Below are 67041 nucleotides of genomic sequence, written 5' to 3'. Positions count from 1 at the left end.
TTTACCAGGGCTTGTTCTGCTTCTAAGCTCTCCAGAATCATAGTCCTGGTGACTAGCTGGTACAGCTTCCGGACGGGACCTCTCCTGGGATGCCAGTGCAGGGGCAGCTGACATTAAGCACAAACTTTCAGGGTGCCTTCATGACTGCTTTAGGGCCTGGTGCACCGGTAAGCTGGTGTGGGGGTGCCTCCCCACATCAGGATTGAAAGGCTGTGCTTCTGGGGGATTCTCAGCCTGGTTGCCCATGGTCCTCTGCTCGCTGCGGCTCTGGTTGGAGCTGGGCTTTACTGCATGGTGGTAGCCCATGTAGTAGGGCAGGCTGGGGACTGCCCCTACACGGCATTTGCTCATTATGCCTGTGGCTGGGGGAGCCTTGCGGGGGGCTGATGTTGTCCTGGTTTTCCAGACCTGCTGGGCATGAGGACCTAGCCCCCACACAGTGTGATCTCCAGTAGTCTGTAATTACAGCGCTGGGAGCCCGGGGAGGAGTCTTAAACAACGTCTTTGTGATGGTGTTGGCAGGCCTCTCGGAGATTTCTATTAAGCAGTTGTCGTTTTCCCCCCTTCGCTGTAGCCTGGGAAACGAGGCAGTGTTGGATTTGGCTTGGTCTGTTTGGGTTGCTGGGAGCGGTGTCTCCCCACAGCGGAGTCAGGCCCTCCCTCCCCTGGCTCCACGTCCCCACGGGGTGGTTTTGTGGGTGGCCTGGGGGGACCGCAGCCAGAGCCTGTTCTTGCAGATGAACCGTGTGCCAAGCACACCCACTGGAGCACCGGCAAAGCCTCTGTGGTGGAGCCACGTACAGCTGTACGGGTGGGGGAGAACAAAGCCAAGGGCACAGAGAGGACTTGACTAAACACTGAAATCCGGGAAGGGGGACAGTGGCAGTGGACTTAGCAGCCTTCTCTGGGGAACCATCCATGTGCCCACCCACGGTCACGCAGGGAAATGGGGCGATAACTGGAGCCCTGGGAGGGAGTCAGGGCTGTAGCTGCAGGGGTGGCCTGAACATTGGTAAAAGATACGGCAGGATCTTCAAGGTGCTGGGGTGCTCAAGGTCTCTCGCTTCTGTGCATAGGCCAAAAAGTCACTTGGCTTGGAGGAGCAATTACTGCCCGCCCAGCATTTGGAAGGTGTTCTTGTGTGGGCAGAGTATTTGCCAGCTGAGCTGAATGTGTGTCTGTGCATTTGTCTTTCCAGGTGACCCAAGACAGCTGAAACAAGCAACCCAAAGTCCAACCCGCGGGTGCTGACAGCTGAGAGCTGCCTTTCCCATCTGCTTCAGCCCTACACCAAGGTTAGCACTCTTTCAGTCACCACCGGTTTCTCCTCCGTCACCAGGGCTGTATGAAGAAGCCGGGGAACTCCTTGCTCTCCTCCCCTTGGCCTGTAGGGACAGCTCTGTAGAGCCGGTGTCACCCAGGTGAGGTGCTCCCACATCCCAGGCTTGCTGGGTGCTCCTGCCTCCCACCTTGCTGGCAGCGTGGCGAAGGGAGCCTGGATGTGTGCAACTGGTGCTATTAAGGTGGTTGAAGCCTGCACACGGTTGTCAAGAGCTCAAGGGCAGTGTGTTTTAAGCCCTTGGGAATTTGCAGCCTGTGCCGCTTGCTGCACTTGTCCTTCTGCCTACCAGCGGTATTGAACGGCAGCGTTTCCAAGCTGCTGGTCTCTGCTGCTCTCTGTCCTTCACCTGAACAAACAGAGCTGAGACTTCACCCAGAGCTCATGGCAGACACGACCCTGCTTTCTGTTGGAACCAGTTGAGCTCTGCCTGCATTTTCCCAGAATTTTGTAGCTCAAGGATGCCCTTGGCCATGGTGAGTGAGGCTTAGAGTGATAGTGAAGTGTTTTGGGAGGGCTGGTAGTCTTTGTATCGCCACTGTCAAGAAATATGAAGGTCAGGCCCTTGAGCTAAGCAGCGGGCTGAGATGGCTGTGGGCTTCCCACCCCATCCCTATGCCTGGAAGCTTGCACACCTGGCCCAGGATCCAGCAGTGCCTGCCCCTTGAAGGGAGCCCTCATCAGCACTGTGCCTCCAGGGGGCTAGGACAAGCCCTTCTCTCACTCCAGAGGTCAGGTATGATTTGGCCAGGAGACGTTACAGGGGAACCCACTGTTTAGGACGCCTGGCTGCCCAGGCTGTGTGGCTCTTCCTCCAAAGCACATGCCAGGGGAGTTTGGGGCCAGTCCAGAGGCAGCTGGAGACTGGGCCATCTCCTCCTTCAGCCTGATGCTGAAGTGGTGGTACCCACAGTGAGCGAGGCAAGGGTAGATTCAGCTGCGAAGTTAAAAGGAAAGAAGGAAGAAGTCCTTCGCTCATGTCAGTGCTGTGTGCTAAGGACTCCCAGAAACACAATGCAGTGGCAGCAGAGCAGCCCCTTTATCCAACTGAGATGTGATAATCACTAATACCTGCTTTCTATGGTTTGAAAAACCCATAACAATTTATTGTTGTTTAGACAATTATTCTATCACCCAATGACCCCTCCACACTTGGGAAGGGGAACCAGGGAAAACAAGGAAACGTGGGGTGTGAAATACGAATAGATTTAATAGGATAAGACTAAATAATTAACAGTAATACTAAAGAACCAGTATTGATCCCAATACTAATATAAAATGTACAAGAATTATACTCGGCCAATTCCATCAGTGGGAAGCTGTGCACTCCCAGCAGGGAACAGCAAATGTGGGACACTGCGAGTACTACGGCTTCCGGAGGAATAGAAGGGCTCAGGGGTCTGGCATTGGGGCAACAGGTTCTCTAGGTTGCCGCCATCAGCAAGCACTACGCAGCAAACTTTCTAATTTATATTGTATGTGGCGTTCATGGTATGACATGATCCCGTTGACCAGCTTGGGTCAAGTGCCCAGGCCTCACTCCTCCTCATCCCTGCACCTGGCAAGGTTTCAAAACACTGAGACATTGAATCCCATATAGCATAACTGGCTATCAGGTAAATATTTTTATGAATTCACACACTAGTTTCTTTTAAAAGTGCAGTTTTCCCAAGCATTAGAGGAGAAGTTAGTCCTGTGTCACTCAAACCAGAACACTGGTCCATGCTGAGATCTTATATCTCTCTTAGTGATGGAAAAGAGATCTGTTGTGTGGCAATGACCAGAGAACAGGTTTGCCCTTTCTTCTGCTGGAGACGCTTGGAGTTCCCATCCACCAAGCTCACAGCATCCTCTTGGGGTTCCACTGCCTTTTGACAAGAGGCATTTTAACACAAGGCTCACAGTGTCGAGTCCACTTTTTCCCCTGATGCTCTCTTGCTGACCAAATGGCTTGATACCTCCAGGGACAGCAAATCTCCCATTTCTGTGTAATGCAGCAGCTTCTTCCATTTCTTGGTCATAGCATGACCCTCTTCTCCCTGGTTTGGATATTGCCTAACCCAGGTGACATCAGTAAACTTGTATTCAGGCTGAATTAACCATGTTAGCTCAGTTTAGCGCAGCTGGCAGTAATCTGGAAGCCAGTACAGCTTGGAGACCCTCGGATGGACTTGCAGTGCCCCTGTTGGGAGTGTTTTGCTGGCAAACTCAAAAGACTGGGCAAAACGGAGGTTATATCTTCAGCAGAAAATGGTCTGCTAATGTCCTCCATCTTGCTCTTAGCATGTGTGGGCTGCCTTTGCCCCTTGGTATTACCAGCTGATCTAGGAGTAGGTCTTCTTTCCATTGGAAAACCCAAGAAAATGCTGCCCCCTCCTTCGGAGATGGACCCCTGGGTTCCTCATGAGTATTGGCACTGGAGTTATGCAAGGAATCCCTTCTTTGCTCTACCATCTCTGTTGCAATTAGGTCGGGCATTCAAAGATCCTGTTCATGGGAGTGTTGGGACAGCTGGATCCTTGTTTGGTTCTCGCTGCTCCCAAGAATGGAGCAGAGGATCATCTGCTGGGGCTAATTTTAGGTCTCCGAACATTGCCGGTGTCCCTCTGAGCCCCTATTTGTGTGTGATCCGGTGGCTCCCTGCTAAGAGCCATGTGAGAGTCCCATATCCTTGTGTGCAAAGGTTTTGCTGGGGCATAGCGTCCCAGGGATTAGGAAGAACTTTGAATTCCTCACTTACCTAAAGCGTCTAAGCCATATCAGATGTGTGTGTGACCCCTTTTTTTTTTCAGCCCTAGCTCCAAGCACCCTTTGGACCCTTGCTTTGTGGGTGCCCAGGCATTGCATGGTGGCAAACAGGCTGCCGCTTTCCAGCCTTTCCCGGCCAAAAACGCAGCCTCCCTCCTGTTTCCAGGAGTCGGTTCCTGTTGTCTCGGGTGGGTACATGCGGTGCAGAAAATGATCTTTGTGGGTGTGGAAATACTCCAAAGCCCACAGCTGAGCGGGACGAGAGCCCAGCTCTGGCCCTCTCTGTATGGCTGAATGGCTGCTTGGCATCTGCTGCTGCCATCCCCTAGCCCAGCGCAGCACGGGGTGAGGCCACCCGGCCTCTCCCTTGTTTGTACATCCAAGACTTTTGGCCTCTCTGCACTTGTTGGTTTCCACTTGCTCAGGTGATTTTTTAATTTTTTTTTTTCAGTCAGCACTGAGCTTAGCGCTGAGCTTTGCTAAGTTTCGTGTTGAGGCAAGTGGCTCTGCAGTTTTGGCCCATCTTTATTTTTAGCTAGTGTAAGACATGGCTGATAGTATCAGAAGGAAGTTGCACGGTCTCCTGAGCTCTGTGACTCATCCTGGATCAGGACCGAGTCTTCACCAGCTTCTGCTATAACTCTCAAATGATGTAACCGGTTGTGGTGGGCCTTACTGGATCTGGGGAAGGGCAGAGTGAGGAGGGAAGCATAGCTTTTAGAAGTTGTTTTTTTTATCCATTCCATTAAGCCATTAAATTCATTCATTGAAAGATACTGGCAGGTATCACACCTGAGCGTGATACCTTTATCTTCTTGTATCTTGTGCCCATGTGGGAGAGGTGAATGGGAGAGGAGCTCTGCTTACATGCCGGGTTGAGTAACTGTTTAGCAGGACGTAGCAACAGTAGACAACAGTTTTTAGGACAGGAAGCGAAGCAGGATCCTGTCTCCGGTTCAAGCCACAGAACCGGAGCAGTGCAGTAAGACAGAACTGCCCAAAGTGGAAATGGGCTGGGACTGGAGAGCAGACGCTTAGGAGATGCCTGCCAGGCTGCAGCAAGAAGAGTCTGGGACCTCCATTGCCACCAAACCTGGTGCTGCCACAAGGTAGACAGAGCTCATTGGGCTTTCTGATGTGCAGGCAGCCAGTTGTGCTGGGCCGGGCAGGGGCTGCGTGTCATCGCCATGGAGCAGGCAGAGATGCTGAAGCATCCCTGCCTGCCCCAGCACGACCTGGGGTGCAGCTAGAGGCCTCTGCACCCCAGAGGTTGCCCAGCTGGGGTGCCCAGCTCTCCTGTGTCACATCCCAGGACCAAGTACGGTGGGGTGTGATGCACCTGGGTCTGGAGTGGGCATCTTGCCTGTGAGGTGGGTGGGGATGATGGCTTGTGGGGGGGTGGGCTTCCACGTCTGCCCCCCTTTCCTTCCTCAGGGTGATGAACAGCCCTTTAAGAGCATGTTTGAGGTTTTTGGATGTTGTGCAGCGTGTTTTATGTGTGGGGCAGTGGGGAGGGGACAGCAAGGCTTGGGGGAGTGGAGACAAAGGAGGGAGGCAGGGGGACATGCTTGGGGGGATTGCTATGGCAACTCGCCGCTGACAGCATCTCCCGTGCTGTGTTTTCTGCAGCACAAGGTGGAGAAGCAGCTGGGGCAGACACGCAGCCTGATCCAGCCCTGTCCCAGCCACACCATGGGCTCGGCACTGCTGGGCTTCTGTGTGACAATTTGGCGTCTGGAGCCGTTCTCCTTGGGCAGCAGCCTCAGGGTGGGTGGCCAGGGGTGTTTTGTCCATCTTATCCCCTTTGTCCCCCCTCGCTGGGGAACGGGAAGGCAGCTCCTCTTTGCAGACCTGTTCTGTTTGAAGCCTTGAAATGCAGAGCAGGCCCAGCCAGAAAGAAACCAGTCTCCAGAGCCCTCTCACTGTACCATGGAGGAAAGCAAGTCATTCTGCTGCTCTTGCTTATCCTTGGTTAATCAATGTAAGTGGCTCCAGCCATGCTTGCATCTTCCCAGGGTGCCAGGCTCTGCATCATGCTGTCTACCTCGCACAGCCAGTTTGCCTTGCTCCGGGGTATCTGTACTCTGATGGAGAGCAGACCCTCTAGTGAGCCCTCTGGTATGGTCCGAGACTCTCCTCTGGGGCAGTTAAAGGAGAGGTTAAACATTTCTGAAGCTGCCTTTGGTCAAACCCCTTGCCAGATGCTGGTAGAGAGCTGGCTCCTGTTGCTGGAGGAAGCAGGGAACATCGTGCTGCTGTGTGGAGAGAACAGGTCAGGAAGCTGGCTCCAGCCTGGCCATAATTGTGAGCGTGACTGAGACCTGACCTGTCATCCATGGTGTGTGCCTAAAGTCCTGGATGTGAGCCAGGGGGAAGGGACCGGCTGGCAGCAAGCACAGCTCGCCCGTCCCAGCACGGGTGGCTGCGTGAGCTGTAAACCTCTCTCATTACACCTCTCAAAGGTCAGCCCTCCCAAGTGAGATACAACACCCTGCCTGCAGCTCTGCCCCCAGCCCAGAATAAGGGGGAAAAGAGCCTGCCCCACGACCTTCGGAGGATGCTCTGAGGTCAGTTGTGTGGGGCTGCCGTGGGGTGGCACACATGGCTGTGCTGCTTGTGGCCAGAGTTTGCCTGGGACTAGGATATTCAGGCAAAACTGGAGGAGAAAGGATGCTTGTCTTTGGTCTGCCCAAACAGCCCTGCGCTCACAAATGTCACGATCCTTGCCTGAGCTGAGACCACTCCATCCAGCTCTGAACCAGCGTACAAGCCTCAGAAGTCCCCCTGAAAACCATTTCACCGTTTCCCGTTTGATATACTGTCCATCACCAATTTAGGGTCAGTATAAGATCTATACAGACTGCCCAATGCTGTCCAGTGCTACAGTCCAGTCATCTTAAAACCCCCAAATGGGCTATACTTGTTTGCAAAATGTCCCCTGGGCTCCTGAGCCTTGTGTTCCCAAGGGGGAGCAAGCAAGGGGGTGGAAGCTGGACCGGGAACATCTGGGAAAGCCGTCTGGGGCAGAGAGCAGTGAGCTTCCCCCCCTCCTGTTTCTGACGGGTTCCTTCCCTTTTCAGAGGGGAACAGCTTGCTCTGCACTGGCAGCTGGATCTTCCTCCCCGCTGCGGAAGGTGGGACACTGGTACCTGACACTGAAGGCAGTTTCAGGTCAGCAGCTCGAATGCTGCTCTTCATGCATATGACCTTCAGCACTTGGTGCGAGAATTGGCGTTACAATATATTTTGGGTGCCGATGATGACAGGAGCACAGTCAGAATCTATCGAGCCACACCGTAGTTCCCTCTGACCCCACTTCCACAGCCTGTTGTTTGTGATCTTTCCTCCAGACTGAAGCCCCAAGATGTGCAGCACCTTGCTTGCCGAGATCCTTGCCCAAGACTCGGGCTCCTGGGCGCTGTGACCCGATGACTTACAGCTGTGTCATCTTTGAAATGCTGCTACCTCTTTTTCTGTCTTGCCTGCTCACACTACACATTTTTAAGCACAGCACAGAGGATCAGGAAAGCCCAAAGGCAGTGGGGTCACATACTCTGCTCCCGATTTGGGGAGGAGTTAAGACAGGCAGTGCTGGAATAAGCATTTAGGGGGAGGCAGCCAAGAGAGATTTCCTCCTGGCTGAACTGTGGCATTGACGTTTGGAAAGTACAGTGTGGGTTACGTGCTGCTGCGCCTTGCTGCTGCCCTCGCCTCAGGCAAGCCCGGGACATGCATACCTGCTGGTAGTCAGATGGGGACACCATCCTAAGCAGTGACACTCTGGAAAAAATGGCCAGTGTCCCTTTAGACACCAAGAGCAACCTTAATGCTGCTGCTGCTGCTGTGGGAAGAGTGCTGAGGATTTCGGCAGAGAGATGATGGATGGTTGGGACTGAGAGGAAACTTTGACTCGGTGGGTGTTTCTACCTGCATTCCCTAAATTGTGAGAAGACAGTCGAGCCCAGCAGGGCTGTGCAGATTGCCCTGTGTCTGGAGGATGGATAAAGAATAGCTTGCAAGGGCCAACTCTTCACTCCAGCCAGACCTGGGGAAAACTCCTGGACTCTGGCTGGGGTTTTCTTACTGCCAGTCAGCAGCGCTGTAGCTGAGCAGGGAGAGCATGGCGTAGACAGGTTACCACAGTCACTCCAGTCCTTTCTATACCAGTGTTTGCATTGCTGATGAGATTAGCATAGCCGGGCCAGGGGTGGACAAAGAGGGTAATTCTCAAGGTCCTCTCTGCTGTGGCTGCCAGCAAAATGAAGCATCAAGTAGCAGGTCTGAGCTTTGCTTTCAATTCATCTTCTAGGAGCAGCAGCAGCTAAATATATGAGCAGTTTTTGAGGAACTAGAATATTCTCAGGCTTTTTGTCTGGGGCTGGGCTGCTGACCTCTCCCCTGGGCTGACAGTGTGGGATCTTCAGCTATTTGCAATGATCTGTCCTCGCCGTGTGATAAATCCGCATAGAGAGAACACAAAAATCGGTGACACCCTGAAAGTGTTCCTCTTGCTGCTGTGCCTGTTCCCCGTAACAAAAGGGCTGTTTCACGGCTTGGACTTGTTGAGGAAACAGACTTACAGCTCCTCTCTTTCTCCTGTGTGGCTATCTCCCTGGCAGCCCGGTAGGAATGATTTATTATAGATTACAGCTCTGTTTAATTCTGTTTCCCTACAATATCATACTGTTAGAGTAACTGAGCAGAACGCAGCGGTGTTTCCGGAGGAAGGCTGCTATCAGAGGCCACCCCTGTAGCAGAGGCTGGAAGCAAGGAGGAACAGTTTACCAGGAAATGCCTGTGTTCATGTGCTGGTTGCTTTTGGGAAGGAAAAGGCATCTCACCCTTGAAAGCTTCCTCACTGCTCGGCTCCAGACGTCTCTGATAGAGCTACAGCCGTATGAGCAGGAGTGAAAATGCTGCCCTCCAGAGCCTGGGAAAGGTCTGACCAAAGTGGTGGTCTGGAAAGAAAAGTCAAACAAATTCTGTCCTTAACTGAACCTCCAAGTGGGTTTTTCGGAGTGTTTTTTGGTTTGGGGTTTGTTGGGGTTTTTTTTCTTTTTTTTTTTTTTTGGTGGTGGTTTGGGCTTTTTTTGCTACCAAAAAGGAAAGGTATTGCTTGCGCAAATCCTTGTAAGGAAAGAGCAGGGAATTTCCTTTGGAGTGAGCCTGCCTGAAACTCGATATGTCTCAGATGTGTGTTAATAGAGAAATGAAAAGACTGTGCCATAAAGTGATAGGGGATAATGTGTTTAATCTACTATTATGTTGTCCTGGGAGATATTGCTGGGGCATGGGTATTGGCAATAACATTATACTTTGCATGACGACAACAGCAAATGCCACCTGAACACGCTTCCCTGGGGAGGGGTGAAAGGGTCTGTTTCCAGAAAGTCCCCGGGAAGGTGGAGGGAGGCAACCCAGAGACACGGGCCTGGGGAAAGATTCCAGGGGGTTTGCAGATGAGCAGTCCATCATAGCTGTGCCTTTTCTGCAGAGCTCGAGCTCTGCTTTCCCATTCAGTGGCCTGGCTGAACCGGACAACGCTGGGCTCTTAATCTCCTTGTGATCTCGAGAAATGCAGAAAAGAAACTGTAATTTTAATAACGTTAGTGAACTGTCTGACCCGGAGCCCGAATGGACAAATCTTTAGCTTCACCCATCTGTCTCCCTCATAGGCAGAGGTGATTTGCTACTGCACCTGACATAGGCATTTTAAAGGATGCTGGTGTGGGTGAACGCTGCTGTGGACTTGGTCCTGGGAAGCTTAGCTGGTGAGCTGGCCCTCAAAAGGGTTTTGGAGGTGTGTGGTGAACACAGAGAGGCCGAAGTCAGTACCTGGAAACATATCAGCTCCTAGAGCTGGATCAGAGAATCCAAGTCTTTAGAAAGATTCATGTGTTTGAGTAAAGTAAAGAATGCAACAACCCGCTCTCAAGGAAGCGTCCAGTCCCCTACCAGCCTTTTGGGAGCCAGGCTGATCTTCTGGTTTATAATGTTCTATCTGTGTCTTTAATATTTTTTTTTTTTTTCCTATGTGGCATTACCTTTCTTTTCTGGGCCATGCTAAGTTATGTGCATTTGGTGCAGAGCTCATCCCCTCTGGTGCCGGGGAGTATGTGGGTCAGTCTGTGGGGCCAGAAGTAGCCCAGCAGAGCTGGGTGCAGTCCATAGGGCCAGCAGCAGAGTGGGGCCAGTTTCTGATTTTGAGAGAGATGGGAACAGAGGAGGAGGCTCGTAATTCAGGTAGCTGCTTAGTGCAGGACATGTGGGTGCCTTTATCTCTCCCCATCGCTGGGGTTTTCAGAGGTGTGGGTACCACCCTTGCCCTGTTCCCCAGGCTGTGGCCGGTGCTGGCGCTGCCCTCCCTCTCTCCTTCCCCAGGGCAGGGACAGTTTGCCGTGACTTGGTTTCCCTGTGGCCTGGGGAGCAGGGAGGGGTGGAACGGGACCGGAAAGGGGCAGAGGGGAAGTGACAGCAGCTGGTAGGAAACGACATTTTGGGGTGCTGCAAGGTGGCCCTACCCCATCCTGTCTGCAGGGGTGGTGTTTTGGGGTGCAGCGGTGCAAGCCTGCTCTGTCTGCTGTGGAGCTGGTGTTTCAGGGCGTTGCATCCCAGCTGCAGAGCTGGCATTTTCGGATGCCACAAAGCAGTCTTTGCTCCCTACTGCCTTCTCCCATGCCAGGGATCATGCTGGGGTAGGGAGGGCCAGCTGTATCTTCCATCACCTCTTCATTCCCATGTGCAGGGCGTGTGATTACGGGCAGTCCCATGGCACGGCTTCCTCCAACATGTTATTTATGGGCTGCTGCTCGGGATGTGGGTCTGAGCTTATCTCAGACAAGGCAAGGGTCAGGGGTGGCGTCACTGCACTCTCACCTACGTGCAGGCTGCGGAGGTAACGTCATGGCATCCCTCACTGTCTCTGCTTTGCACCTGGGCATGGAGCAATGGCTGTCCCTGGGGGCACGAGCAGAGGAGTCCTTGCAGGAGTGACAAGGGGAGTGCCTGATCCCCCCTGCTTCCTTCCTCATCCCTATTCCTTCCTTGTGGCCCCAAATCTGCCTGCATGGAGCGTGTTTTGGAAAAAACCTGCTGAACTGAGGGCAGGGAGAGCAAAACCAGCAGAATATAACGAGTTGTGAGCCTACCCCATGCCCACATCGCTGCAGTGGTGTGGGGCAGAGGGTCCCCACATGCACATATTGGTAGTGGTTGGCACTGATGAGGAGGACGGTCAGAGACATTTCCCTGCACCCACCTCATTGTGTGTATCTAATGCATCCTGCCAAGCCACCAGCAGATTGTCAGGACAGCTCTTTTGTAGCCGGAGGTCCAGCTTCCCATGGATGCTGCAACCTGCCTTGCTTCTGTGAAGCACTCTTTATTTGAGGCAGTGCCCTAAGGGTTAAGCCAGGGTTGTGGGACAGGGTCTGTAGCAGGAACAAAGAAGGCTTTTAAGGCCTGTGTTGGGCTAGGAATAGAGGGAAGGGATTGAGCCTTTCCCAGTGTGTTGAATTACAAAGGTCGTAAGAGACCCTTTTGCTGGGAGGCAGCCGTGGTTGAGGTCCCCGCTGGAAGTGGGGCGGAGAGAAAAGGAATTGTGGAAGTCAGTGAGAGCAACTTCATGGGGAGCTTTAAGACGAGAGTGAAAACTGGAACTGTATCCCAGGATGAATAAGTGTTGGACACAAGGCTGGGAGCCAGGAGGCCAGGAGTGTAGGCTTTGTGCAGGCCTTCTGCCCCGGGATTTTTGGGTGGTTTGGTTTTGGTCCCTCCCCCTCTCCCCCCCGATATTACATTTGCAGCTGCCTCCCCACACGGCACCTGAATTTGCAGCGTGACTGGTGTAGCCAGCACTTGGGCCCCTCCAACCTGCTCTGAGCCTGTGAAGGCTGCAGAGGGTTAAAGGCAATGCCTGCAAGGGAGGATCTCTCCAAAATGCAGAAGAGGAGACAGTCCCAAGTGCCTGCAGGCATATTTTTGCCTTGACAGAAGAGGGAAGTTGGCTTTTCAATGCCTGCCCTAGCTAAAACTGGATTTTCCATGTGAAGTTAAGCAGGGAAGCCCAAGTCTATCTGCCTTCCTGGCCCCTCTGCTTAATGTCGTCTGCTCAGGGTGCCCCGTGGGGCACAGCACCAGAGGGTCCAGCAAAAGAAGCTAGGGAAGGCATGGATGGCAGAAACCTCTGTTTCCCTTTCCACAGCAAAGGCAGAAAAAGGACAGGGCCAGTTTCCATCCTGAGCTTCAGACGGCATGAGCCAGCCAGCCAGCCCACCCAGGAGGTGTTCGGAGGGCTGCAGGATGTGCTGAGTCAACAAGAGCATCCCCTTGCTGATGGCGGGGGGCTGACCAGGGCTGCCGAGACAATAGGGGTTTCCAGCTTGCAGGAAGGGTGAGCGCCAGCTGCAAACCACACGGTGGGCTTTTCCAATTTTAGCAAACTCAGGTTTGTGTTACCGACCAGAAAAGGCAGTCTAGTCCTTAAAACTTTCAGGCACTTGACCTTTCAGCTCCATCCCCTGGCACAGGCGTACTCCCCCATCTAAGCTTTCGTTTAAAGAAATTCCACATCTGGTCTTTATGTTGGATCAGATGACCTTAGACATGATTTTTGGAACAAAGGGATGGTGCTTCATTGGACTCTGTCTAGGAAATGAAAGCTGGTCCCAGGGAGTACTCCATGAGGGTCACTGAAGCCATCACCTAAGTTAGCAACCTGGAGGCTGCTCTACTTTTTCAAGCACCACGAAGAGGGCACAGCGCTGTTGTGAGAAAGAGAACTCAGAAATGGAAGGCTTGGGTCAGGGCTCTGGGAAACTATAACACCTTCTGCTCACCTTGGTAGACGGCCTGTTCTCAGAGTCGTGCTCTGTGTGTTTGTCCTTGTAACCAGGAGCTGTTTCAGCAGAAGCGTCGACTTCGTGTGCTTCTTGCTGCTTAGCATCGACACTGAGAAAGCCTGAACTTCTCCATCTGTTGTTGTCCCAAACCCTCTCTCTTCTCATCCTGTCTTCTGGCATCACCTGTGCTGCAGAAGTGTGCCATGAACATAAAGGTGGGTGAATAAACTGCTTCCTCTCTGCCGACAGTTTCCAGCTTGCTGACCTGGAATGTGCTATGTGGAGACAGCAAGGTCCTGTCACCGTACTTTGGAGGGACTCTCTGCCACTCTTCTTAGCCACCTGGGCTGCCACAGAGGAACACAAGGCAGTTGCAAGGGATCCCCTTGGTGTTGGAGAGATGTCAGAAGCAAGGGCAGCTTGGCTGTCTCTGCTCTTCTCCCCAGCTTGGCTGGAGGGGGGTGTTGCAGATGGGGTGTTACCCCTCTGTTAGTCACAAATGGGGGGCTGCCAGGAAATCGTCACAGTCTGGCTCAAATCAGAGCAGTCCCTGGCTGCTCTAACTGGATGTCGGGCACATCCCTTGGCTTCCCCTTTTCCTGGGACTACAGCAGGGAGCCAGCCTTGCCTAAGGGATCATGTAGGTTATCGCAGCATTCGCAGGGGCTCTCAGGCTTGTAGGGCACCCCATCTTCTCGGTGGTGACAGGCTGATTTAAGCATGTGCGTTTAAATTGCTGGGTCTGTCCTGCTGGTGACTGCTGAGTTTTGTTCAGGTGTTTTCCCAGTGCTGTGACCTCTGTGACACTGTAACCACGTTCTTGGCCTTTGGTCTTGCTGATGACACATGGTGAGCACTAAGCATCTCCCACCCTGCCTCCCTAGAAGGGATCCCGGGGAGGACAGGAGCATCCTGATGAGAGGAGGTGCAGTGTCAGGGGAAGCTGCTGGAGCCCACAGGACCCCATGTGACAAAAACTTGGTTTTCTTTCCTCTGAGAAGAGAGAAAGGCTGTGTGCATACATGGTGAGGGTCAGGAATGTAAAAATCCAGGGAGAAGTTCTGCAGCAGTTCTGCAGCAGTTCTGACATACAATCATGAGCTTTGGCATAAAACTGTTCTTTGTCCCTATTAATACAAGACATCCCAGCCCAAAACATGGTCCCTCCCTCCCTGCCCAAAGGATGGTTTTAATTCCTGGGTGTCAGGGCCTCCTAACCTGGCCAGGGCTGTGTGACCCTGCTGGAGACATGATGCTTGACCGACTTGTCCTATTGCAGCACCAGCAAAGGCTTGTCCTGAGTAACCTGTGTGTGGCTGCAGGCGAAATACTGCAGCTGGCCAAGCGCTGCTGGGTGGAAGGGAACAGAGCCCATTGTCAGCGTGACTCTGACCTGTGGGATGTGGAGCAGAAAGGGCGAGAGAAGAGCCCCGTGTCTGATCCCAGTAATTTTCTCCTGTAGTCAATGGGAAATGGATCTTCCAGCTATGACAGGCAGAGGCGTGGGTCTGTGACCGGGTGTGCCGTGCCGACCGGCATCTTCTGCGCGCGCACCAGCGCTCTGGTGTGCTCCTTGACGCAGATGGATGTGCTCTGGTACGCAGAGCCGCTCGCCGCCTGGGAGGTGTGTGCCGCAGCTGTCGATGGGCTCCGGCACAGCTGGCCTGCGTGGCCTTCCTCTTGTCACCTCTGTCTGCTCTGGTCACCTCTGGTCAGCTAGAGAGCCCGGGGAAGGGGCAATGCTGGGGGGAAAGGTGAAAGGAAAGGATGTGGGGCAAAGCCTATTTGAGCTTCAGCCCCCTGGCATTACTAGTTGGAGAAGCAGCCTGCAGAGGACATCTATACTGCATGGGCCCGAGGCACTAGCTGATGCTGAGTGACCATAGCTTTGCTCACAGGAAATCCGTTCTTGACTCCCTGGAAGCTCTCCACCCTGGAGAGTCAAACTGGGAAGAGGCACAGCTGGGGGGCGGGAGGGGGAGGCATGTTTGGCTGTACCCAAAAGCAGATTAGTTGGCAGACAGCTTGCCTGTGGATCTGAGCTGCGGCAGCACCTGGTAGCCCTCCTTCAGCCAGCGGCGGGGGTCAGGCTGCTGGAGGGCTGATAAAGCAAACGGGTTCGCCTGGAAGGCAGCCTTGGAGCCTGGAGGAAGCCCTCCCACAGCATCGCCGCTTATCTGGGCAGCGCTGGCACATGGCAGCGCTCCCGTCCTGCCTTTCTGCCCCGTCTCCCTGCCGTGGACCTGAGCCAGCTTACTCATCTCTGCCCCTCCTGCTGCTTGGTGCTGCGGGAGGACAGGGCTCCCTGCCCAGTTTGCTGCCTTCTAGAGCTTGTGCCATTGCCCCGACAACTGCAGCCGGGTTGCACACACACACACACACCCCACGCTCACACACGCGTGTGTGCACAGGGCTGTGGCAGACGTGGGTGAGTCAGGCAGGAGGAGGGGGTGAATCACAGGGGAATGAGTCAGCGCGGAGCAGAGGGCAGGTGCTTGCCCATGGCTGGGCTTTAAGGGAGCCCAAGGGCCTGGCAGCCCGTGCTGGGTCCCCCAGGCGATGGGGTGAGGAGGAGACCTGGGAAATCCACAGGGTTTAGCAGGTGGAGGTAGTGCCTGTGGCTTGGGAACGGGCCGGGATCCAGCTCAGCCACGTCCCGAACCCATTCTCTGTCCACATCTCCTCCAGCCATGGGTACATGTCTGTCCCGGAGGGGCTTGGGCCATCTTCGGTTCTCAGGCTTTCCCAGGAGGGACGGAAGATGAGCACTGCAAGGGAGAAATGTGGTGAGCAGTTATCCCAGATCCTTGTTCCCATGCAGGCAATGGGGTGTCCTGGGCCCAGGGCACACTGAGCAGGTCTCTGTCCTGATCAGATCCTGCACACCAACCTTTCCATCTGCTCTGAAAGAGCAGGGAGAGGATGGAAAATTAAATGATCCCTGTTGGGCAGAGATGGATAAATAGATAGCTCTGGATTGAGGGAACGCAGCATCAGGGGAGAGCTGGGAGAGGGATGACGTGCTGCAGATCTGGGGATGTGGTTGGTCATTGGCTCCAGAATCCCGTGTGTGATCTGGACTCTGCTGCAGACCCAGGGGGGTGTTGGGAGGTGTCATGGATTGCCTCTTCCCTCATCCAGGGACCTGCTCTGGGCTGTTGAATTTCCATCTAGCCCAGCTGATCTCTGCTGAGTTTGACTCCTGATGGTCAAATTGCTCCTGAGGGCAGGTTCCCCATGGGTGTGATGGAGGTAGGCCTGGTGTCACAGTGCCAAGCCAAAGCTTTCTGTATTTAGGGGCAAACTTCTTGGAGCAGGTAGTTGGGACTCCTGGCTCGGGGTAGCCTACGTGTGTTGCAGCAGGCACTGACATACGTACTTGGTATCGCTTCCAACCAGAGCAAGGATCAACTACTTGAATGAAAAAACCTCTGCTGGTGTCAGCGTTGAGGTGAGTCTTATTTTTCAACACCCCCAAGGTGTCTGCTGCTCGAGGCTGGCCGCTGGTACCTCTTGTCCTCCCTGCTGGCACCCTTGGCTGGGCAGGATGGAGACTAACAGGCTCCAGCACTCTCCAGAGATGCCCTGGAGCTCTGGCCCTGCTACGGGGCTCTTGGTGTGCTGCAGTGTGTCGTGGGCAGAGGCTGAGAGTGGTGGGTTTGTGCAGCCTGGGAAAGGGAACGCAGCGAAGGGGGCTCTCGCCATTGCCGGCAGCTGTGGGTTTGGAGAGAAGCTAAAGCCAGGCTCTCCTGGGAAGTGCCCAGGGACAGGATGAGAAGCAACGACACACACGGGAAATTCCAATCAGATACTATGAAAAATATTTCCCCACAATGGCAGTTGGACTCTGGAGCAGGGCCCAGAGAAGTGGGGGCAGTCTCCACATTTGGACACCTTCAGCCCTTGGCAGGGGCAAGCCCTGAGCAACTTGCTTGACGTTGGCCCTGCCATGAGCAAGATTGGACCGAAACCCCCAGAGGTCCCTTCCCATCGTTGTTGTTCTCCTGTTCTGCAGTTCTCAGGGTGTTTGGCAATGTAACAGCTCATGTGCTGTTGGACTTGACCAGTTTATAGATGAATGGAGGGATCAGGAGGTTCTTCTGTCCATCCGCTTTTGTCCTGGCTTGGTTTGTCTCGTCTGTATGGTATTAGCAGTGCCGGGGGATGGAGGCACTGCTTTAGTAGCATTGCCCAGCTCATTGCTTTGCCTTGACCTACCTTAGCTATCTCTCCAGAGGTCCACGATGTTCCCTTCCCTGCACAAGCACAAAAAGCCTGTTGGCAGTAAAGCAGGGGACAATAAACCATGCGCCCTGCTCTGCTGGCAGTGCAGAGCTGTGATCTGTAAAGGGGTGCTGGCGTTGTGGGGAGGCTGGGAGGTCGCTGGCCCCCAGCCCTCCAGCTGGAAGGGCTCCAGGTTTATCTTCCTCGTGGTGCCTGTCCCAGAGACTGTGGCGATTGCAGGAGAAGTCATCAGTAGCCTTTTTAAAGGCTGCAGCTGCCTGACCATCCCGAGCAGATAGGGAGCAGATGGAGGCTGAGATGAGCCCAAAGGACTGTCTGGAAAGAATTACTTGCTCCCAGTATTTTCTGTTTCTTTGCCAGCCTTTTATTCTCATGGCTGCTCTTTTCCTGATCCTGTCCTTCGGCAAGGCTGGCTGCTGGCAGCCTTATCAGCCATGTCTTCATTAACAACTTCGCTCTGAGATTTATTGTGTCTCTGAGCTTTGACCCTGGTGCCTGATACTGCAGAAGCCTGTGTCTGATATGTAAGTGCTCAAAGAGTTTATTTCATATTTGCCCTTGTTCTGTCTGCAAGAATAACGAACCAGAGCAAAGGGGGCTGTGTGTAGCCACAGTGCCCAGGCAGAGCTGGCCCACAGCGGTAGCTACGTCTGCCTTCCTGCCTGGCAGAGGCTGGGAGGATGTCCAGGCTCCCCAGATGCTTTTATGTGGATTTTCAAGGTCTAGGACATTCCCATGAGCCTATGCTTGTCCCCAAATCCCTTCTCAAGTTGCTCCTCTCAGCCTTTCCCTTGGGCTTTTGTTGATGCTGGGCTGCAGTCTGGCTCAGAGCTCTGTGTGCTCTCCCTTCCCTGGTAGTCCTCTCGTTACTCAATCCTGCTCTGGGCGCTTGGATATCCCCGTTACAACACCCGCACGCATCGAGAGCAGCAGCAGGGTGTGGTGGTCTGAGCCAAGAGGCTCCCGGGGTCCGTTCCCAGCTGCGCGGGTAAATCACTGCCCGGCTGAGGACAAGCTGGTTCCTGGTGGTGTGTGGAAAGCTCTCAGGTCTCTTGTGGGCCCCGTCATATATGACGGGGACGTATATCCTAGGGACATATAAGCAGTCCCTAAGAGGGTCAGGTCTAGGAGGGCATCTGTGTCCCAAGGGGCATGGCTACCTCCAGGGTTGAAGGTGTTTTGGACCCAGTTGCCACAGATGAGCTGTTTTTTGAGGTCTCTGAACTTTGTGTGATCCCAGAGGAGCAGCACAGCAAATCATGGGCTGCAACAGTGGCAGCAAGCAAGACTTTGCATGGGGGCCTTCACGTCTTTCAGGGACTGATGTGGGGGCGTATGTCCTTGCAGGTGGGCTGTCTGGGGACGCAGCTGTGTCTCGAGCCTGTCCTTGTTCACTATCGCTTCTGTGAAGACGGAAGATGCTGATATGCCGGTGCCCCAGTGCTGTGTAGTTCCCTGCAGGCTGCACCTGCCAGATAGCCCTGAGGCGATGTCCCCTCCAGCCTCCGCCTGACGTGAAGCACCAGTTGAGCCTTGGCTTCCTCCATCCCCATGCAACATGTCAGGTGGATTCCTCCTTCCATCCCAAAAGCACTTCCAGCTGTGTGTGTTCCTCAGAGCCCAGCCCCTGTGGAGGGGGTGGCGGATGCACTGGGCAGAGGGCTCTGCTGTCGATGGGAGCCCACGGGTGGTTCAGGGTGCATGGATCAGGATGCTTGCCATTTTCATGGGATGAAATAGGAGCTAGACTGTCTCCCGCTGCCCTGTGCGTGAATGTGCCTGCAGTTAGACATGCCAGCCCCTCCTACCCCCTTGTTTCCTTTCAAAGTGCTTGTGTGTTTGCCTGCATTACAGGCAACAGTGTCAGTGTTTAGGTGCCAGCTTTGACACCCTATTCCTAATGCCAGCAGGGTGTTTCTCTTTCACCTTCAGCCCCATTGGAAGGAGAGACTTTCCTTTTCTGTGGCAAGGCACAGGACATTGAGTTCATGGTGGAAATCCTCCTTCCCTGCAGTAGCCCTGGTTGTGTCCAGCTCTTTACAATCAAAGGTGGACAAAGCCTCACCCTTATGGCCCGAATCCCTGCCCAGCCCATGTCACTGCTCTGGCCTGTGCTGGACTTGAGACTTTCTAAATCGCTGCTGGAAAAGGGTGAGTTGGGTGGGTGTGCGTGGCCATGTGTGCAAGTGGTATCTCCTCCCCGTCCTGCGCCACGTAGATGTCTAGCATGGGGAGTGGACAAGATGCGGGATGTCCCCACAGCTGCTGCAGGCTTATCTGCAGGCTGCAGCTTGGTAATGCCGAGCCGGAGGCCTGAGTGGCCGTGCCCAAGCACCTCCCTTGGAGGGTTCTTACTGTAAAAGGAAGTGTACCGCAAGAGGGGTTGTGGTGGGAGCGGGCAGTTCCCACTGGGTAAATGCTACGTGCGCAATCCTTGCTGCCTCTTCCCACGCATAGCTTCGATGCCTGCGTCTGGGGCTAGTCGGCGTCGTGCAGCACCCCTGGGACCTTCCCCACTGCTCTGCGGTGCTCTGGTGACTGTTTGGGGAGGCAGGGAGAGGTGGCATTGCTGCGGCTATCCAGATGGGTGTCGGGGATTCACCAGTGGAGTGTCTGCAAGGAGGCTTAAGCTGGCAGGGCTGGAGGATGGGGTGGCAGTTGAGGATGAGGGGAGGCTACGATAAGTTATGGTATGAGCTGCGGCAATCGGGAGGCAACAGAGCACAGGTAAAAAGGGCTGGGCAAGCTGGGGACATGCACGGGCGTGCGTGTAAACAGGGCAGGGTCTGATGGTAGTGGAGGATGGGGTTGGGGTGGGAGTGAAGAGGAGCAGGCTTGTGGGGTTGCAGAGCCCGGCTGCCATGTGAAGGATGTGGGGAAGGTGAAGTATTGTGCATTTGGGATCAGGCAGTGTGGATGGCTACAGGGCATCAGGGTACAGAAGGAGCTGACTTGGTAAAGAGGGAAGATGGGGCTGTGGTTGTATGCAGTGGTGACCAGAGGGAGAAGAGAAGAGACAGCAGAGGTGGGAGCAAAAGGGGTCCCATCACCCGCTGATTGCTGTGCTGTCTTCTCCTGGCTCACAAAGCATCACCCTGCCACCGGAGCTCCCTGTCAGAGGCTCGTGTTTCTGAGCCCAGCTTATAGTGATGGAGAGAGGCTGGGCCATTCACGCTGCACGGTTAGATCATGCTTCCCACAGCGCATAGCCTGGGACAGGATGGAAGTTACCAGTAAGTGATTGCCTTTCCTTTGGGGTTGAGTTAAACAGGTCAGGATGGGGTTCACAGGGCTTCTGGCACAGACACCAATCCTAGGGCATTATTCCTCCTCTTGGGACATCAGATAAAAAGGACTGTTAATGCTAACGTTTGTGCACCACTTTGTATGGTGAGGACCTGCTCCTGCTTGGACCTGGGCATGCCTCCCTTGGACAAATGTCCTTATTGGACTTGAAAGATGGCAGCACATTGGTGTCATTGTCATGGCCAGAGACCCCAGGTGCTGTGCAAGTGCAGAGGAGAAGTGGTCCCTGCCCCTCTGCCAGGACCCATTTGCCTTCTCGCGGCCATCCTGTGACCGGCTGCACGTGCACGTGACTTTGTAATCACCAACAGTGGAAAATTTTCCATCGGGTGCAGTTGGCACCAAGTTCTGGAGTGGAGTAGCGGGTCTGTGTGGTCATCCAGTGGCCGAGGTCCCCGTTCCCCCCGGGGCCACCGCCCCCAGAGAGGGACAGGAGGACTGAAAGGGAGCTGGGCAGCGTGTCCCTGTGCCTGGGTGGCCAGGGTCTTGCTTTTGCTGTGGTTGCTTCCTTTCTTGCCCAGGGGTGACTGCCGCGGCCACCGTGCCGCTTGCAAGGTCATCGCCGTTGGGCTCCGCGGATGGCTCTGGGTGTCGAAGCTCGCAGGCGCGGTGCCGGCTGCGCCGTGTCCCCGGGAGCGGTGGTGCGCGGCGGCTACCCCGAGGTGAAAAGACGCAGCTTTTTATCAAGCAGAGCCAGCCCGAAGGAATTTTCCCCTTGTGGCCAGCTGTTGTCCTGGGCCTGGCTTGCGTCCTCCAGCACTTCCCACCCCGCGCTGCCTCGGGGAGGGGACCAGGGGCTGGCCCACCCTCCGGACTCCCTGCGCCAGGCGAGTGGGTGCCACCTCGGGCTGGTGGGGGTGAGTAGCTGCGGTGGAGCTGCTGGTGGGGGTGCTGCCTCTGCAGGGATCCTCTTGGGCAGCGGAGAGTTTTCCCCACCCCCAGCTCTGCCGCTGCCTCTTTGTTTTCTGGCAGAAGCCTCTGTGCCTTTTCATTGCCGTTGAGGCGCCGAGCAGGAGCCTACATGTGCCGTGTGTGCGTCTCGCTGGGAGCGTGATGCGGGCTGGCAAGCCTGCTGGACTGGCCATCTCCCTGGCAGGGCTGCGGGGGCCAGCCGGCAGCTTCAGGGGGTCTCCACTCTGTGGGCTGTTCCTCCGGTCGAGCAGGGCTTCGAGGCCGCTGGTTTCCTCCGCGAAACCCTCTTTCGCCTTGGCAGCGTTTCTGCACCTTGCCACAAGTAGAGTAAGTTGGATGGGAAGGGGCTGGTCCTCGGCTGGGCTCCGCTGGGGGCTCGGGCTCTCCGCTGCGGTCCTCCCTCACTCCTGCTGGGAAGGCACCTGAGATTAGAGCCGCGCCAGGGGCTGCGGAGCCGGATACGGCGGTGGCTGAGGATTTGCCTGTGTGCTGCGCCTGCCTCTCCGTCTATTTGATCTCCCGACTTCCAGCGGGGACTGAATTCCTGTGCTGGATTCTGGGCTCGGCTCTTGTGAAAGGATCCAATTATTTCAGAGCTTTGAGCATCTCCATTTGCTGCCCATATTTGCGGCGCCCGGGTCTGCGCTGGCTGGAATTCCAAGTGATTAACGTAGCTGTGACATCCCTCCTAGGGGTGTTATCTTTGCTCGCTGTCCCCCACCGCCCCCCTCTTCCTCCTCCTCCGGCAGCGAGCGAGAGAGAGACAGGCAGGCAGAGACAAAGGTCTGTCCTCAACCTGGGCTGTCCTCCCTGTGAGCGGCTGCTGCGTGGGATTTCCCTGCCCCTGCCTGCTGCAGGTTTCCTGGGCTCCCGGTGGAAGGCTGGAGCTGGGCGGCCGTGGGCTGTATCGCTGAGGTTTGAGCCTGCTGGTGCTGGGTGGGCAGGGGGTGCTGCCAGCTTTGGAGAGCTGCCCGATTGTACTGCCGGGTTTTAGGCTGCTTTTCATCCTTTGACGGCGCTTTCCTGGGGAGAGAGGCAGCCGTGCATGGAGGGGAAGCTGATGGAAGGGGTAGGTGGTGGTGGTGGGGGGGGGGTTTGGACATGGGGGAAAGCCCCTGACAGGTGGCTGTTGCATAGCAGGATCTGCCTGCAGACCCTGTGAGCCCCCCTTCCCAGCTGCAGGCTATTGTCAGCGTTGCTGCCTGCATGCAAGGCACCCAGGCAAGGTGTATGGAGGCGATCCACGCCAAGACATGGGGCATCAGAAGGGGCAGGGGTAAGCCCCCGGGCTGGGACCTCCACTGGGGCTCCCCCAAGATCCCAGGAGAGGTTTCATTGTGTTATCCTGGGTCAGCTGAGCAGAAGGCCTCCATCCCTGCAGCACCTGTGCGTGGGGCTGGGGCTTCAGGAGGCACCGCACGTTGCTGGGTAGACCTCAGCCCCACGGGAGCCTGCTGCAGCCTGGAGCCCCAGCAAGGCACCCTGTGGGGAAGGATGATCTGTGCCCAGGGGTTCTGCACCCCTTTTCCACAGGGTGGGAGGAAGAGCAGCAGCAGTACCTCACGAACACGAGTGCTGCAGGGCAGAGGGAGGTGTTGGATCTGTCTCTGGTGGTTTCTAGGAGCTGGCACTCCTCACATGGGCATCTGCTTCTTGCCCCATCCTTCCCCTCAGGGCTTGGGTTTCCTCCCCGCCCCGTTATCAGCACAGAGGCCAGCACTGAGCAAGGCTCTGCAGCTGCAGAAATCTGGCACAGCAGGAGACTTCCCGAGGACCCCTGAGAGCAGCACTTGCCCTTGCAGTGGGGTAAGGATGCTTCCTCCCTCTGCATCCTCCCTCTCCCTTGTTTTCACCAAGTCTGAGCTCCTTCCTTCCCAACCTGAATCCCAGGCGAGTGCCAGAGCCACATTCACGCTGGTTGTCTTTCCCTTCAGGCACAGTTTTGCTCCTCTAGCATCTCTCTAACCATCTTCTCTCCAGGATTGCCACCTCTCCTATGGACGGTGCTGAAGGTGGTCCCAGCCTCATGTGTCTGTCTCTCTGCTGAGGGTGATATGCCTGAGCTGTCAGGCTGTGGAGAAACCCTTCCCCGGTGGCAGCGTTGCTGCTGGTGCTGCCATCCCTCAGGGTTGTGATGGAAACTTTCTGCCTGCTGGCACTTCTCAAGCTTGGCTCTTAGCCTGTGCCAGGGAGCTTCTAGGTTTGCACTTCCACTGGTTAGATTTCCTTCCTTCTCCTTGGGTTCAGATACGACCAGTGGAGCTGTGACTTATGCTCCAGGCTGTCTGTTTCCAACAGTTTTTGTTGCCTCTTCTCTTGTCTTGTTCTCTGCTTGTGCCAAGGGGGATTATTTGCCCTCTTGCAGTGACCGCCCCGTTCTTTCGTGGCTGTGTGCTTCCTGCTTCACCCCCAGTGAGGCTGCAAAGGTCTCCTTAGCACTTCCCAGGAGAGGGAGCAGGAGGGAAGAAGGCAGCAAAAGCTGACTAGTTTGAGTTTGGTTTGGGGCTTTGTTTTTTTTTGCAGTCTAAATGGTGCAAGGACCTCTGCCAGCCCCAGACAGCAATGCCCAGACCAAAGCCCGTTTCCACCAGCCATGTGTCCCCTTGACTCTCTGGCACTGCTGCTCTGGGAAGTCGCCTGGGTCCCCACTGGGTAAGCACGGCCCATTAGGCACAACTCTTGCTCTTCTCCTTGCACCAGTGCTGTGCTGCCAGCCCCGCCAGGCTCCCCTTTCCAAGGACTCTGCGGGTCCTGCCCCACAACAGATGCCCTTCTGGCTGGCAGAGCTACCCCTGCACCCATCCCACTTCCTTTCTGGCTGGTACAGTACAGTTAAAACAGCAACAGCTCCTTTTGCAGGCTGCAGCCCAGCATGTGGTACAGCCAGGGCATCGCCCAGCCAGGGACCCTTCCTCACCCACCACCACCCTGCTCTCTTGCCACCAGATTGAGACCACGGTCTGTTAATTCTGGGTTGCCCCTGGAATGAAGCCAGCAGGTAAGACAAGCCCCCAGCCCCCTCCAGGCCTGGCTTTGTTACCCTGCATCAGCATCTGGCAACACTTTTGAGGTGGTCTGGGGAATGCTGGCGTCTCCCAGCACGATGCTTCAAGGGGGAGTATGTGGGCTGGCAAAACCTGGTGCAGCCCCTTGTGCTAGGAGTGTGCACTACTGGCTGGTGCTGGCATCACCTGGTGACTGGTGTGGAGGTCTCGGCTAGGATGGATTTGTGGTGTCAGCATGTCAGCCCTCCTGATGGACCCATTCTCCTGAAAGGTAGCTGCTGCTGGTGATCAAAGGGCTCAGCCTGCCTGCACCAGCATTTGGGAAGGGCTGTGACTGCAGAGGGACATGGGAAGGAGAAAGAAAGGATGCAGGTGAAACTGTGTATTTGTCCCAGCGTGGACACGCACAGGAAGGATGTGGCTTTTTACCACCACACCATACTGACTCTTGCTGCTGTTTTCTGATTTTCCTTCCCTCTGGTTGACTGTGCCACGCAAGACGTGGTACAAATCTCCTCCAGGGCTGGAGGAAGGAAGCAGCAACCTTCCAGGCAGGCAGAGCACACCATGTTACCACCTCAGCATCCACCCACAGCTGCGGGCATTCACTTGCTTTTCTACCTGCCTTGGTGCAGGCTCCATGTGGGCTGTCAGGAGGAGCTGGTCTTTACAAAGAGCTTTTGTTGAGGTTTTGGACCAGAGGTTTGTTACGCTACGGTGTTGATTTGCCCTGCTGCAAACACTGCTTGCGAGCATTGTATTGTACCTCTGTTCTGGCTGGTCGTTGGCAGTGCTCTTCCCCAGCTCTGCTGGTGGTGGCTTTTGGGCTGGCCAGCTCTCAGGGACTGGCCATGGCTGCCTGTTAATTACAAATCCTATTGGAAATATAATGAAAAAACAGCCTGTTTCCTGGGGCAGGCGAGGTCAGGCAGCGAGCACAGTGAGTGACCTGCTGAAGCTTGCTTCCCACCTGCAAGATGGTGTGATAGACAACTTCCTGGACCAGGGTGCCAGAAAGGGGGTGCATTTGGTGTTCAGTGCCTCTGAGCATCCCTTCAGGGATTTTGTTTATCTGCCTGTTTCCAGCCTTCAGGGCAGCACTCACTGCTGGCTTGGGATGTCCAGTGGTGGTTTCCCTCTGGATGGCTGCTGCAGTGAGTGCCTGGTTGAGGGCTGCATGGCAAGGGAGGCGGGGAGGACATGGTACCCAGGGATGGGCAGCAGCGTTTCCTCCTTCACCTGGAGGTTCCTGGGCCAGCAAAGCTCCTGGGCTGCCCCTGCCACAAAAAGGCTGAGGGTGGAGGTGCCCAAGGGCTCCTGCCCACTCCGAAGGTGTTGCACCAGCAGCTGCTGCCTGAGCTGACGCTCCTCCTTGCCCTCTTCCAGGCATCAAAGCTGCAGTGCCGGTGGATTATGACCGCAGGGGAGCTGTGTTGCATCTGCAAATCTCTGTCATGCATCAAGGGCACATCTGAGCAGGTGAGTGCTGTGCACATGAAAGGAATGCTATCTTTGCGCTGGGGGAAGCTGGTGGGGGGCCATCACGGCTCAGGGCTGTCAGGCTCTTGGTTTCTGCCTTCCCTGCCAGGCATCTCTTGTTGGAAGAAAACAATTGCAAACTCTTCTCCTTGTCTGTAGGGACAGACAGTATGCTGTGCTGTGGGTGAAAGGGGTGGGAGGTGAGCGTGAGACCAGCATCTAGCTGAAGGCCCAGAGCTTGCTGGTGAACCGCAGTGTCTTGGAAAGCAAGACATGAAATGGTCAGCAGAAGGAAGCAGGGATCTATTCACGTTCACAGGTTTTCATACAGGAACACACAAAAAAGGGATGCAAAATACAAGCCAGGTATGAGAGTTCACAGCTTAGCTTAAAACATTTGTGGTTTAAATGGAAATCAAGGTGATAGCACTGCCTGAAAAGGCTGAGATGTACATGGCTTTTGGGTTTGGGAGGTTGGGAGAGGCTGAGCCTTGATGCTGCCTTCACTGCTTGTGTGACCCCACAAGCAGGCAGTATTCTCCTGCCCTTCTACTGGAAAGCATCTGAATCACTCCAGCCTTTTATCTCTCATTTTCCTTCCCTTCAGAGCTGCTGTGGAAACTGAAGAGCTGGAGAGAGCACTGCAGAGGTTTGGAGGCACACAGTGATGGTGGGAGCCATTCCACGGCAGCCACGCCGCTTCTGGGGGGTGCCTCGCTGGCAGGTGTCTTCAGCTAATTGTGCCAACGACCGCCCGCTGCGGGACAAGGAGGTTAATCCAGAGCAAAGCAGGGTTCTGCTGCAGAGGGGTGAGTGTGGAGGGCAGCCAGGACAGGCTGCAGTGTGTTGGGTTACACAGAGGGGTAGAGGTTGGGAGGGACCTCCCAACCCAGAGAATCTGTGGATGCCCCATCCCTGGAGGTGTTCAAGGCCAGGCTGGATGGGGCTTTGAGCAACCTGGTCTAGTGGGAGGTGTCCCTGCTCATGGCAGGGGGGTTGGAACTCAATGATCTTTAAGGTGCCTTCCAACTATAACCATTCTGTGATTCTGTGACCTCTGGAGGTCATCTGGTCTGACACCTCTGCTTGGGCAGATCCACCTAGAGCCATTGCCCAGGACTGTGTCCAGGCAGGTTTTGAATGTCTCCAAGGATGGTGACTCCACAACCTCTCTAGGTAACCTAGAGTTCAGTCACCTTCATAGTACAAAGAAAGTGTTTCCTGATGTTCAGACAGAACTTCCTGTGTTCCAGTTTGTGCCCATTGACACTTGTCCTGTCACTGGACACCACTGGAAAAAGCCTGGCTCTATCTTTGCACCATCCCTTCAGGTATTCGTAATAATTCATTGATAAGATCCCTCTGAGCCTTCTCTTCTTCAAACTGAAGAGTACCGGCTCTCCCAGCCTTTCCTCATAGGAGAGGTGCTCCAGTCCCTTAATTATTTTAGTGGCCCTTTGCTGCACTCTCTCAGGTGTGGCCTCACCAGTGCTGAGCAGAGGGGAAGGATCACCTCCTGCTGGCAACACCATGCCTAATACAGCCCAGGATACTGTTGTCCTTTTTTTGTGACAAGGGCGCATTGCTGGCTCATTGTTGACTTGGTGTCCACCAGGACCCCATGGCCTTTTCTGCAAAGCTGCTTTCCAGCTGGTTGGCGCCCAGAACATTTTGGTGCATGGTTATACATTTCATCGCTCCTTTTAAACAAAATCCCTGGATTCAGCCACCCTGGCCCGACACTTTTCCATCCCCATCAAGGCAGAGGTCCAAATGTGATGTGCAGCCTTGCTCTCCAAATAACCTTGACCCACTTGGAGAACTGATTCCCCTGTTGCTCACCTGCCCCTAAGCCTTTGCTCCGCAAGAGCAGGTAGAACTGCGGGGACAAGCAAAGGGCAGAGCTGCCAGGCACGGGCAGCTTGTCAGGCTCTGGAGCTCCTCGGTCTGCTGGTGACTTCCTGCGTCTCCTCAGTTCTTGCAGCCGTTTCAGTATTTATTGTGCCGGAAAAACTCGTGGCCAGGATTCTCACAGCTCTCAAACTGGGCTGAAAATCAAAAGTGAGGTGCCCTGCAGCACAGAGGAGGTCAGGCCCTTGGGGCAGACTGGGGTGGGTGGATGGTGCAGGAGCCCATGGTGGGCTCTGCAGCCCCTGGTACCACCCAGCCGCTAATTGAGGTGGTGGAGGTCTCTGGTCCAGGTTTCCCCAGGCTGCCTAGCCAGGTTTATGTCCCTGCCATGGCGCTGGCAGCATAGGGCACAAGCCCTGCCTCGATCAGCACATGTGGCCGGGGCAGGTCGTCTTGGTGACTGCTGGGAGATCTCGTTGCTGTTGCCCAAAAGTGTGATTACAGCCCTGAGCCCCTAGGACTGGTCTGACCTGCCTGACTCATGCACTCCACAGCAGTGCAAGCACATCAAGTCCCTGGCAGAGGGCAGGCCCCCTCTTCCCCACTTGTCCAGACTTGTCCCCAGTAGCCTCCAGCCTGGCTGGAGACTCCTCTCCATGCCCAGGCCGGGAAGGAAGTGCTGATCCTGCAGGTGGGTGATGCCGCAGGGTTCCCCGGGGAGCCACACCAGCCTGTTTCCTCTTCCTGTCCCTGAAGAGGGAGGTCTGAGGGGGAGCTGCTTTCTTCCCAGCAGGTTCATTGCAGCGAAAATCCCAGACGAGGACAGGGATACCAGACTGATCTCCGTCCTCCTGCTCTCTCTTTCCAGATGCTGCGCTGCAGTGTACTCCATAGCGGAGCACTCACCTGGACGTCCTGAGTGAGGGGGATCCAGCTCCCACCCTGCCCTCATCCCCTGTCCTGTGGCACTTTACGGCCCCCCTCCTGCTGCTGCATGGGCTGTTCTGACTCTGGCTCCGCTCGGAGTCCAGGCAAGTAAGGCTCCATGCGGCACATCCACACAGAGACGTCCCTGCCCCCAGAGCGTGGCACGGACCACAGCCTGTCCCAGCCCAGTGGAGAGGCACCCTTGGAACCTTCCTCACAGCACTGCACCCACCGCAGCATCCTCATGGGCTACAACGAGACGGAGATCAAGCGCCAGAAGGTTTACCAGGTGTCCATCTTCTCCCATCTCTCCAGCTCCTCCGAGAGCACGGAGCAGCGGGCAGGCAGCCGTCCAGCCATCAAGAGGGGTTACCCCGAGCAGCGAACTCCAGAGGGGGTGAGAGATCCCAAACGAACTCACTGGGGTGCCGGGGGGGTGGACAGCAAGCGCGATGGAGGCCCTGGGCAAGCTTCCCTGGACGATGATGATACCTTTGAGGACGGTCTGCTGGTGGAGGAGCTATCCCTGTGTGGGTCTGCCCAGCACTTCTCCCACAGCGGGCTGCGGGTGGTGGAGCACCGGTGTGAGGGCAGCCCAAGCCACAGTCCCAAGGCCAGCAGAGAGAACAAGTTGCAGGATGTCTCCTCCTCCTCCTCCTGGCCCCAGCACATTGCTTGCAGTACTTTGCACAAAAGAGACGGTTGCCCTGTCTCATCTGGGGATCAGCCCACAGATTGTGGGGAGAATGAAGAGTGGGCAAGTGGCCACAACTTACTTCAACTTGATTTGCACAATATTGCACAAACAGCCTGCTTGGACTCTGGTGGGAAGAGAGAGAAGGCGGGGAGCAGCCCAGCTCACAGTAGCAGGGCTAGCGGAGAAGAGGAATGGCCAGTGGTGGCCAACAAGTGCAAGGAGCCCCCCGCTCCTCAGACAGCACTCAGCCCCGAGCCCAGCAACCTGAGTTCCCTGGAGAAGACTCCCTGTGGGAGCAGCCAGCTCAGCAGCAGCAGCTGCCCAGCCAAAAGGAAGCTGCTGCCCGCTGGAGAGGCTGTGGCCGACTCCTGCTCTGAGGACGAGAGCTTGTCTCCGCCAGCACGGAGGAAGAGGACCCTGCCATGCCACCCGGTGCCCACGGCCTGCCGCAGCACTGATGCCAAGGGGGCTCCATTCTGGAATCACCTGCTTCCCACTGCCAAGGTGAACGTCGCTCGTGGGGGGAGGCAGGGCATGGCCTGGGGACATGCAGAGCTCAGGGCTGTCCTTGTGGGCAATGCGGTCCATTGTGGCACGGCATCCTTGTCCTGTCCCAGTGCCACCACACTGCTGTAAGCAGGACACTGGCTGACAGCCAGTCCTGGCACACATGGTGTATAGGCTGTCACTCTTGACACGTTTTAGTCACTGGATCCACTGCTTGCAGTCAGCTCTTTAGCCTAAGAGGGCCTTGCTTGGACACAACATGAGCTCCCTGTGACAACGGGAGCTGGACATGTGGCATGGGGTGACACTCAGTGTCTGACAAAGTCATGTTAAACCAGACTTACTGGCAGGTTTGGGAAGAGTGGCTGTCTTCTGCCTGTCTGATGAGGAGGAAGGCAGAGGAGTAGGGTGTCTTGAGTCCCTGTCTGTGATACCTATCCATCAGGGCAATGGTTTGGTGGCAGGGGGTGGGACTGGACGTGCTTTGGTCAGGGGCTGGGAGCCCCAGTGCTGTGTGCAGAGATGCCATTGGCTTTTCTGCAATTCTGGGGTGCCCATCACATGTCTCCAGGGTGCCACAAACTCAAAAATGAAGCAGATGCCGGAGGTTTGCACCCACCCTGGCAGCTCAGGAGCTCCCTGTGATTCTTCCCTGCTTACCAGCCCCTCCTGGCCAGCTCTCTGCCTTCACCGTGTCCTGCCAGCTGAGGCTGCAGCAGGCTCACACCAGAGCTGGCACGTTCCTCTTCTTCCCTGGGGCATCCCACGGTGTGGGGAACTGCAGGGACTGATGGCAGAGCTGTCCTGGCTTCTTGCTGCTTGGAGCCAGGACACCCTGTCCATGGGGCACAGCTCCATCCCTGCTCGTGTGCCCTTTTTGGTGACTGTCCCCCAGCCTGGCTGCCCCCAGCACTGCCCTTGCAGTGTAAAGCCCTCCAGCAGCTTCCCTGGGCCTTCCAGCCTGGTTCATGCCAGCCAGCTCCATCATCCCTTTGTGTTGTGCTGCCCTTTGTGTGGCTTCCAGAAGAGAAAGCCCCTGGAAAGGGGACATCTTTAAAAGGAGGCTGCAGTATCGCCCTGGATTTAACCCTGCTGCTGTAGGAGCCTGGATGTGGGCAGGGGTGGGCAGCAGGCCACTGCCCAGCGGCACTATGGAGGACTCTGCATGAATCACGGGACTTTTCCTGGGTTGATAGGGAGGCTTCATCGTACGTGTTACCCTCCCCTGGGGAGGTGGAAGGGGGTGTTGGTGCCTGGCTCTGTGTGAGGGTGTCTTGTCACTGGGGATGGTCCTGTGACCTGCTTTGCAAGGTGGGAGCTGTGTGCTGCACCCTCAGCTTGGATACCAACACCCTCATCCCCAGAAGAGCCACCTTGGGGTTGGGAGAGCCCCACATCTCCACCAGGCACCACAGCCCTCACGCTGCCCTGCTGGCCACCCCTGCAGAGGCTGCCAATGGCTCCCCATGGATGGGAGCATCTCCGATCTGCTGGGACCTTGTGGGGCAGGGCAAGGGGCGATGGCACTTCCTGGGGGTACGCAGTCCTCAGTTGCTGTCCTAACACCGTTCTCTATTTCGTGTCCCCTCCAGAGCTCTGTGGGTTGCACTGCAGTCGGAAGGAGGCTGAAGAGCGGGCTGCGCCTCAAATTGTGAGTGTCCCGGCAGTCCCATAGAATGTATGTGGGGGCTCAGAGTGCCCAGCCACCCTAGCACCCCACAGCCCACTGGAAGGGTCAGGCTGGGTCCCTTCCCTGCCCCAGGTGTCTGCCTTCCACAAGACCCCAGGCTGTGGGGCAGAGGGAAGTTTATTCTGCCCCTGGTGGGTGGGAAAGTGGGTTCAACCTCCACCAAAGGGACAGGGGGACCTGGAGAGGGCAGCCCAGGGCTGCATGCTCTCCAGTCCAACACCAGTCTTCTCTCCTCTCTCAAAGGCGACATCTTCGAAACAGACTCCGGAGGGGTACCAGGTCCTCCACAACGTCCTGGGCCACCACTGCTTTCAGCCATGCTCTGCTGGGCAACTTTGAGGTAACGGCACTCACCTGCCCCGGAGGGAGGTGGGTCCCAGGGTCTCCAGGCTGGGCTGGCGACAGACGTGAGAGGCTGAACCTGACAGGATCCCCGGCGTGGGGCTGGGGTGATTATCTCCAAGGGCCTGGCGTGCGGTGGCTGTGTCACACAGACACCAGCAGGTTATGTCAGCCAGCAGATCCTTGGGTTATGTGCCAGGACCCTGAACCCTGCTGAGATGGCTGCTGCAGGGCTGAGCCCGGGGGCTGTCATTGCTTCTCTGTGTTAGATGGCTGGTTTTAGCCCACCAATTCAGGATGGGTCTGTCTCAAAGCAAGCAGCCAGGGTCCCTCATGGGTGGTCTCTAGAAAAGTGGGAGACATGCAAGGGCAAGCAGACACGTGGTTGTGGTGGAGATGGGGTTGGTCTCACCTGCAGCTTCGAAGTGAGGGGCAGTACTGGGGTTTGAAGGTCTCTAACGCTTCCCTCCTCTCTCAGGAGTCCATCCTGAAAGGGCGCTTTGCACCATCGGGGAGGATCGAGGGGTTCACAGCAGAGATTGGTGCCAGTGGCTCCTACTGCCCCCAGCATGTCACCCTGCCTGTTGACGTCACCTACTTCGACATCTCTGAGCACAGCGCGCCCTCGCCTTTCCTGGTATGCGGATGAGGGAGGGCTGGGACCGTGGGGGAGGTGAGTGGGCGCTCTACCCAGGCACTGAACGTCCTGGGGGCTGCCCCTCTCTGGAGAGCGTGGCTTGAGCAACCACCTCCCCGAGAAGACTGCTGGGTGTGCCAGGCCCAGTTTTTAACCCCGAAAGCAAAGAGGGAACAAAGAGGGAACCCTTGCAGGCATGTGAACAGGCAGGGTGCTGTCTCATGAATGTTGCTTTGCTGTCACCTCTGTGTTGCTGATTGTTCATCCCCTGGTCTGGAGAGGGACTGAGCTGGGCTACTTCTTGCCACCTTGTGCCAGGCGTTCCCAGCGAGAGGTGCTTGTGGCCCTGTGCTGGGTCCCAGCTGGGCTCTCCATGGGCTTTCGCCCTCTCACGTGCTGTTTCTTTTGCCTCCTCAGGGAGTGATCAACTTGGAGGCCTTGGGAAAGAAGGGTTACAGTGTCCCCAAAGCTGGAACCATCCAAGTGGTGAGTCATCCGTCCCCTGGTCTCTGTTGGTGCCATGGGGAGGGGACATGGTGGGCTCTGGTTGCCCCCAGGGTGGATATGCTCCATTACATTGTTTGGCAGGGCAGCAGCCAGAAAGCATGTGCAGAGCAGTTATGTGGCCATCAAGACAGCACAGCAGAGAGGAGTATGGGGTCCCCAGGGCGCTGGCAGGGGACAAGGTGATGGGAGATTTAGGGAAGGAAGATGCTGGTGGGGAGGGGTGGGGTCTTGGGAGGAGAGCATGTGTGTGCAGTGGGGGTAGGATGGGAGCATAGAAGTGGAGGTGGGTGGGAAGGACTGACCTCTGGATCTCAGGCTAAGCCCTGCCGTGCTGGTGTGGGGCTTTCTGGACACTTGGGCTTGCTGGTGCCACCGCTAGATGCCCCAGCTATGCCCTATGGATCCATTCCTGCACTTTTCCCAGCCTCACGCCCTACCCTTCTGCCCTCAGACCTTATTTAACCCCAACAAGACTGTGGTGAAGATGTTCTTGGTGACGTACGACTTCCAGGACATGCCAGCCAACCACATGACCTTCCTACGCCATCGCATCTTCCTGGTGCCCGTCGGGGAGGGGGAAAGGGCCACCATGGCCCCCAGTGACCCTCCAGGCACCGATCTGCCCCGCAGGGTCCTCTGCTACCTGATGCACCTAAGGTAGGGCACGCTGGGAGGGATGGACATCTCCCCCAGCACAACCCCTGGGCTCCTGTCCCATGTGTCCCTGCTTCTCCCAAAGAGGGAAGATGGCAGCCTGAACTCCTCGCCCTGGGGAAGCGCAGGGACTGGCTGCTCCTTTGGGGAGGTTGGAACTGCCGCCCTGCCCCAGAACAGTGTCCACTGTCCCTCTGAAGGTTAACCAGAGCATGGTCACATTGACCAGGGGCTGAAGTGGGCGAGGGGGTTGTGCCCCCGCCGAGGCTGTCCTGCCCTTGCCTGGGAGCCTGAGGTCCCTATGCCCTGCTCTTGTCCCCCACTCAGGTTTCACAGCTCTAAGTCGGGGAAGATCTACCTTCACGATGACATCCGGCTGCTTTTCTCCCGCAAGTCGATCGAGGTCGATTCGGGGATCCCCTACGAACTGAAGTCCTTCACGGAGATGCCGAGGAACCCCTCCTACTCTCCCCGGGCCTGAGCTTCTCCATCCCCCAGGGCCGTGGGGGAGTCTCCAGCCCAGCACTTTTGGGGACAGATGAGTAAAGGGCCAGCAAGCAAGCACCGCCTTGAAGTATCGCCCTCCCCACGCGCCCTGCTCCTCCTGAACAGCACGGATGCCGTGCCTGTGCCCTGCGGCAGGGCTGGGATCACGGATGGGGATTCATCAGGAGGGGCAGGGGCTGGGGAGCAGCTTGGACACTCGGCTGGAGCCGGGGTGGGGGGAAGAGTTGAAGAGTTGGGGTGGGGGGCTCCGGGTGAAGCTGGTGCCGGGGCTGGGAGCAGAAAGTGCGGGAAGAGTTTGTATTTATTTGTATTTATTGTTGCTGGGAGCACAGAGGAGGCTTGTGCAGAGTATCAGAGGTGCTGTGCTGTTCTTCCCCCTCAACACACACCACCACCTCGCTCTTGGTCCTGGATGAGGGCCCTGGCAGTGCGGGGCTTGCCGGGGTTGGGGCAGGGCTGCGGGGACTGTGAAGGGTGACTGGGGATGGAAGGTGACACCTCGGGCTCTGGCTGGGGATGTGTTACAAGCCCTGGGAGAGGCCAAGACTCGCTGGGAAGCAGCTCCTTGGGGCCAGCCCCGCTTTAGGAGGCTTGGGGCAGCCTAGACTTGCCCTCCCACCCCTTAAGGGCAAGCCAGACCCCAAGGAGTCTGGCAGGGAAGTGGCCATTGCCATGGATATGACACGGCGGGGGTCCTGGGGCTCTCTCTGGGGAGCATGGGGACAGCCCTCCCAGGCCCACAGCCCAGGGGTGCGGTGGCTCCCAGAGAAGGCAGCGGTGGCCTCGCACCCGCCCAGGGGCTGGAGGGAGGGAGGGAGCCCTGGCAGAGTCCCGGGGAAGGGCAGAAGCAGTAGGGGCCATCACACGGCTGTCGGGCTTGGGCCTCCACGAGGGGATTTGGGGGGTGCCGTGGAGAGGTCCCGCTCACCCCCCACACACCGGGGCCTGCTCGCCCCTCAGCCCCGCTCGCTGCGTCCCAGCCGGGCCGGGTGGGGGGGTGGGGGCTGTACCGGTACTTTTCGTGTTCTGTTTCTAATTTAAATAAACGCCTGTTTGGAAACCGCACCCGCTCTCCACGGCTGCTGGGTTGGCGGGGGGGGGGGGGAGGTGGGGGAGGAATGGGGAGGGGGGGGGACGACACAAGGGTGGAACCGAGGGGCGGCGGAACCAAGAAGCTGCGCCCCCCGCGGCGGGAGGGGCCGTGAGGCGCGCGGGGCGGGGTACACGGAAGGGGCGGGACCCACCGAGGGAGTAGTTCTTCCGGGTCGGCGGGAGAGCCGGGCGGGCGGCGGAGCGATGCTGGCGCGGGCGGGGAGCCGGGCCCTGCCCGGCCTGGGCCTGCTGCAGGTAGGGTGAGGGGAGGCCTCGGGGACCGGGCGGGGAATGAGGAGGACCGGGCTGGGGGGGACACCGGGGTTGAGGGTGCTGAGGAGGCCGGGGGGATCCGGGCTGGGGGAGCGGGGCTGGGGTCGTGGGGGGTCGGGTTTGGGGGACCTGGGCAAGGACAGAGACAGGGGGGTGCGGAGGGTGTGCAGAAGAGGTTTGAGGGGTGTTGGGGTACCGGGAGAAACGGAAAGTGGGAAGCGGTGAAGTGAACGGGGGGGAAATGGGTCGGGGAGATGGGGGTTGGGGGGGAAGGGGTTGCAGGAGGAATGGACGTGGGGGATGTGGAGGCCTGAGCGGTGGGTTGCGGTGTGGGGAGGGTTAGTGAGGAAGGTCGGGGGAGCCAGGTGCGGAAGGGAGTGAGGGGGAGCTGTGGGAGTTGAGGGGCTGAGGAGAAACAGATCCTTGGTGGGGAGAGGGGGTAGAGTGCAGCCGTAGATGGGGAGGGACAGGCTGTCGATGGTGGGGTGGCCTGGGATGGAGGTGAGGGAGAGGGGTGGGAGGAAGGGGTCTGACCAGGTTACAGGGGGCTGAGTGGGGCAGAAGAAACCCCCGACACACACCCCTTCTTTTGCCTTACGGTGTCAGGGAGGCTTTATTCCTCTTCTACACTGGGGATGTGAGGGAAGGGGAGACAAAGAGAAAGCTCCAGCACGGGGGTGGCCCCCTCCTACACTTGAGGGGAAAGCCCTGACACTCGCGCTGGCCCTTGGGGCACAGCCCGTGTCCCTCATGGCATGGGCTTCTCCAGGGTTCCAGTGCTGTTTCCTGCCCTGGTGTATCAGGGCTATGAGGAGTGATCCCAGATGGGAGAGCAGGGATGGTGCTGGGCTCTGAGGTGGCATCAGCCAGTTTCCATTCTCTTCCTTTTCCTTTCTCCAGCGCTCCCAGCAGCTGAAGCGTTCAGCGTGGCTGGCCCCGGCACCGTGCCGCTTGAGCTCTGGCCTGCCCGTGAATATTGGGGTGCTCTTTGTGCCGCAGCAGGAGGCTTGGGTGGTGGAGAGGATGGGCAAGTTCCACCGAATCCTCGAGCCTGTAAGGAGCTGCTTTTCTCCCCTTCTGGATTCAGCAGGTTCCTAAAGCTGTAGCAAGGCGCGTCCTTTCCGCGAGGATTTGGCGGATGGTGTGCTTATTCTTCCAGATTTTTGACTGCCTGTAGACTTAATTTTGTTTGGTCGAGTGTTAAAAGAACTGAAAAATTTAAATTTCTCCCCATGTGTAAAGCATGTTTCCTCTGCCTGCGCATCTGTATGCACAGCCCTCTCTAGTCTGGCTGAGCTCTCTGGGGGAGAAAACCCAGAGAGCTCTGAGGGCTCGGCCACCTAATCCTGCTGTTTTCCCAGGGTTTGAACTTCCTCATCCCTCTCCTGGATCGGATTCGTTATGTGCAGAGTCTCAAAGAAATCGTTATTAACGTCCCGGAGCAGTCAGCTGTCACCCTAGGTAAGGAACAGCTTCTGCGTCCTGCCCCCTTTCCTTCTGTTGTAGCCGAGGTGAGGAAGGGACAGAGTGAGAGGAGTGGAGATGTCCCCATCTCCTGCACTCAGCCGTGTCCCTGGGAACCCGGGCTTGGCCATGCTCCTGGCTCTGTGAGGGGGAGAACCCCAGGAGGTCCCGTCTGCCCTCTTGGAGCTGCGGCTGCCCCTTCTTGCTGCATTGCACCTAGGCAGGAATCCATTTTTCAGATGTTTTCCTATGTTGAACCACAAAAAAATCTCTGTGTTGCTCTAAAAAACATTTCGAATAAGGTTAACAGATGACTCTTTTAAAATTCTAGTATTAAGCTTTTTTGGTTTTGGGTTTTTTTCATGTTTGGGGTTTTTTTTCCCCTTCATAAATAAAGATTTAAAGATAACTACAGTATGAAATGTTTTGATCTGGAGAGCTGAGGCTTGCATATTAAGACGTCAAAATATAGTGTTTTCTAGGGAACGCCAAGGTCTTGTTTACAAAGCCTTTTAGATAAGGGGATCCATTTCAGCCAATCCCTCTTCTGTGCCACGCTGTGGGCACCAGGAGGGGAAGGGGTGACCCTGCCCAGCTCGGCCAGTTCTGTCGGGGGGGAGAGGGAGTCACCATGTTTTGTCTTTGCTGCTTCAGGACGTCTTGTTCTCTCCTGGCAGATAACGTCACCCTGCAGATTGATGGTGTGCTCTACCTGCGGGTGATGGACCCCTACAAGGTACCGTCCCCACTGTGCCGACACTCGCCCCGGGTCAAACCCTGCCTTCTCCTGCCTTTCCTCTTGGCACTGCCGTTGACATTCTGTTTTTTGCTTCTGCTCTCCAGGCCAGCTATGGGGTGGAAGATCCTGAGTATGCGGTGACCCAGCTGGCCCAGACCACCATGAGATCTGAACTTGGCAAGCTCTCCCTCGACAGAGTGTTCCGGGTGAGCTGGGGAGGTGGAGCAGCAAAACATCCTCTGCTTAGAGGGCTTCTGGCATCAGCTTCAGTTGACCTTTAAGTGAATCCTTGGAGATGGGTCTTGTTTTGGTTATTTTATTTTGTTTTGGCTGACCTTGGCCCATGAGGGGGTGTGTCTGTCTCCCTCATGACCCCTGTCTCCTGCTAAAGCCCCTCTTCTTGGCTGTTTGCCATTTCTTTTGTGCCTCCCAGGAGCGGGAGTCCCTCAATGCCAACATTGTGGATGCCATCAACCAGGCCTCCGACTACTGGGGCATCCGCTGCCTGCGCTACGAGATCAAGGACATCCACGTGCCCCCGCGCGTGAAGGAGTCCATGCAGATGCAGGTGCGGTTCCTTGGCAGGGCCGTCTGGAGCAAGAGGGAAGTCTCCCCTTCCACACAGAACGGTTGTTCTCTGTCCAGAGCTGGCAGCGCTGGTCCCTCTTGTGGCGAGGGAAACCTGTTGGCACTTTGGCTGCCAGCGTACAGCTCTTGAATCAATAATTCCCATCCTTATTTCGGCAGTGGTGGCCCCTACCTGATACACGCAAGCCCTGACAGCTCTCTTTAAGGCTCTGTAGGGAGCAAATCCCAGAGCTGAGGGTCTTCCCTTGAGAAGACTCGGGCTCCAGATCTCCAGGATGGAAGGAGAGGAGGGGGGAAGCGGCTGTCCGGTTTGGTGTGGACCGGGCTGCAGAGGGCTGAGCAGCGTGAGGAGCAGAACCAGCCCTCACCAGGGCCCAAGACACACAGGAGCGTGTCCTCGCTGCGCCTGCCCTGTGGCTTGGGAGTTCCCCAGCGTGGCGGTGGCTGGCTGGAACCTGACCTGTGTCTGCAGGTGGAGGCAGAGCGACGGAAGCGGGCGATGGTGCTGGAGTCGGAGGGGACGCGGGAGTCGGCTATCAACGTGGCTGAGGGGCAGAAGCAGGCCCAGATCCTGGCGTCGGAAGCTGAGAAAGCTGAACAAATCAACAAAGCTGCTGGTAGTGCCTTGGGCTAGAACATCTGGGGGCCTGGGGGATCGGTAGCCCTCTGCCACCACCCAGGGTGGTGGTCCTGGGGAGGGACCACATCCCTGTCTGTGGGCCAGGCTTCCTCAGCCACGCTGGTCCTTCCCTGCTGGGTCCCTCAGGCTGAGCTCCAGCTCGTCTTGCTGCTCCGCAGCCCGGGGAGTCCGATAGGCTCCTTGCAAGCTCTTCATGGTGGTTCTGATGTGTCTCCTGCTGTGGTTGGTTGCAGGAGAAGCCAACGCCGTGCTGGTGAAGGCCAGGGCCAAGGCGGAGGCGATTCAGCTCCTGGCAGCCGCTCTGGCACAGCAGGTGAGCCGTGGGGCAGCCACCGCTTTGGCGCTGGCGCTGGGAGAGGTGACACCACAGCCTAGATGTCACCTGGCTCTCTCTTGGACACTCCCCTGGTGTCTTCTGCAGCAGCGAGCAAGGAATTTGGCTGTCTTGGGGGCTGGGGAAGGGGGGCAGGGAGGGGGTCTCGGTGGTACCTGTCTGGCTGCTGAGCCTCCTCCCTCTCCCCCTCAGCACGGCAGCGCCGCCGCCTCACTCTCTGTGGCAGAGCAGTATGTGAGCGCCTTCTCCAAGCTTGCCAAAGATTCCAACACCCTCCTCCTGCCCGCCAACGCCGGCGATGTCACCAGCATGGTGGCACAGGTCAGTGTGGCCAGAGAGACCCCCTCTCTTGCCCGCAGGAGGTGACAGGGGCCACCTGGAGGGGCCCGACCTTCTCTTCTCCTCCCCCATGGCTCTCTCCTTCCCTCCAGGCCCTGGGGATCTACTCCACGCTGACCAAGCCCCAAGCTGTGAAGACCCAGGAGGAGGTGCCCCCAGCCCGTGAGGACCCCCAGCCGCCCCCCGTGGAGATGCTGAAGGCAGAAGAGACCAGCTCCAGCTAGCGGGGCTGGGGGTGGGTTCCTGCACCCCGGCAGTCCTGTCCTGCTGCTCTCCTCGGTCAGATGCTCTTCCCTTCGTCCTTATTTTGTATTTGAATTTAAATCATGTAATAAATGGTAGCGGTGCTGCTGCGGCCTGTCCCCTCGCCCTCGAGAGCCCGACCTCTGCCCCCTGCCGCTGAAGGAGGGGGGGGCATCCTTCCCAAGAGGGCTGCTGCTGGGAGCTCCCACAGACGTGCAGTGATCCGCAAGAGAAGCTGGGGAACCCCTGTCCCGGGGAGATAATAATTTTCCCGAGGGGGATCTCCCTGGGGATCCTCAGGATCCCTCTCCCCAGAGGAGATCCCTCACCGGGGACCTGAACTCTCCGTCGTTGTCCCCTTGCTCTCCCGGTAGCCGCCGCAGGGGTGCACAACGGAGGGTTCTCTGTTATGAGAAGGGGGTGCGTGTGTATGTGTGTCCCTCTGGCGATTAATGAATTAGTTAAAGCAACGTCCCCGCCGATGTGCGTGGGGGGGGGGAGGGGGGGGAATTGGTGGTGTGTGTGATGTGTGTGCGCGCTGGGGGTGTTTCGCCCCTCCCGGCCGCCAGGGGGCGCTGTCGCCCGCCCCCGACGCCGCTCTTGCTCGGCCGGCGCCAGGCGGGGCGCTTCCGGCGGGGCCGCGGTGGCCGCAGGTGGGGACGGGGGTGTCCGAGAGGGACCGGGGGGAAGGGGGCGGGCGGGTCCGAGAGGGGCCTGGGGGGGGGGGGTCAGGACGGGGTGACGGGAAGGGGGTGCTGAGGGGGCAGAAGGGTCGGGTTGGGGGGCGGGGGGCTGGAGGTGTGAGGGGAGCCGAGGGGGCCGGGCGGGTGTGAGGGGAGTCGGGGCGCAGGTCATCGGGCAGGGCTGGGTGCTGGCTGAGGCGGGGGTGGACACCTGGCCCGGGGGGGGAGGTCTCCGGGGGTCTCAGCCTGCCTGTGCTTCCCCCTAGGATGCAGCGGTGGCCGGTGCTGCTCTTCCTGGCCTGGGTCTGCTTCCTCTTTTTCGCTGGAATCGGGCTCTTCATGAGCGGTTTCCTGCTCACCCGGATTGAGCTCCCCAGCAGCAGTTCCTGCTCAGACCCCCTCCTGCCCCCGCCCTGGCAGAGGCAGAGCCTCCCACCGGGCTCCTGTTGGGCACCCCAGCGCTTTTCCAAGGCTGTGCTGGTCATCATCGATGCCCTCCGGTTTGAGTTTGCCCACTTCAACCCAGCCAAGGCCAGCCCGCTGCCCTACGAGAACAAACTGGGCTTCCTGCACCACCTTGCAACCTCCCAGCCCCGCCATGCCCGCCTCTACCGCTTCCGTGCTGATCCCCCCACCGCCACCATGCAGCGCATCAAGGGCCTCACCACCGGCTCGCTGCCCACTTTCATCGACGTGGGCAGCAACTTTGCCACTTACGCGATCCAGGAGGACAACCTGCTGGCCCAGCTGGTGGAGAACGGTAGGTGGGCGAGGGCAGTGTGCATGTGGAGCAGGGCGTGTGGAAACCACTGGTGAGCACGCACACAGGACCTTTATTCTCTTCCTGGGAAGGGAGCTGCTTACCAAACCTCTACCCTGTCAGCTAATTCTTTTGCCATACTCAGATGATAGTTGTCCCAGGCAGAGCTATTGTGTAGGGTTTCTTTATCTTGTACTGGGAATAAGAAGTAGCTGGGACCATGGTTCATCTTCATCACCTTCAAAGATGACGAGAAAGCAGGTGAAGGTGGCTGTGATGGTGACTGTCCCAAGGTCACTACCAGGAATGGCCACACGAAGCCAAGGGCAGTCGGTTGTGTCATGTTTGCATTCAGGTGAGACCCATGACGAGGGAGGAGCTGGTGCCAGGTGTGCTGTGGAGTTGCCACTCAGGCAGCAGCTGCCTGTGGCAGTTAGGCAGCAACCTCATCACATTTTCTGTGTAGCTGGGTGCTGCTCGGGTGTGTTTAGTGCAGCTGGAAAGGGTTTGTTAGGGTGGGATGATGGAGTAGAGAGAAGGGGACAAGATGCACTCTTGTGTTAACCAGAGAGATTTCCTTCCTGGGCTCAGCGTGGCACAAATATCGGTGTGTGGGATGAGGCAACGTGGCAGGGTTGTCCGCTCCCCTCTATGCGGGAGCAAGGTGGTCAAAAGCAGTAAATTATCTGAGGCAAAAAAACTCTGGTAGATCCTGTTCCAGGGCAGCAGCTTTGGGGGAAATAGTTCCTACTCCCAGGCTGGAGAGGCTCTGTGGAAACACAAAGAGGACTGACCGGTGGCAGGCAAGGCAGGCAGAGCAAGGGCAGTGGGAAGCCTCAGTGCTTTTGCTTTCTCTTTTGTGCATATGAAACCCCACCACTGTTATGTTTAAAGCCGAAGCCCAGGACGCACGGCTTCTACTCAGCCCCTGTCAGTAGCCGTCTTCCTCCTCGTGTTTTACAGTGGGGTTGTGGTCCTTGGGCGAAGGTTTGTCACCTTCATGCTGCGCCTTGCTAAATGCTGCAGTAGTGTGGGAGGGTACCTGCTTGCTTCCTGGCCGGCTCAGCCCATGGGTCCTTCTGCTGGGGTGACGTGTCAGAGATCAGCAATAAGTTGTGAGGTTGTCCAGGTAGATGTGGTGTGGAGGGCACGTGTAGGCTTAGAAACAGGGCCGGTCACTCCCTGTATTCCAACTCATTTGCAGCCACGTGGTCATTTTAATTTTAGGTTGCTTTTGAGTGTGGGTTGGAGATGAGCTGGTGCTCCAGACCCTGATCTGGATCTGCCCAGGCTCTTTGCACTAATGTGGGTAACAGCACGACTGGGTGGGCTCCCTGCTCTCACTAATTCCCTTCTTGCTGACTCAGGAAGGAGAGTGGTCTTCATGGGTGATGACACTTGGGAAGGACTCTTCCCAAAGAAGTTTTTCCGCTCGTATTTCTTCCCTTCTTTTAACGTGAAGGATCTTCACACTGTGGATGATGGGATTCTGCAGCATCTCTATCCAACAGGTAAGCAGCTCTTTCCCCAGGGCCTGGATAACCCTTTACATTTTATGGGGATGCTTATGCAAGCTTGGGGTAGGACTGAAGATTTTTTTCCTGTTACGGAGTGGCGCTGGGCAGTCACACACTGCTGCCGGAGGATGACAGTGCTATAGTTGGATTTCCACAGATAAGCCAACTTTTGGGGCCCGTACACTGTTTCTGTAAATACCTTCCCTCTCTTTGGGAGAGAGTGTGGCTTGATGGAACGAGGTTAGACTTCTATATCTGTCCTAGAAATACACTGCCAGGGCGGAGCAGGAGGAGCAGCTTAACTGTTGGTACGTGGCTGCCTGGGCAGGCACACAGTGCTGTCGGAAATACACAAGAGTGCAGGAACCCGCGGGGAGGCTAGGGCACAGCACTGCTACTGGTCTTGGGAAGAAGGTGAAGTGTGAGGTTGGTTTGTGAATTTTAGATGATTTCAAACTCCTCCCTGAGGTCCTGGGGCCGAGGGGAATGCTCTTTGCTTTATCTGATACGAATCTAAGGGTGCAGTGGCTTTTCATGACGAAGTCCTTGTGCCTTGTGGGAGAGCTGCAGTTCATCATTTAACTCAAGTATGTTGGTATTCCTGTGTCGAGGCCCTGAAGCAGAGGGCAGAGGCCGGGGTAACTTTCTAGCTAGGGACAGCGTTGGTGTGCCAGGCGCATGTCCTGGGTGGGATGCAGAGGGGCACATTGATGAGTCTGACCTGAAACGTTTCCACGGAAGGATTGGAGTTCTGGGTTCTTATTTTCCTGAGCATTCTCCTTTCGTTAGCTCAGTTTGTGGCAGTTTGAGTTAAAGGTATTTCAAGGTGACTTGGGTGACATTGGGCTGTTTCCCTCCTGAGGGGTGGTGAACAAAAAACATGGATGGTGGGCACTTTCCGGGTGTTGAGCTCCCCGAGACATTGCACCCAGGCACCCACAGACCAAGAGTTGTCTCCGTTCAAACCTGCATTGATCTGCCGGAGAGCTGGAGGTGACGGTGGCAGGAGGGGAAGAAACAGCAGTTTCCAGAGGCGACCAGAAGGCTGTAGCAGGAGGATCCAGGTGCAGAGCCTGTGCCTGGATCCCAGGCTAGTGTGTGATAAGACTGCTCTTGTTCTGCAGTGGACAGTGGTGAATGGGACATGTTGATTGCTCACTTCCTTGGCGTGGACCACTGTGGGCACAAGCACGGACCTGACCATCCCGAAATGGCTAAGAAGCTCACCCAGATGAACGAGATGCTCAGGTGATTAGTGCAGCGATGTGGGGCTGCCAGCTCACTACTACTTTTAGCCAGACTGGTGGGGTCTTCCTAGGGAATTTATAGATGCAGAGGGCAAGAGGGAATGCTTACTGTGGCTGCTAACATGGACAACTGCTTTGGCCAGCAGCAGCTGAAACCCCCAGCTATGGGGCAGTCTTGGTTGCATAGACACATGTTCACAAGAGGTTTGGTTTCGTAGAATCATATAGAATCATAGAATGGTTTGGGTTGGAAACGACCTTAAAGATCATCGAGTTCCAACCCCCCTGCCATGGACAGGGACACCTCCACTAGAGCAGGTTGCTCAAAGCCCCATCCAGCCTGGTCTTGAACACTTCCAGGGATGGGGCATCCACAGCTTCTCTGGGCAACCTGTTCCAGTGCCTCACCACCCTCACAGTAAAGAACTTCTTCCTAAGATGTAATCTAAATTTGCCCTCTTTCAGTTTAAAACTGCTCCACCTTGTCCTATCACTGAGCTCCCTGATAAAGAGTCCTTCCCCATCTTTCCTGTAGGCCCCCTTTAGGTACTAGAAGGCTGCTATAAGGTCTTCCTGGAGCCTTCTCTTCTTGTGGCTGAACAGCCCCACCTTTCTCAGTTTGTCTTCATAGGAGAGATGCTCCAGCCCTCTGGTCATCTCTGGACTCACTCTAACACGTCCATGTCCTTGTTGGGAGCCCCAGAGCTGGACACACCATTGCAGGGGGATCTCCCCAGAGCGGAGCAGAGGGGCAGAATCACCTCCCTCAATCTACTGGCCACATTTCTTTTGCTGCAGCCCAGGATGCAGTTGGCTTTCTGGGCTACCAGTGCATGTTGCTGGCTCATTTTGAGCTTCTTATCCACCAACACCCCCAAGTCCTTTTCCTCAGCGATCCATTGTCTGCCCAGCCTGTGTTTGTGCTTGGGGTTGCCCCGAGGTAAGGTTGTCTTCAAGTCTTGGAGATGTGCTTCTGAAATGAACCATAAGGTGGTGATGCAGCTGGATTACAGCTGAGGCTCACTTGTTCCATCTTTAAAATTGAGATTGTCACACTGAGGTTCAGCTGATGTTTGAGAAGCACTTGGAGAACCCTGGCTAGGGAATGCTGCATTTACTGCTCAGGCCTGTCAGTTGCATCTTTGTGTCAGAGGGCAGAACAGGATCCAGAAATCCTGATCACACAGCCGTGCCTGAGACCAGAATGCTGCGGCTTTTGACTCTTAGGACTGCTTTAATTTTTGCTGCTAGAAGGAGTAACTTGCCCTACTAGATCTGAGAGTGCAGTATATTTACTGTATCATTTAGGGACCAGTCCCCTCTTTTTTCCTTAAAAGTAGGAGACTGCTCTCACAACATGATGCAATAGACAAGTCCCAACTAGGAGCAGCCTGAAATGTGTTCCTTTTGGGAACCTTCCTTCTGAATTGCGTTTTGTCAAGATCCCTGAAGGCACTGAGGAATCAGCCACCATTGACTGGGGACCTAAGCAAGATCAGTACACTCTGTCTCGGGGCTCTGAATTTTCAGTTTGATTTTAAAGCATGCATTTCCCTCATCCATGGATCAGTTGTTACAGCTCTGCATCAGCACTTAGTTTTGCTCAAATATTTCTGTGGCTTTCATCTCGGTGGTGCAGACAGGCTTGGTGGGGACATGTCCTCTCCCACCTGGGCTGTTTGGGCCCCTGCCCAGGTGGGGGTTGACCTTCCTCATCCTGGTGACAGGTCCTTGGTGGATCACCTGGGGAATGACACCCTTCTTCTGGTGGCTGGGGACCATGGCATGACAGAGACCGGGGACCATGGTGGCGACAGCGAGAAGGAAGTGAATGCAGCGCTGTTTGTGTACAGCAAAACACCCCTCTTTGGCACAGGCCCTCCAGAGGTGAGAAGAAGCTGATCCTTAGGTGTCACTGCCTTAGGGAGGCATCAGGGGTGAAAACTGCAACCGAGTGGGACTGTTTAGATTGAGAGGGGTGGGGAGTCTGTCACCTTTCTCAAGAGAAGAGTGGGAAGGCTGGCACAGGGTGCAGGTGACTGAAATGTGTGGGACGCGCGTTGAGGCCCCTCCAGCTGTGAGGGGTGTTTAAGTAAGGCCAGGTGAGCTATTAGACAGCCAGGGCCAGACCCAAGGACCTGCAGCTCGTGACAGGGATTCTCCCCTCCACAGGGTGCTCAGGGGGAGCTGAGGTGTGCCTCTGCCTTCCCTTGTGTTTTCCCACTCCCGGCTTCCCCACATTCCTCTCTGAGCAGGGATGACCTCCCCACTATCCTCTAGCCCGACTGAAAATCTGTGTTGCTCTGTTCTTTCTGAATTTCTGATTCCTCCCCTGTCTCTCCAGGAGCCTGAGGCCGTTCCCCAGGTGAACCTGGTGCCCACGGTGGCCCTGCTGCTGGGTGTGCCCATCCCCTACAGTAACATCGGGGAGGTGATGGCTGAGCTGTTCTCCGGGGACGGCGACGCTGTGTCTGCAGCCTTGCAGCAGCTCTCGGTCTATCACATCAACGCCAAGCAGGTACGGCCTATGGTAGGCCTCCCCGTTGAGCCAGAGAGGAGAAGAAATGGTGTTTTAAGCACAAACCTCTTCTGCTTGGTGAAGATGGGGCAGTGACATGGTGTTGTTTTCTATTTTGAAGAGTTACCTCCTTGCAGCATTTGCTCCAGTAAAAGGCAGCACCGTTTTCTCAAAAGAGAAGTGGGAGATACCTGTTTAGTGCTTGGTGGCGAGTGCTGTGGTGAAGATATTACTGGCTGAAAAGGTGGCATTTGCTTCAGGATGAGGGTTTGTCCCAGGCGGTCAGAGGTGGATTTGGTAACTGGGGAGGCTGTTTGGTTCCTCGAGGCTGAAGATGACTAGGAGCAAGTCTCCTTGATGGAGATTCAGGAGTACAAATGGATGTTTCAATGCTGCTTCAGTTTTGGAGGAGAAACGATGTTAGCTGAAAAGCTATTCTAGATTAATGGCAGAAGGAAAACTGTGGCAAAGAGCTAAATAAAAGAATCACCGTGTAACAGGTGACAGTAGAGTGGGATAGAGAAGGAACAGTTTACACCAAGCACAACCAAATACAGGTCCCCAAGAGCTGAATGACAAAATTTGAATGAGAGTGATCATACCAGATATAAAAGAAGCCCAGGCAATGGAGCAGCCCATGCACCAGGGTAAGCCAGAGCCTCTATGGAGGGTGTGAAGGCCATCTATTGCGGCTCTGGGCATGGTACAGAACCAGATTTGCTGGATGCGTTGCAAGGCATGTGTCTCAGCTAAATGCCACCCAGGCTTTGAGGGTCCCCTGGATTGCCAGGAGCACACAAATAACTCCTCCAGCCCCCATCTGGCTCCTTGGTGTGCCAGCTGCACAGCACTGGTGCAAGTCAGTGAGGAGCTGGAGAGGACACAGTTGCTGATGGGAAGACAGAAATGTTCAGCCTCTCTGCTCTGTATTCACAGAGCACCAGAGTGCTTTGTCATTTAAAGATGATAGTGTACAGTACTGTCCATTAGTCACTGAGGATATCGATGATTATCTGTTAGGAATTAGCGTTATTCAGTCCTGCCTGTTTAAATATTTCCACCCATTTGTCTGAGGAGGTTTCTGGCTCAGATCACGTTGGTTTTGAAGAAGCTTTTGCATACCAGGGAGGTCGTGCAGGCCTGCGAGAGAGCTGGTGCCTGTGTTTGCCATTCATGGGCAGGGACAGGCTGATTCTGCCTGTGCTCTGAGGCGACTGGAAAGCGTGTTGTAAAGTATTGGTGTGTTTCAGGGCTTGAGCAGATCTACGCTGCTGAGCAGCTGGATGTTTGTACAGTTGTTCTGCCCTGGGTAATGCCCTGGTAAGACTCTTTTTTATGACTTTGACGTCATAGCTGCCTCTGTTCCTGTCCTCCTACGCTCTCCTTAGCCTATGGTACAGTGGGTTAATGTGCCTGTATCGAAGAAGAAGGAGCAGTTTGATGTGATCCGCTATAAGCTCTTTAATTTGACGGCTGTCCTCAGACAAACGCTGTCGCTTTGACATCAGGTGCGGATTAATAACTGCTAGTGACTCAAAGTTGTGGGGGAAGTTCGCCTTATTGTTACCAAAGTTTCTGCATAAAAGCCCTCGGTGATGCACAGCGTTACCAGAGGTGCACCTGCAGGTGAAGAGCTGAGAGTAGGCAGTGTAGCTGTTGGGATGGATATATCACTTGAGAGGGATGTCGCTTTGGCAGAGAAATTGTGTTTCCTAGTCATCATATCCTGGATGGTGATGTGGCTGGGGATAACCCTGTCCCGGACGGGGCTGGCAGAATTGGGGCTGTTTCCATTCTGAAGGGGCTGTGTGAGGCAGTGAATCCCGTTCCCGGTGGTCCCAGTGCCACTGTCTGACCCTGTATCCCCTCTCCCGTAGGTGGACCGCTTCCTGCACTCATACTCGCAGGTGGCTCAGGACCTGCCAGCAGAGCAGCTCCAGCGCCTGCAGGAGCTCTTCTCCAGCGCCGTGGAGGAGCACACTCAGCTCTTGGCCCAGGTGCAGGGAGCGACACTGGTGCCTCCAGAGCTGGAGTCCAGACTGGGAAGCCTCATCGGTCGCTTCCGGCTCTACCTGCGGGAGGCACGGGCTGTGTGCACCCAGTCCTGGGCCCGCTTCCATCCCCTGCGAATGGTGGGGGGCTGCACCCTCATTGCTGCTTCCTGCTTGCTCTGCTACGTGGCCTCAGAGCTGGCTGCAGCATCGGACTCTTTCTATCGCAGCTGCCTCCTGTACCCACTGCTTTGGGGCCTCGCGGTGGCTGTTCTGCTCGGGCTGGCCCGTGCGTTCACCCAGGAGGGGCTGGATCTCCTCCTGGTGTCGTCATGGGCAGCTGCAGCTTCTCAGCTGGGTTTTTTCTGGCACTGGTGGGGCCGGCATCCCAAGCAAACCCGTTTGGTGGGCAGTCAGCCACCTTTGGCCAGTGTTGGCCTGAGGCAGAGGTTGCAAGCGTGGCTGGGGCTGGCCTTCCCCATGAGCATTCTGCTCTTCCGCTGCGGAGCTATGTTCTCCGATAGCTTTGTCGTGGCCGAGGCCCGGGTGGCCCCGTTCCTGCTGGCCTCTCTGGTGATGTTGCTGGTAGGGAAGCTCCACTGGGACGGTCGCCTGACTGTGCCAGAAGGCCCCAAGCAGCAGCTCCTTGGCTTTTCTTCTTACAGAAGAGAGATCTGGTACCTTCTGTGCCTTGTGGCCGTGCTCCTGGTCTGCGTGCGCCTCTCCGGTTTCTTCCACCAGTGCCGTGAAGAAATCCCTCAGTGCCGGCCCTCTCTTTTCCTCTCCCCCCTTGCCAGCCTGAGAAACACGCGGGCCAAGAACCTCTTCTACCTCCTGTGCGTGGCCTTGCTGGCTGGGCTGGTCTACGCAGTGCGGAGCTGGCTGCGACACTATGGCAACCTGAACAGCTCGGACCCCCTCGTGCTCTTCGTGCGCTGGGGTTTCCCACTGGTGGTCCTCTGCATCGCCTGCTACTGGGCTGTTGCCTCCAGCGCTGACGACTCTCTCGGCAAGCTGCAGGAGCTGGTGCAGGTGGCAGTGGTTGCCTTTCCGTGGGCTGTCTACGGACTAGCATCCGTCGGGCTGCTGCTTCTGCTGTGCAACCCCATGACGGTGTTCGCAAAGGACACGCGGGAGCCGGCAGGATCCATTGTCACTCCCTACCTGGGGGTTCCCAGCTCTGAAGTCGACTTCCTCCAGGTCATCCCTCAGATCTACAAGAGGATGCAGGAGTCTCAGAAGAGCCGCCTGGAGCGGGGCAGCTGCAAGGCCACCGTTGCAGCATATGGGCTGGGCAGTGTGTACTCGGCAGCCCTGGTCATAGCACTCACCCTGCTGGGCTTCCTCTTGATGCTCCTGCACAGCGAGCGGCTGAGTCTCGCCTTCCTTCTCCTCTTCCTGGAGGCCTTCGTGCTGCTGCACATCCACACGCGTGCTAGAGGCCTTGCTGGAGACGCTGGTGAGTTAGGGCTCAGTAGAGCATCCTCTGGATGTGTAATCTGGGCCTTATCTGCAGTGACCTTGTCTTATTTCCAGTGGGAGAAGCAGAGCCCAGTCTCTGCTCTTGGGGAGTGGCAGTGCACTGATCCTCAAGGAATCCTTCGGGCTTTTTTAGAGCTGCTTACATCCCTTAGTAGAAGAGAGATGCATGCAGCAAGGATGTAACATTGAAGGAGGAGTCGTCCCTTGTGCTGGGGCAAGGGGTCTATACACTCATTCTTTCTCCCCAGGGTATGAGCAACCACCAAACCCCACTGCTGCTGAGAGAGTCCAGTAGCAGGATGGGCAGCAGAGGGAAAGCCTGGCCCCTCACTGTATCTGTGCTGGGACCCTGACTGGTTTCTGTCTCTCAAAAGAGAGAGTGTGGAAGGGGAACCTGGAAGAAAAGTCAATAGGCTTTTTTTGATCGTGTATCTGTCTTGTGCCTTGATGCTGATCCATCTCTCTCTCTTTTTCTTTAATTTTTTTGTCTCTCAGAGCCTTTTTCGGTGCCCTGGTATGCAGTCATCTCCTGGCTACTTGCTGCTTCCCAGTTCTTCTATTCCACAGGCCACCAGCCCATCTTCCCGGCGATCCACTGGAATGCAGCCTTTGTGGGCTTCCACTTTGACCACAGCACGAACCTCCTGCCTGCTGTCCTGGTGGGCGCCAACACCTTTGCCTCCCATATCCTCTTTGCAGGTAAATCAGTTTCTTCCTGGGCTGTTGAGCCTGAGCAGACATGGCTCACTGCTTTGCCTTGTCTGGAGGCCTGCAGGCTGAGCACGAGGCGATGAAGGCTCCAGCACCAGCTGAACAACAGCGTCATCGCTGTCCCCTTGTGGGGCCACAGAGCTGCCCGTGGCCTGCAGCCTCCATGCAGTTGTGCCTGACCAGCAAACTGGAGCTGGGGTATATGCTTCCTGCACGTCCAGGGCATGATGGCAGAGCCTAGACTGCTCCTCACCTCATGGGCTCCAGTAACTTCATGTGCCTTTGTCCTCGAGGTAGTTGGCTGCCCTCTGCTCCTGCTTTGGCCCTTTGTGTGTGAGATGCCCAGCTCGCAGAAGAGGAAGCCCAAGAAGGAGACCCGGGAGGAGCTGCAGGAGGTGGAGGAGCACATGATGGAGATGAGGCTGCGGGAGTCCCCGGAGAAGTTCTCCACTGCTCTGCTGCAGCTGGGGCTGAAGTACCTCTTTGTCCTTGGGACACAGGTACAGAGGGAGGTGGGATGGCTGTGGGGAAGGCTGTCTAAGAGGAAATCGGTGTGCTGCGAGAACCTTGGGGCGCTCTGATGAGAGAAAGGGGTCAGCCAGAGCACAGACAGGCCCAGGGGTGATATCTCTGGTTGCAGGTGGAAGAGCAGTTGCACAGGTCCTCTTCTCAGCCATGCCATTTACTCTGTGCTTTGGGAAGGGCTCCGGCATGGAAGGCGCAGTATGGGTTAGGGTGCTTTTCATACCCATCTGCCCAGAATGGGAGCGTCTGTTCAGAAACTGCGGGGCTGTAATCCTGCTCCCCCTCTTCCCAGCCATGCCTATCTATTTTGCACCAGCTCTAGTTTCTGTCTGATCCTGTGCTGTGCTGATGTAGAAACCTAATCCTGTGGAAGAAGCATACAGCTTTCTGGGGTTTAGCCCTTCAAATCATTCTCCTGTGTGGTCAGACCAGAGACAGTGCAAGGGAGAGGCAGGCCCTGCTGCAGGAGAGCAGGGGTGCCTCTCTCAGTGAGGTATAAGGTCAGGTTAGTCACAGTTTGAGCCCTCCCTTGTGCTGTTCCAGATTGGCCCCAGGAGGGCCCGTGTGTATCCCAGGCTGCTTGTGTTCCCCGACTGGAGGACACGATGGAAGGGGATCCTCTTTGGCATGCTTATTTCTGGTGAGCGCTGTACCAGCCTCTCAGGTGTGTGCAGTTCAGTAGAATCATAAAATGGTTTGGGCTGGAAGGGACCTTAGATCATCAAGTTCCAACCTCCCTGCTATGTGCAGGGACACCTCCCACTAGACCAGGTTGCTCAAAGCCCCATCCAGCCTGGCCTTGAACACCTCCAGGGATGGGGCATCCACAACTTCCCTGGGCAACCTGCTTCAGTGTCTCACCACCATCACAGTAAAGAACTTCTTCCTAATATCTAATCTAAATCTCCCCTCTTCCAGTTTGAAGCTATTACCCCTCCTCTAGTACCACCTTCAGATGTGAACCTCATGCCCAGGAGGTCTCTCCAGAGTCACTTGTAACTTGTTTTTCCTGATCTCCCCCACAGCTTCTGGCCTGTGTTTGTGCAGCTATGATCCTCAGGAGGCACCTCATGGTCTGGAAGGTCTTTGCCCCAAAGTAAGTCCCAGGAGTTGCTCTGATGCTGGGTTAGGGCTCATATCCCTGACACCTTGACTAGAGTTCATAGACAGTAATGTTGGAAGAGACTCTGTGATAAACTTTCTGACATCTTAACCTAGCAGAGGCTGTAGGACTGTCCTTAACTAATTTCTGCTTCAAGTTCAGAAGCTGGAGTTGAGCTAGAGCCTAGAAACTTCTCCTTACCTTGATTTCCAAGGACCTACAATGCCACCTGGAAGATAAGAATATTCAGGGCAGAGAGCCAAAGGTGAGGACACCAGAAATGGTATACCCAGAAATGCTCAACTAGCAAACCTTTGGGCTAGTAGGAGTGTGGGGTGGCCTCGGCCTCTGAGGGATTCAAAATCCCACCTGGGTGATGTCCTGAACGGCCTCTAAACCAGAGGCATGCTTGGCTTCCAGGTTGCAGGCAGCAACTGCTAGGGAGGGAATGTAATTCAGGTTTTAGGATCTGGGGTGCTACCAGCCTCTCGCTGTCAGGGAAGTCAGTCTGCTGGGAGTGAGGGCAGCAGTCTGTCTTTGTAGGCATGCTGGCTGTGGTATCCTCACTGCCTCTGTTGTGCCTGCAGGTTCCTCTTTGAGTCGCTGGGCTTCGTGGTGAGCAGCATCTGCCTCCTGCTGGGGATCTCCCTGGTGATGCGTGTGGACTGTGCTGTCAGCACCTGGTTCAGCCACCTTCAGCTCAGGTAGCATTGGAGATGTGGGGAACCTGACCCGCTCGTCAGTCAGGTGGTTGTCTCCTTGCCTCCCTGGGGCCGGGAGGGGTACACAAGCCACCAGCAACGAGTACCTGCTGACAGCAGTCAGGGATTGTCCCCAGCTCCCTGCCTCAGCACTGCACGGAAGGACTGGAGCCAACTGTTCCCCACTCACTGCGGTGGTGTTTCTCAGCAGCGGAGGTCAGAGCTCTCGCTGGGCGTCTGTAGGCAAGCAGGAGGACTCTTGCTACAGAAGCCCAAGAAGCAAGAGACCTGAAGTGCTCCTCTGGAGAAACACCAACGGGGTGGTCTTGCTGCTACTTTCCTGACAACTGTCCCCACTGTGCAACTGATCAGCTTCAGTGGCCAGCAGGGTGTCACCTTGCCTGTGCAGAGACAGTGGCTAATGGGAGGGGACCTGCTGAGGAGGGGAAGGAACGGAGGAGAGAGGAGAGGGAAGGTCCTGCAGCCACCGCTTCTCTTCATGCTCAATTGTCACGCTGGCATCAAAGTACACATGGTTACCCATGCAAGATGGTTCCCAGGGTCTCGGTGGCAGCTGCTCCTCTGTAAAGTCAGTTGGCTGCTCTGTAGGGGGGGCCCCTCTTGCCCACCTCTCCCATTTTCCTTGTCTTCCTCGCCGCTATAGGGCCCACCCTGCGAAGGGGATCAGGCTGGGCTGCCTTATCCAGCCTGAAGTAGGCTCAGCTTTTTTGGGGGATGGTAGCAGGGAGAACCATGTCCATGACCAAGAAAACTCTCCAGTCATGGTCTAGGCCTGTCATTGTCCCCTTGGGCTGGGCTGAAGCAGCTGAGGCTCCCAGTTTCTTCCTGAGCATGTGCTGCTGGATGCTGGCTGTTGGATTTGAACGGTTGAGGTTCATCAGGATGCAGTGACAGAGCATTGACACATCCCCCTACTGGATCTGGTCAGGAGGAATGGGGAGCCTGGAGTAGCTGTCCCAACTGCAGGAGAGGCCTTGGTGTGAGCTCCGGTGCCTGGGAACTGCTGCTTGAAAGCCCTGAGCGGGTGACAACTCTTCTAGGGGGTGGCTTAACCCACTGGTATCTGTGTAGGTGCCTGGTGGTTATGTCACTTTGAAGGGACCCCAGAAACGGCAGCTGATGGCATCTGTGATCCCACACGTGGTGCTTATCCCCCCTTGGCCTTGGTGTTCTGCGTGGGAGGTTGTGCTGCGAATGAGCTACCCCAAACCTGCCTTGGCTGCTCGCAGTCAGGAGACGTCATTTTTCTTTATGGGCAGAGGTAGAGAACAGCAACCGCGGTGCCTGGCCGCATCCCAGAGAAATTCCCCCTGCAGTTCCGATGGGAGCTGGCGCTTCCTTACTGCCCTGAACCACTGTGTGGCATTACTTGGTGCTATGAAACCTTTTGTCTCTTTCCCCTCCGGGAAGAGCTGAGGACTGCTTGCCTGGGATTTCCGCTTTGGTTTTTGTTCTGGTCCCAGTTGTTTGTTTAACTCGTGCACCGTGGCTGCCCCTGTTTGAGTTCCTCACTGCAGACTGCTAGCCTGTCTCCAGGCTCTTCCTCTCTCCTGTCCTGGGGCAAGCGTCTCGTCACCTCTCTCATCACTTCGCTTCTCGCCGTTACGCCCAAGCACCCTGTCGCTGTGGAAAATGGCTCCTGAGGGCAGGTTCGGTTTTCTATTTTACCCCTGCAAAATGCTCGCCCAGGTATGAGGGTGCAATTCCAGGGAGGCTTAAACTGCTCTGAATTTTGGGTTTCCATTGCCTGGCCTCCTCCTGACCTGCTGGCTGTGTTCTCACACCTCGCCCTCCCATCTCCCCTGTCCGGGGGGCCTGTCCTGCTTGATTTCACGCCAGCGCTAGTGCAAGGGGAAGCTGGAGGTGGCAGGAACACATCAGCCCACGATTAGATGGGCTTAAGCAATCCCACCCTTAAAAACAGGTTATTTGCTGTATACTGTGATTCCTTGGCGGCCAGAAGGTTCTCAGCGCTGAGGGGGCCATGCTGATGGGTGGAGAGGATGGGAGTGGAGGTAGCAGCTACCCAGTGAACTTTCATTTAGCGTGAAGTTAGTCTAGATAACACATGTTGCTAAACCCCGAGCCTGGAGCCCAAGAAGGTTTTGTTGTAACCTGGTCAGGACCTTGCTGCCTGGCTGTATTTGTGCGGGCATGGTTGGTCATGCTGTGGAACTGGCCCCTGACCTCCCTGCAGCTGCCACCCAGGCCCCTGGGCTTGGTTCTCTCCCATCTTTGGGACTAGTTCCGTGGCTGCCATCGTGCTCCTGGGCCTTCCCATGCCCATTTTTCCTGGTTAGAGCACTTTGTGACAGTGCGTGGACGTCCTCTCCTCCTCTCCCGTGTCACCCCTCTGCCTTCCACCTGGGGCTTGGGGCCTCACGGCCGCGGGGGGCTGGGGCGGAGAAGGGGGGACAGCAGAGCTGCAGCACCGTGAAACCACGCCGGAAAACAGACAAACCTCGCAGTGACAAAGCTGGGAGTACATTCCTGTGGCTGCAGAGATGCCAAGGAGTTCTCGCTGCTGAGCTGAGGCAGACTGGCTGCTACTACACCAAAGAATTCGGGTTCAAGAAGAACGAGTTTTCCAAGGGCTGGGGATGCTCTTGCTTTCTTTCATTGACTTTTTTTGGTCTTCGCCAGCCTTCCCCGGCTGCCCTCAAGCTGATGTTTGGCTGCTGTTCTCCTGAGTGTGCTGGGGATAACGGAGTTAATGTCGGTCCAAGGCTTGGTCACCTTGGAAGCATGCTGCTGATGCTAGAGCAGATGTGGCTGTCTCTGCTGATCTAGAACCCAAAGGAGTGTCCAGAGAGAGGTTCCCGCTGGTCCAAACCAAGGCTCTTTGGAAACCCGGTGTCCTGGCGAGCCAGCTCTGCCCCACTTAACCCCCGCTGAGGTTGTCACTGGAGCCTGCTGGGTTCTCTCCTGGACCAGTTATTCCAAGCGGTTCATTTCTGAGCCCCATGTCCCTTGGCTGAGCATGACGGAGAACATGTCATCCTCGGTGCTCCTCAAAGCTGCTGCTTATTGGGCTTTTGGAAGTGTTGTGCTTGCACTCCTTGGCAGGGCCAGTGCCCTGTCCCCCTGGGCAGGGTACGACTCTGCTGGGAAACTTCCCTGGCCCAGGCCGACGGTGGGACAGCAGTGTGTCCCGTGTTTCTGGCACAGGACAGAGGTGGAATTGTGTCTAGTGACCAAAAGCTGCCACCACTGGGAAGGGTTGTGGCCTTTGGGGGCATCTCCCTGTCCCAATCCCTGGGGCTGCCCTTGTGGCTATCCCAGGGGGTGACACTGCGGCAGGGGGGCCAGGGCTCCATCTGCTGCCTCTTCCACACCTGTTCTTTGGTCCCATCTCCATCTGTTCTTCCCTCAGCCCTTCACGCTGGGGCAGGGTCACGTTCCCGGTGCCCTTGTCTTCCCTTCCTGGGGCCGGGGTGGTGGTGGTGGGGGAAGCAGCAGGGCTGGGGAGCGCTGCCCTCTCCCCGGAGCTCCCACTCGACTCCCCGCGTGACTTGAAGTGAGACTGACTTTTTTTTTTTAAATTTTTTTTTTGTTGTTATTAACCTCTCTGTGCCTCAGTACCCAGTGGGGTAAAAAAAAAAAAAAAAGGGGATGGACCCAAGTTCTGGAAAGCAGATTGGGAGCTCTGCGTGCAACGTGGTGCTACGCTTTCCTGGGTATATCTGGCCGTTAACGCTTCCGTTCCCATTCAGCAGCTACACCGGAAAGGTGGAAGTGATGCTTGAGTAGGAAGTAGAGCCTTTTTTCCTTCAAAAAAAAACCAAAACCCCAAAAACTGGGCAAGCTGGCAGCACTCATTCACCCAACAGCTTGGCCTCTGGACTGCCGCGGTCCTCGGGGCCGGTGCCCCGCATCCAGCCCGCTTTTGTGACCGTCAGCCTGCCATACCTGGCGCACGGGGGATGCTTCGTTAATTAAAAAACTTCATTAATTAATCGGGGGGGGAGGGGGAGGTTTGCCGTCCGAGGGTTGTGGCGCGGGGCTCTGGGTGGATGTGGAGCTGATTTCTGCAAAATAAATAAAGCCGTGCGGTGGAAGGCGGACGGTGGTCATCTCCTCCTTCGCGACCTCGGTGTCGGCCGCGGGCAGCCGGGACTCTCCCGCTCCCGGTCTCGGATCCACCACCGCGGCGGCTTCGCCAGGTGACGAGGTTTGGTCCTCTTCGGCCACCGCCGTTGTGGCGGGAAGGCCGCCGGCCCTGCCCCTTCTCTCCACGCTTGGCTGTTGCCTTGGAGATCGGTGGTACCTGGCAGCCTGGCCCGCCAATCGCGGCGGCGGCGCGGCGGGCGCCGGCCAATCAGGGGAGGGCGGGAGGAGAGCGGCGGGAGGGGGTGGGCGGCCATGGCCATGAAGCGGCGGCGCGGGTCGCCCCCGGAGCCGGGCTGCCTGCAGGCCTGGGCCGCCGAGAACCGGGCCCTGGTTGAGCGCTGGCGGGTGCGACGCGTTCCCTCTTCCCTCCTTTCCCGTTCCTTGAGCGCCGGGGCCGCGCCGTGCCGGTTGCCATGGGAACGCCGCCGGCTGGGGCTAGGCCGTAGCCTCCCCGCCGGCCGCGGGGCGGGCCAGTCCCGTCGCCGGGCCGGTGGGTGAGAGTTTCCCTTGCAGGCAGCGCGGTGCTCGGGGCCCGGCGGAGCGGTGAAGCGGGAGGTGCGGCAGCAGCGAGGGGGTTTCGGGGAGCTGCTTCTGAGGATGCAGGGTGAGTGGCAGCCCGATAGGCTTGGGCCGGCCTGCTCCGTGCCTGGCCTTCACCCTCCTTCTTAGAGCTTGTGGGCACGGAAGCGCCGGTTCCCGGGCACTGGTGTTTACTGGGCTGCAGCTCTGGTATCTCTGTGCAAGAAGCAAACTTCTGAAGGGAGAGGGGTGAAACGATCCGAAGCTGAAGTGTGCCTGTAAAGTGGTTAAGGCCCAGCTCCAACCTTTTCCTAATCTTCTTACTGGGGAGTGTGGGCAGAGCTTTGATGTTTCTGGAAAAAAGAGGCAAACTTTGTTCTGGGAAGCTGGGGAGGGGGCTCCCTGCCACAACTGTGGTACAGAGGAAGCTTGATGCAAGGGAGAGAGACACAATGAAGAAAACCTGTGCAAAAGGGTGGATGTTTATTGGGAGAGGGTAGGTTATTGACGCTCTTTTGGGAGAGCTGAAAGGTCTCAGTCCTGGAGGACTGCAGCACCTGGGTAGCTGGGGAATGGATGTCTAAAGCAGTGATGGTACTTGGAGAGGTGACACCTGCTGTCTCTCTAGGTGCTCCAGTTCCTAAGCTGTTAAATATCACAACAAACAAACAAAAAAAAAAAATACTTGCCAGCACACTTTTGTTCTCACAAAGCCGGGTGGTGACACCTTAGCATGGACGGTTGTTGGGTTTTTCCTAACCAGCTCAATTTCTTTTCGGGTTGGCTGTGATCACAGGGCTGCCAGCTGCCCTCCCTGCCCTGCCTCTGGAGCTTACTGTCCTCTACAACTCCCTGCTTTTTACCATGGGAGCATCTGACTCTGCCATCAAAGAAGCAGCAGAAGGAATACACCAGGGGCTACTCAGGGGTAAGGAGATCGTTCTCTGTATGGGGGGGCTCCTTGGGGTGAGGGTATTGTTCTCTGTTCTTTGGACATGTGTGGTGAGCGGCTGGAGATGGGGAAGGCGCTGTGAGCAAGGAAGCCCGGCTCTGCCAGGAAGGGCAGGAGGTGGGGTGGCTTGTGGCCAGGGATGATATCCAGCTGCCTGGGTGCTGCTGCCTGCAGGGGCAGACCAAAGATTTTAAGGGAAACAAGAGTTTTCAAGGTGTAAGGTGCCAGGTCTCTAGCAAAGTTTTAGTGATGGTGGAAAACAAGTATTTTCTTTAATTATGGTGTGCTGGCTTCAAAGAAAACTCGCTGAAATAGGCTGCAGGTCAGAGGAGGCCCTGCAGTGTTGACACATGCTTGGCCTGGGGCACGTGACCTCAGGAGCCTCAGCAGAACTGGAGTCATAGTTCTCAACCATGTGTTGTCTCCTGAGTGTGCTGCTGTTAACTCTACTGTTGAAGAGCTTGGTTTCTGTGCTGCTGAGGCCTAGCCAGTTCTGTAGCCTCATTCCTTCCCTTACTATGAGAAGTCCAAGCTTGCTTGAGCCTCTCTCTCTCTTGAGGGTGTCTGTTACAGGGCACCAATCTGTTGTCTCATGGCTGGGGTTTTTTTTTGTTTGTTTGTTTTCAGTTCTGGAGGCTTGTGGGGCCTGTGGGAAGGATCTAAGCACCGAGGAGCTGTGGCAGAAGGTGCTGCAGGAGGTAACTGTGGAGGAGCTGCAGGCACCTTTGCACCGACTGGGGGCCCTGCAAGCTGCGTGGTGGCTGGCAGCCAGCCGCCTGGGAAGCACTGCTGGCCTCTTCAGGCTCCTGAGCAACGCTGAGGTAACTGGGCAGGGGCGGGTGCTGCACAGCTCCCAGTGACCTGCACCAGAGTATCTGCAGAGATACAAATACCCGCGGGTTTGCTAAAGGACGCAGAGCTGGCATAAATACTGTGTTTGTCATAAACCCCGCTCTGCAAAATGTTGCCGTGGCATTTGGAGACCTGAACTCATCAGCGCTGCCCAGTCAGCATGAGTAATCCTCTCCCTGGCATCCCAGCGCAGCCTAATGGCCCTGAGTGCATTAATGAGTCCCAGAATATCTCCTCCCTGTCGGGGCCCTGGACCTCAAGGTGCGAGACAGGAGACTTGGGCTGGCTAAAGGGGCCTGCAGGTGGATTTGCAGCCTCTGCAGCAAGCAAGCTACGAGTGGTGGGATGCAGAGAAAGCTTCCCTGCTGATTATGAGTCTGCTGAGGAGTCCCACCTTGTTGAATGCCCTCTGACAGCGCATGAGTCTGCGTTGCCAGGAACCCCTCAAGGTGCACCTCGCTCTGAGGTGGGGAGGTGCTGCCTCAGGCCAGGCAGGAATCACTGCAGCGAGGGAGTTGTAGCTGAAGTGAGGGGTGCTAGGACATTGCTCCCCAGCACAGAGAGCGCTGTCAAAGTGTTTGGTGGGACCTCTGTTTCCCCATGCCCTGGGATTAGTGTTTCCTGCTTCGCTTTAGCATTCCCTCTTCACTCTCCTCTGTGTCCACAGGACCCAGGAAGAGTTCGCTGCAGTGAGGGGGAGAACGAACTCCTCTCCCTGCTCAAGGCATGGCGAGTACCTGCTGAAGGGGCCTCCCTGCCCCTTGTACAGAGCACCGAGGACTTGAAAGAGATCCTCTGCACTGCAACAGCCTTCCTGCAAGGTTTGTGTGGAGGAGGTACTCAAGCCAGCACAGCTTCCCACTGCTCTCCTGTGCCAGGACCCCCCTCTCCTTGCCCTTATCCTGGTTTCTCTTCCCAAGCAAACCTGCCTTTGGGGTTTTCTGGGCTGTTCCTTTGGAGGAGGGCCTGGGTTGAGCCTTCTCATCTCGACTTTGCCATTTGGTATTCAAAGAGCCTCTCTGCTTTTTCCCCAGCTAAGCCTTTCTCTCCACTGTCACAGGGTTCCTCTTCCTGTCTGTGGCTTTAGGTAGGTGTCTAAGCCCCGCAGTGATCTTGTACAAAGCAGAAGGCTGACAGGGTACTTAGGAGGATTTTCCTTTCTTCTGTCTGTCTTCTGGCACCTGCCTTGTTGCAAGCGCATTGCTCCTGTTGGATGATGGTGCTGCGGGAGCCACACAAAGCTGTTGTGCAGCTTTGTAGCCTGGTGTCGCAGCAGGTGATTGATCTCATCTGACTGCTGCATTCTGTCAAGCTTGTGGTTTTCTCTTGACACTGTCTTGACAAATTCAGCAGCTCTGGGGCCAGCCAGCACTGCCTTGCTCTGCTGAGGCTGACACGGGGACTTCCTAAAAGGAGGGAGGGCAGGAGGTCCACAGACCTCTTGAAAGGCTCTAGGGTGGCAATAGCACTTCCATTGGGGACGTGGCAGATGTGACTGTGATGTAGGCATGTGAGAGAGGCCTCAGAGCTTGAAATGAGGACTGAAAGGAAAGCAAATACTATTTGTGATAAATACTCATTAATTAATTTCACAGAATCATAGAATGGTTAGAGTTGGAACGGACCTTAGAGATCATCTAGTTCCCACCCCCCTGCCATGGGCAGGGACACCTCCCACTAGACCAGGCTGCTCAAAGCCCCATCCAGCCTGGTCTTGAACACCTCAAGGGATGGGGCATCCACAACTTCCCTAGACAACCTGTTCCAGTGCCTCACCACCCTCACAGTAAAGAATTTCTTTCTGGTATCTAATCTAAATCTCCCTTCTTCCAATTTAAAACCATTACCCCTTGTCCTGTCACTACACTTCCTGACAAAGAGTCCCTCTCCGGCTCTCCTGTAGGCTCCCTTCAGATATTGGTAGCCTGCATCCAAAGCATCCTGCTGGGAAGGGGCCCAGATGTGCTGGAAGAAGTCTTTCAGAGATTCTGTGTGTGCTTCCCCATCTGCATCGCCGTGTCTGTGGATGAATGTGTAGATGGACCTGCCCAGTACCGACGTCCGCCCTTGTTCTGGGCCAAGGCAGGCATCTTGGTATCTGGGCTTGGAAGCTGCTATTATTTCTGCTAGTCCTTCCCATCGAGTGGCTTGTTCTCTTGCAACACCATCAAACCAAAGATGGCAGCTTGGCACCATCCTGCTGTGCGTTGCTGGGTGCCAAGGAGATCAGGCAGGTCCCTGTGGGACTGGGAAGAAAAGACTTGTTTGGGAACCAGGCAGGGTGGGAAGGGGAGTGGCAGAGCTGAGATGTTCGATCTGTCCTAGGGCTGCAGGAGCTGGAGGCTGGGAACTTCCCCACTGCCCTCTCCCTCCTTCAGGAGGCTGCAGAAGGATTCTGCTCCAAGAGGGCCCTGGCCCAGATCTACACCTGCCTCGGCTGCTGTGCTCAGCGAATGGTAATGGCCGGGCCTCTTCCCTCTCTCTCAGTGGGGAGAGGCGAAACGCAGCCTAGACCGGGGGGGGGGGGGGGTTCAGGCTGATGTCCACACTGCCTCTGCATGGTCTTAGGCTGCTGTGGCAAGGGGAGGTCTTGAGCAGAAGTTGCCCTTGTGGCCCCAGCCTCCTTGGGCAGCTGCAAAATCCAGGCAGGGATTTTGTCTGAGGGCAAAAGGTTGCTGCAGACAGGGAAGCTCAAAAACCAGCCTGAGGAGGCCTGCCTTTGGCTGAAGCGCTGCCCTTGCTTAGTGGGGATCGCTGGGGAAGCAGAGTGGGGATCCGGATCCCACCGAACAGTAAAGATGTCAGCAAAACGTCCGTGCAACATGCACCTCTTCCTGTCTAACTAGGGCAAGCTTCAGACAGCCATTCAGCACCTGAAAAGGGCCCTCCAGGTGGACTTCCAGTGCCTTCCTGCCCTGTCCCACGTGGCAGCAGTGTACCAGGAGCTGGGGGAGACCGAGGCGGAGCTGCAGGCCCTGGCTCTGCTTTATGAGGTTTGTCTGCTTCCTGTAGTTCTGGGTTGATTTTTGCCTAGCAGAGCCTGCACAGAACTTCAAGCAGGCTTCTGCCTTCTGGGGGGGCTGTTTGACCCTGGAGGGTTCCCCAAAGTAGACTACAGCGATGCAGCCATGTGCTGGAGTGCCCAGCAGTGGGCAGGAAGGAGCCCAGTGAGGTCTGAAACTCCTGCTCAGCACCTGACTGTCGGATGTGGCCATTTTATGTTCTTGGTAGCCTGGGAGGTTACACTCCAGTGTCAGAAAGTACCACTCTCTTAATAAACTTCCTAGTAAAGAAGCCTTTAAAGGCAGATTGTGGCTGTGGTGGGGCGTGCATTAGCCGAAGCAACCTTGGTCTGCCTGGGAGGAGCAGGTCACAGCAGCAGACATGGAGTTATCTCTTCAGCTGTTTGAAATTGAAGATACAATCCTAGGAGGGATCTCTCTCATTACGAGTAGCCTAAGATCTGGTCTAACTAGGTCTGTGGCTGCAGTGGGAGATGGTGTTCCAGGCAGCTCAGAGCACCTTGAACTGAAAACCTGAGGTGATCTGGGGGATCTTGCACACGTTCTGATGCTGTGTGGAGATCAGAAGTCTGCCTGTCCCTGTGTGATCCTGGTTATTCTTCCTGGAAGCAGCCGTGCTGGAGCGAGTGAGAACAGTGTAGCTGTGCTTGTGAAGTGCAGTGTTTCTGCTCATCTGGGTGCAGCCCAGAGAAGTTGTGGATGCCCCATCCCTTGAGGTGTTCAAGGCCAGGCTGGATGGGGCTTTGAGCAACCTGCTCTAGTGGGAGGTGTCCCTGCCCATGGCAGGAGGGTTGGAACTCGATGATCTTTAAGATGCCTTCCAACCTAAACCATTCTATGATCTCCAGATGCCAGAAGTGGCAAGTGATTGCAGCTGCTGGGGACTTGACCAGCATTGTGGTGACCATATTTTCTGTTCCTGTTTCACAGGCTCTGGAAAAAAACCCTCCAGTGGCTGCTTCCTCTAGTCCACATTTCCTAATCCGAACAGAGCTCCCTGTCCACACACCAATTCTAGCTTCTCTCCTTCGCCACCGCCACCCCTCTGAAGTGAAGTATCTGCTGGCACGACGATGTCTCCAGGATGGGAGGTAACAGCGCCTCTGGTCTCCTTGCAACAAGGCTGCTTGTTTGGGCTCTGTGGTTTTCTCTGTGCTCCTAGAAATCGTTCAGTTCAGTACTGCTGTTGTAGCTCTGCTCAAGTCACAGGTATCATGACCAGAGCAAGTGTGGTGCAGGGAGAACCTGTGGGCTAGTGATCGAGGTTCCACCTGGCTGCTGGCACTTCTTGGGGTCACCCTGCTCCTTCCACCACATGTTATGTCCCCCTTGCAGGGTGGCTGATGCAGTGGAACATTACCTGGATTTTCTGGCTCTGCTTCAGGAGGGGCTGCAGCAGCAGGTAGGTGTTCCTGGCAAAGAGCTCCCTTGGTGACTTGGTAGATGAGGTTTGGATCCCCATCCCAAGGCCTGGGTCCAGGCGTCACCCCTGGACTCCAGGTTTCAGTGTCTAGTTAGAGTTGTGAAGGAGATGAGGTGGGACCTGGCACCTCTGACCTGTGGCATGTCTGCCTTCGAATTCACACAAGAGACCACTTGGCACTGCTGTCTGGAGAAATGGCTTCCCCTTCCTTGTGGGGTTTTGGAGTCCTTTACTTCAAGAGTAGGGATTTGCAACCCAGACTCTGCAGAGTGGGTCATTCTGCTTAGCTGGGTGCTCTGCATCGGTGCACTGCCACCGCTCTTGCTCCCCAGGTGCCCCTAGATGGTGGCTCACCTCTGCCCAGGATCCCCGAGGTGTTCCTGGAAGCAGCGTCCGCCTTGAAGCAGGCCGGGAGGCACCAGGATGCCATAACCCTTTGCGAGGAGGTCATCAGCCGGACAACTGACCTGATCCCACGGATGTTACGAGTGGAGGAGAGGCTGCAGCAGCCAGAATGCCCATTGCCAGGGACAGGGCTGTCCCAGCAGAAGGAGAGTCTGTGCTGCCTGGCCTGGAGAGCAGCTGGGTATCTGCACCAGGGCTGGGCATGGGCCACGCTGGGCGAGAAAAAGGAGGCCATAACACAGTTCAGCAGGTGCCTCGGCGATCTCCTGCGAGTCCAGATCTATGGGTCTGGCGCTGAAGGGACAGGTAGGACGCTGCACAGTGCCGGGATGGGTCAGGACCTGCGTGATCGGCAGCGCTGGGGACAGGAGCAAGGCGCTGGGACCAGTGTCACCTCTGGCACCACTTGTCCCAGCGTGCTGAGCTCTGTGCCGCACCAGAACCTCTGGCTGGTTTGGTTTGGCCGGAGCTGGATTTGGCCTCAGCTCTGCCTCCTTCCCCGCTGTCTCGGTGACAGTTAAAAGGGTTGTGAAGTAGGAAGGTTCTCAAATCCAGATTTCAGGGAAGAGATCTGTACTGCTTGTGCAGATGGGCAGCCAAAGGCCAGGCTGGGGCTGAGGTCACTGTTCACCACAGCCACGTAATGTACCAAGGTCTTAGCGTTCTTCACTCTCGCCCTCTGCCTCCTCCTGGTTCTTCCCAGCCTGGCAGAGAGCTCTGCCACCGGGGACTTGGGGAGCTGGAAGATGAGCAGCCCCGAGAAATGTTCAGGCCATCCCAGCTGCTAACCTGGCTCAGCCTGCTGGGATGAGGGAGGGAATGTCTGGAGGATGGTGTTTCGAGGTCTGTGTCTCTTTCCGTGCCAGAGAATCTCCTGCCAGAAGTGGAGGTGCTCCAGAAGATCAGGCTGCTCTCCCTCATCGGGAGAGGTACACAATTCCTGGAACTGGGGAGGCACAAGGAAGCCTTGTTGGATTTCCAGCACGGCTTGCAGATCTCACCAGGTAAGGATCGTTTTGGTGAGGAGCAGAGGATTTCCACAAGTTTGCCCTGGGGTGCTTTGCTGCATTCAGCAGAAAGGTCTTCATGCATTAGCCCATGCTTATTTGGATGTCAGGGACTACAGCAGGGCTACCGGCAGTGTTACGTACTTGAGATGCTTCTCTGGGGCCTGGTCAGCTCACTGCTCTGGAGAAGAAGACAATCGGAACCCTGTCCTGAGACACTGTGGAAGTTTCTCTTCTTCCTGCCCAAACCCCAGCCAGCTTTCTCCTAGAGAGGGTCTCCTTTCCCAGAACAGAGCAGCTGGGGTCTCTCTTCATCCTAGGAAGCGGTGTGTCCACGCCTGGTGGTCCAGAGGTCTATCAGGGGAGTGGGGTGGGGCTGAGGCATGGCCAGTGCTGCTCCCGGGGGTGACCTCCCCTGTCTGGCGCAGGTCTGTGAGCTTGGCCAGCATCTGCCTAGACCTGCTGGTCCCATCCCTGACCTTTCCTCCGTTAGGAGGTGCAGACCTGCCTGCGAGGAAAACCCCAACCCAGACAGATGCGTGTCTTCTGGCTGATGCCATCCGCCTTGGTTGCCAGCCCCGGGGCTTAATTAGAGCCTGTGGCACAGGTCGGGGATGGTCACCTCCCCATTACACCACCTCTCCCCATCCTCCCCTCCCTCACCTGGCTCCTCAGCTGCTTTCGCAAGACCCCGGTACCCCACAGCCGGTGCTGGGGACCTGGGGCTGAACCACCCTCCCCCCCGGCTCCTCTCCTGTGCTGCAGGTGACCCAGCTGCTCTTCCTTACCTGGTGGAGGCCCTATGGAAGCTGGACCGAAAGCCGGAGGCGGCAGCTCAGTGGCAGAAGTTCTCCCGGAGCACCCCCGGGGAGGACGGGCAGGGAAGGTGCGTAAGAAGGAGGGGGTGGGATCGTGGTGGGGTCAGACCAGTTCCGGTTCCCCCACCCGTCCTGTGACCCGGGTGGATCTGGGGAGCTTCGTCCTTATCTGAGGGGATATGGCTCGTCGGGTGCTCACCGGATGGGAAATTCCTGGTGGGACCATGGAATCACCCCCTCCTCCTTTCCCCCAGGCCCCTCCCTCTCTTCCTGGCCTCCTGCCTCCAGTGGGCGGCCTTCCCACGCCACGAGGACCTCGCCAGGAGCATAGGGGACTACCTCGGGACCCCGCACAGGGACCCCGCCAGCTGACCCCACCCTCCTCCCCGGAATTCCTCCCGGATGAAGCTGGATTCCCGAAGAATTGGCGCACAGCAGATCCCCTTTTTCTAATAAAAACCTCTTTTTAACTTTTTCTTCTGTGCCCTTTTTCTGCAGCGAGCCTTTGCGGCCGTGGCCGTGGAGCTGCTCGTAGCCCCTAGACTGTGCCCCGGGTGGGTGTGAGACCCCCGCCTCCCGTGACCACGACCACACGTGGGGACCCGCCGGCTGAGCCCCGCCGAGATCCCCGAGCTCTCGCCCCCCCCCCCCCACCTTCTGATTGGCTGCAGCCCTGCCGCTCTTGTCCCTTTCCTGGGGCGCTAGCCAATGGTCAGTCGAGGCTAACCTGGATGGCCGTCGGGGCGGGGTTTCCCGCCCGGATTTTCTC

The 67041-nt window shown here is 56.4% G+C and overlaps 4 protein-coding genes across 5 annotated transcripts; all 4 read left to right on the top strand.

Moving 5' to 3' along the window:
- Positions 1-28770: 28770 nt before the first annotated feature.
- On the top strand, positions 28771-34167 carry ATOSB (atos homolog B). The gene is made up of 7 exons (XM_074166746.1): positions 28771-29853; positions 31449-31507; positions 31790-31886; positions 32367-32525; positions 32943-33011; positions 33484-33689; positions 34014-34167. The coding sequence occupies exons 1-7, from the start codon at positions 28771-28773 to the stop codon at positions 34165-34167; spliced, it is 1827 nt and encodes a 608-aa protein (XP_074022847.1).
- A 1299-nt stretch (positions 34168-35466) lies between these two features.
- STOML2 (stomatin like 2) lies at positions 35467-40029 on the top strand. 2 transcript variants are annotated; one of them, XM_074166115.1, is made up of 10 exons: positions 35467-35540; positions 36459-36699; positions 36920-37019; positions 37700-37758; positions 37866-37967; positions 38195-38329; positions 38822-38966; positions 39223-39302; positions 39516-39644; positions 39755-40029. In XM_074166115.1, exons 2-10 carry the CDS (start codon positions 36697-36699, stop codon positions 39884-39886), a joined length of 885 nt encoding a protein of 294 aa, XP_074022216.1. In that variant the 5' UTR covers positions 35467-35540; positions 36459-36696; the 3' UTR covers positions 39887-40029. The 2 variants fall into 2 exon arrangements, with proteins under 2 accessions (XP_074022216.1, XP_074022214.1); XM_074166113.1 differs by having other exon boundaries at positions 35470-35540; positions 36459-36611.
- Positions 40030-40855: 826 nt separating this feature from the next.
- On the top strand, positions 40856-53149 carry PIGO (phosphatidylinositol glycan anchor biosynthesis class O). The gene is made up of 10 exons (XM_074166211.1): positions 40856-41348; positions 42716-42859; positions 43990-44113; positions 45840-45999; positions 46457-46630; positions 48508-50080; positions 50599-50802; positions 51112-51314; positions 52365-52435; positions 53029-53149. The coding sequence occupies exons 1-10, from the start codon at positions 40856-40858 to the stop codon at positions 53147-53149; spliced, it is 3267 nt and encodes a 1088-aa protein (XP_074022312.1).
- A 4382-nt stretch (positions 53150-57531) lies between these two features.
- Positions 57532-66644, top strand: FANCG (FA complementation group G). Its single transcript, XM_074166212.1, has 13 exons — positions 57532-57618; positions 57787-57877; positions 58589-58720; positions 59372-59565; positions 60264-60417; positions 61922-62052; positions 62443-62589; positions 63550-63710; positions 63955-64021; positions 64375-64753; positions 65314-65451; positions 66220-66340; positions 66527-66644. The coding sequence occupies exons 1-13, from the start codon at positions 57532-57534 to the stop codon at positions 66642-66644; spliced, it is 1920 nt and encodes a 639-aa protein (XP_074022313.1).
- The last annotated feature ends 397 nt before the right edge of the window (positions 66645-67041 follow it).

This window comes from Numenius arquata, chromosome Z, assembly GCF_964106895.1.
Source record: "Numenius arquata chromosome Z, bNumArq3.hap1.1, whole genome shotgun sequence".
Classification (NCBI taxonomy): Eukaryota; Metazoa; Chordata; class Aves; order Charadriiformes; family Scolopacidae; genus Numenius; species Numenius arquata.
The sequence above is the reverse complement of the archived record's forward strand: the minus strand, read 5'-3'. Positions and strand labels throughout refer to the sequence as shown.

Coding starts and splice junctions, on each gene's coding strand:
- PIGO (XM_074166211.1), top strand. CDS start 40,856: ATGCAGCGGTGGCCGGTGCTGCTCTTCCTGGCCTGGGTCTGCTTCCTC. Junction 50,081..50,598: donor AGGCCTTGCTGGAGACGCTG/GTGAGTTAGGGC, acceptor TTTGTCTCTCAG/AGCCTTTTTCGGTGCCCTGG. Junction 52,436..53,028: donor TGGAAGGTCTTTGCCCCAAA/GTAAGTCCCAGG, acceptor TTGTGCCTGCAG/GTTCCTCTTTGAGTCGCTGG.
- ATOSB (XM_074166746.1), top strand. CDS start 28,771: ATGCGGCACATCCACACAGAGACGTCCCTGCCCCCAGAGCGTGGCACG. Junction 31,508..31,789: donor AGCGGGCTGCGCCTCAAATT/GTGAGTGTCCCG, acceptor CCTCTCTCAAAG/GCGACATCTTCGAAACAGAC. Junction 33,690..34,013: donor TGCTACCTGATGCACCTAAG/GTAGGGCACGCT, acceptor TCCCCCACTCAG/GTTTCACAGCTCTAAGTCGG.
- STOML2 (XM_074166113.1), top strand. CDS start 35,490: ATGCTGGCGCGGGCGGGGAGCCGGGCCCTGCCCGGCCTGGGCCTGCTG. Junction 36,612..36,919: donor TCCACCGAATCCTCGAGCCT/GTAAGGAGCTGC, acceptor CTGTTTTCCCAG/GGTTTGAACTTCCTCATCCC. Junction 39,645..39,754: donor TCACCAGCATGGTGGCACAG/GTCAGTGTGGCC, acceptor CCTTCCCTCCAG/GCCCTGGGGATCTACTCCAC.
- FANCG (XM_074166212.1), top strand. CDS start 57,532: ATGAAGCGGCGGCGCGGGTCGCCCCCGGAGCCGGGCTGCCTGCAGGCC. Junction 58,721..59,371: donor ACACCAGGGGCTACTCAGGG/GTAAGGAGATCG, acceptor GTTTGTTTTCAG/TTCTGGAGGCTTGTGGGGCC. Junction 59,566..60,263: donor GGCTCCTGAGCAACGCTGAG/GTAACTGGGCAG, acceptor CTGTGTCCACAG/GACCCAGGAAGAGTTCGCTG.